We start from the raw sequence: 71,909 nt of genomic DNA, 5'->3' as shown, positions 1-71,909 counted from the left end.
ATATCCTTCTACGCGTAAAATCAAAAGGAATCTCATCTACCTTACTCCATTCAGATGGCTGAAACCTGAAGCCACTTGTATATACATGTGCCATTATGGCATCATCCAAAGGATACCTCTGTTGTGTTTTGAAGAAAGCATTTAGGAAAGCAAGTCTTAGGACCTTCTCTTTTTGCAAGCCCCAGCTGTCAAAGTAATTGATCATGATTGCAGTATTCTTGGTAAGAGTACCAGTTTTGTCAATGCATATAATGTCCCTACAATAGAGAGTAAAGCAGTCAATAATTTAGAACAGCCATGTGTTTTCATACAATCATCTGCATCATAAAATTGATGTGGGAGACTTAAGATGTGGAGAAAGGTATAAACGTTACAGTCTGTTATGCAAAATGGAAGTCAACAGTAATTGCGATAAACAACTCAACAAGTTCTGTGCTTATCAAGTCTGAGCACTGACATTTCACAGACAATGCTGAAGTAAATTCATCTTACATGGATCCCATGTCTCGTATAGCTCTTAAGCTTTTGACTATGCATCTATCTCTGGCCATAGCAAGTGCTCCTTTAGCAAGACTAGTGTTAATGATGAGCGGAAGCATCTGAGGAGTGAGTGCACTAGCAACTGACATACCAAACAGTATGCTCTCACTTGGTTCACCTGATGAATAATAATCAATGATGACTATTATGCTGACCACTATAAGCATGAGGCTAATGAGTATATAGGAGATGTGTCGGATGCCTCTCTCAAAGCCGTCTGGTTGCTTCAGCTTCCCTGTAGTTGAAAAAATTGTGCTCATATAAGTCTTGGATCCAGTGGAGACAACCAGACCAGTTCCAATCCCTGTTACTACAGTTGTTCCCTAAGACAAAAAGAGGAACCCATACTCTCCTCAGCTACTTTGTTAAGAACTGGCCACACAAGCAAAATAAATCTATATCAATTCTTTTGTTATTAGCTATCAACTAATACCACTGAAGGCACAATGAAGTAGAGAATTAACCACCCCTTTTTAATGTTCTATGTTGCCACTCACCAACTAGAGAAAAATGAAAAAATGCTTATATACTCCACCCATTTAAATCTGTTCCTCAAGAAGTAGACCCCGGTCCTGTGTCCAAAATAGCTTATATACTCCAACAACCATATGGCAACATACATACTATAACATCATGCAGACAATAGAGCAAGAAATATTGTGGACTAACCATGAAGCATATATTCTTTAAATCCAGCAACGGAGTGCTTGAATCTTCTCTGATATCAGCTGTTTTCTCTGTAGCTCCAAATTCTCCTGTCAGTGAGGACTGACTGTTTCATGAGGCAGTAAGTATCACGAGTTAAACAACGGAATTTACGCTACAAAATCTGCTGATTTCAGTATCAATTATAAGGAGAACCTTTAGCCTATACCTCACTACCAGATTTTTTGAAGTTAGTAGCCTCACATCACCAGGAAAGAGGTCCCCAGGTTCAAAAATGATAATATCACCTGGGACAACATTCTTTTGATCAACTTGAACAACTAATTCTGTCTGAACTGTTCTACCAGCGCACCTTTGAACTTTTACTGGGAAGCTTAGAAATTCAGACAACTTCATTGCCGCTTTTGAGCTACTGTATTCCTGACATTCACAAATACACACCTTCAGGTGTCATGTTTCGCATGTAAGAAAAATATGATAACTACCATAGAAAAATTGAACCAATAAACTAGACAATACCTGGTAAAATCGAAGGGAGACACTAATGAAGACTAGTACAAGCATGATGCATCCGTTTGGTTCGTCGCTAGCAATGTAAGATAAAACTGACAAAACAATGAGGATGATGTGGAATGGATGAAATAAGGCATTCCAAAGAAGATGCCACCATCTGGGGAATTTAGTGTGAATTGGAATGTTTGGCCCGGTTTCCTTCAGTCTCCTTTCAGCCTCCCTGAAGCTCAAACCTGCAGAGAAAATTTGTGAATTGAGTCTAAAAACTGATGACAACAAGCCATTTTCCAAGCAATGTGCAAAATCACTATTAGAATACTTTGTTATTCTTAAGGAATATCAGTAAACCATAGATGAAAATGAGCTGACAAACCTGAACCAATATGAGAATGGCTTATATGCTGTACCAAATGCTCCTAATTGACAAGCACTAGCATTCTACCAAATGTCTACTAGATATTGTACTTAAAATCCACAAAAAAAAAAAAGAAAGAAAGAAATTGTAGAGAGGAGATCAGCTTAAGTATCATTTTAAGGGGTTCATTGGAAAGGAAGTGGTTATTGTTAGAAATATTTCCTTTATTTGGGTTGCCACTAATTATTTATTTTGTCAAAATAAGTTAAATAAGACTGGTAAAACCTATTGCAAATTTGCAATATAATCTATTGCTGTCTACACCTAGCTCTATTTCAGTCAAATTATTTGAGTGTAGTCTGTAAGCTGTAGGTAGGGCATGGGAGGATTCAAATCAGAAATTAGGGCTTGGTCTTCTTTCCCATCTATAACACTACAGCTTATATTAGAAGTAATTTGCCCCATTAAGAGCCACCATCCAAAATTCGAGAGGGAGAGAGAGCACCTAATCTAAATACGTGAACCTCAATGTATCGCATACATTCATTGCGTGGATCTAATATCTTCTCCCCAACCTCGTCATTGTTAATAATGATACACGTTTAATGTTTATCATTGTATTCAATTGCTTAGTATTGAAGTATGGTAAATCCAACAATTGTAACGTAATTATATGGGGGTTAATTTTCTATACACTAACTAATAACTAATAGTGTATATACTAGCACTAGTTGATGTATGCCATATATGTAAAATATATATATATATATATATATATATATATAAATTCAAATTGGAATTAAGTGACATGCATTCAAGGGTGCTGATGATGAATATATTGGCAGTGTACATAAGATTAATCTTAATTATATCATCCCTCCAATAGCTATTGATATAATCAAAAGTAGGCAAATATGTCCAACTTTTACTGCAAAAGGTTAAGGGATAATTTCAGAAACCTCCCCTGAAGTTTGTAAAAATTATCGCTTAACACCCTTGAACTTTGAAAAAAGTTCACTTGCCTCTCCTATTTTTTACTTTTCATAACATTATAAACCCATTTTAATAATGCATTATTAAGAAACTAATTTTTGGATAGAGAATATGTTTTCATTCCAATATTGCTCTTTTCTATGCACCTTTTTTTGTTTTCATAATTAGTCTTTTTAATCCCTTAAACTTTAGAAACTTGGCCGATATGATTTTGTAGTTAAAAATTATAGACTGTTAACAAGATTGAAAGATTTTTTAATAGTTTTCATGTCATCAGTTGACACAATAAATATGAAATTTATAAATTCACAAACATTTTTTACTAAAGCATCTCAAATGAGTTTTTAGTCATTGAAAGCATCTCAAATGAGTTTGTAAACATAATTTTAAACATGTTTTCTTTTCCAGTTTTCAGAAATTCTAACAATTTGAAAAACTCCTCAAGTTGATTGCAAAACACTTCATAGTAAATTAATAATATTACTTGGCTTGAAAATACCTTAAATATACTCTTAAAAATTAAATTATGTATACATTAAAGTGCCTACTATAATGTTGTACCCTACTAAAATTGCGCGTACACACTATTTGTTTATTGATTTCAAGCTTTTCTTAATATACTTTTAATTTTGGAAAAAGAGCAAGACAACAAAGGGCACATTTGAAAATGAAAATAATTTCTCTATCCAAAAATGAGTTTTTAAAAAAATAATATATCTTAAAATGGGCTGATAATGTTATCAAAGGTCAAAAGTAGAGGATATAAGTGATATTTTTCAAAGTTCAGGAATGCTAAGTGAAATTGTTGGAAACTTCGAGGGAGATTTCTGAAATTACCCGAAAGATTAAATCAAAGAATATTCTAGCAAAAACAGAGCAAATTTGCTGAAAAGTCTAACCTCTTTCAGTTGATCGCACATATTCATAGACCAAATCCTTCCCAGATTGAGCCAATGCATATAGCCACGAGTATACCTTCGCTTCCCCTTCAGTCCTCGATCCCCCATCAATTGTCTCTGTTATAAAAAGTTTCAAGAAAAAACCCATCTCAAATGCAATCTAGAAAACCCAATAAACAACAAAAGATTCATATTTACAAATTTTAATTGCAGTGATTAATCAACTACGCTCCCTGGTTTACTAAGTTTAGCAGAAGAAACTACTATCTTCAAATCCAACACAATAAATGGCAAAACAAAGAGGAATTTACAAGTACAGAGGGACGAATGCTTATTTACTTCCAAAGAAGCGCTGCCAAAGGCCCCAGAATGATTTTGTGAGACCATTTCTCGAAGCATTGTTGTTGCCAGTGACTAGATTTTGGCGAATTTCTTCTGTTGTCTGAGAAGGCAATCTTTTGTTGAAAATGTGGAGCATTTTGGTGTTTCCCACAGAATGAACGCTTTAGTTGAAAAATACAGAGTCAGCAGATATTTATGGTACACACAAATACTAAAACTAGGATAATTAGTTGGCTGTTACTAAGTATGTTGTCGGGAGATTTTGAAAGTTTGAAGAGAAGGTGAAAGGGAACAAGATTAGTTAAATTTTGATGATGAAAAGGAAAGATAGATGTGATGAAGATGTTGGTTACCAACTACCAGCAGTGGGTTTCATACGAACTCAGGAAGGGTAGGTTTGGCCGTTGGATGCCTTATTTGAAAGACTTTGGCGCCTCCCCACAACTGTCAACTGAGGAGATCAGGCATCTGCAATTCCCGTGGAAAAAAATTGCACCAATAGTCAGTAAAATAAGGGCGGATATAATGCGTACAAAAAGATTGTTTGAAAATAATACGATATTCAATGCAAAAAAACCTGTTTGGCAAAATTACGTGTATAAAATCGTATGTGATTAGTAGGAATATATTTGAAAGTTATGAAACTAAAACGAGGGGCTACAATTGCTATATTTTTCGAAGATTATGCTACATTCATACGGATTTTAACCCTTATTCTTATATATGAGACGTTATATGTCATTGTTATTTTGTATGTAATCAAGTCATATATATGTATTAGAGCCCAACAACATCCCATGTTCCTCAATTATCAGGGATTGGCAATAATCACCAATCATTTTGTAGAAAGATGTTATAAATTCATATGGCTTAAAGGAATTCTTGATCTATTGGTGGCTTAATTTCTTTGCGCTAGCCATGGATTCCCTTTACGAATTTATAAGAAAGACAAAATTCTACTTTAGACCTTTAAACTATAGAACTATAGTTTTTAAACTTTATTTTTGGATATTTTATCTCCTAAAGAATGAAATTCATTAACTTTAGTCCTTAAGTTTTGAACATTTTACCCTTTAAAGTATGATATATGTTCCATGGAATTGGTAAAACTAACAAAATGGTAGACAAGTGATGCTCAAAATTTAAGAACTAAAATGAGATGAACCTCAAATTTTATAGAGTAAAATATTCAAAAATAAAGTTTAAGGATTAAAAAGTATAAGTGCGTCCATTGTTTAAGCATCCAAAATAGAATTTAGCCAATTAGAAAACCGTGTTAGTGCTCTAACCAACTCAGGACAAATACAGAATCAGTCGTCAACAGGAAACTACGTTGCACAGAAGGAAAAGGAAAAAAAAAAAGGACCTGTAAAGAAAAGGCAACTCCAAAAGGATTAAATTTCATCGTCTTGTGCTTCTCCGGATTTTATTCTTCTCTACGCAATAGATATATGTTTATAATTTGATTAATTCTATATTTTTCTTCCTCTATCAATCAGTAAAGTAGTTATACTCTGTATGCTGCGTTTGGTTGTCAGAGGGAGAGAGACAAAATGAAGAGCCTTTAGAGACCTTAGAGAAATCCGAAAAGAGCAAGAGGACAAGATCAAAAGAGGCCGACCTTAAATGGAAGGACAAGATCAATAAAAATATAAATAGGGAGGAACTTCTAACGGCATATACAAAGGACCTCACACACTAATATTATTTTATAACACTTTATACCAGTGGATCTCCAGAAATTTGGTTGCTTGCACACCTCAAACTAGTAGTACAGACAAGAAAGTAATGCTAAAAAACCACAACTAGGAGGCAAGACAATGCAAACGAAGGAAGACTAGTAGGAGGTAATGCAATGTTTATTAGTGGATTAGTTAATCAATTAATCGGAAAGTGTAGTGAAAGACTAGTAGGTACACAGACCAGATTAGACCAAAATGGTGCTCTAACTCCTCTTTTGGTACGAACCCCCGACCTACAGGCTAAAAAGGGAGTTAATCCTTTTTTGGTGGCCGCTGAACCAAAGTTTGATGGCGGTAAATAAATTAAATGGAAAAAAGTCAGAACACAAAATGTGGGACTATATATGTGTGTCCATGTGTGTATGTATGTGTGTGTGTGTGGTGTATATTGTGCATTTTTGCCTTGGGGATTTTCTCATAAAGTCTTGTCTACTTTGGGCTAAAATACAAAGACATGCTTCCAGGAGGTTTTGACGCACGTTCCTTTCTATAATTTGTATTTGGACAATCGTCTGTAACCTGTGGTTTCACTCTTTGGACGGCTGGGAAAGGATTTCTATCCACAAACAAACAGAAGCGACAAGTAAGATATATATGAACATATGCATGGCTTTTTATCCTGGCTTCTCCACTGATGTCGTCTAGCTTTTTATTGACATTTACTTTTGAGGGACAGGACAAGGGGAGAAATTACGGCATCTGCACAGAAACTGATCAACTTTTTAAAATCCACAGCAGGTATAAAATGTTACCAATTCAGGTCTAGTTGCTATGAATATCCATGAAAAAAAAATCTATCTCATTAAACTGCTAAAAATGTTTAACTCAAATTGACTACAAACGTTTCTTTGATAGGAATGAAAAAAATTTGATTTCTCCTGATAGATTGGATATTATTTGACTCACATGTGAGTACGGCATGTAACATCTTTATTTCACGAATGACCATTCAAACGTAAACCTTGAATCCTCTCAAATGATAGATATAGACCTTCAATACCAAAATTGAGGGAATTTATCCACTATATGAGCTATGCCGTTCACAAACATTTATGTCTGACAGTAATACCTTGCACATGCTCTGGTCACCTGAAAGATATAGCTATGAAATGGCATGCATTACTCAAGAATAATACCCAGAAATTTGGCAGTTTTCTCCTCGCACTGTTTTCTCTCGTATGTGACGGTCATTTACAGGTTAGAGCCACAGATGTGGAGACGAGACTTGGCGTAACATCTCAATGTTTGGGTCCCTGCATCTTGCAATTGCCTAGTGTCACGACAAGGTTTGTTTGCTCAACGGGGCCGATCAATTATTTATTAACCATTCTTGGTGATATGCTTTCATGTAGACCATAAAATTCAGGAGAGATTCAGGTTGCTAATTTGTTATGAAGCACCATCGAGACTTCTATTGGGAAACCAACTGTTGGAGTATTTTAATAAAATAGTTATATTCTCAATTAAATGTGTAAGTTATAAGGAGAATAAATTGGTAAATGTTTTTGAAATGTATTGGTCTTTGAATGTTTTTGACGAAAGACTTATTATATGAAATTATGGCTTTTCAATTACAATAAGTTTTTGTGATTGAAAACACATTATAATGTTTTTGTAACTTACAATACAAATTTCAATGTGTTTTGAGTGGCTAATAATTTCAGCATTTACTTAGTGTCTTATTAGTAGTATAGGTTATGTTTGTCTAATTTTTCTTCACCTATAAATATGTATAGTTGAGATGGAAAAATATTACTACTACAACTTATATCTTGTGAGTTTAAATTCACTATTTTCTATCTCATAGTTAGGTAAGAAAAAAAGTGTTTGTACAGCTATACTCTCTTAGTTGTGCAGCCTAAAGAAAATGTCAACAAGTGTGACTGGGCTATTATATCTTGGGGGTGACAAGTTGGAGATTCTACTGCACCGGAATTGATTCTTCCGCAGAGGTTTGAATCACCTTAAAGAAAGCAAGATATCCGTGCCTCAACCCTCCACATTTGCGCATTATTATATTATTATTTTAACTATTTTATTATAGTTGATTTTATTATTGTTATAATAATAATTATTATTATTGTTAATATTTATATTTAACGTTTGTATTTTTATTCTAGCGGAACAACGCCAACTAATTTTTCAACAATTCTTTTTTATATTTTATATCCATTAAATATTGTTTGCTTTTCACCTTCCATTCGAAGAGAAGTAACAAATTCAGGCAAAGACCAACCAATACAATTGGAATTGTGAGTTCAAATACAGCTCCCAAAATACGATTATCATTAGTCAACTTAGTGTAATCACTATCTCAATAGGGGAAAGGACTTAGTGCAGTCAAGGTTCCGTGCAATTCCACCCGATTGTTACACTTTTTGTATTACTTAATGTACAATTACATTGCATTGTTGTATTCGTAGTAAAAGTGATGTACAAGAATAAAATGCTTGACATAAATTCAATACAACATTTTCATGTATTTATATATCAAAAAATTTGAATATGTATAATAATTAGACAGCATCACACAAAATATAACTGTACTGAATCCTTGTCCATCTCAAAGCACGAGAATTGCAACCATCGTACCTCATAGACAGACTGGTGATTGATCATAATTTCAAACATAGAGTTTGACAACTTAGACAAAGGGGCAAACAAACTGCTTCCAATCCTCAGCCCCTGTGGAGACCCTATCAAGTCTCATTTTAAAAACTTGGCGTACGTAACAACGGATCATGTGAAGTCACTTACTAACTCGAGACGTATTCCTACTCAATACAACTTGTCTAGGCTATTTTGACTTCCCAACCAATCATACGATCACTACAAATCAATTAAAAAATATATAAAACTAAAAACTTCACCTAGCAGCCTAAAACCTGGTTCCAAACTTCTAACAACCCTAAATCTTTTCTTTTCCATTAACCTATTATAATACAATTGGCATTTAATTAGTAGTTTGTTTAGAGGGCAAAATACAATTGACCTCGTGTGATTTGTTACATGTGTCATTTTTTTAGGGTGGAACTCAGTGAGGGATTCCGTAAGGGACTTGAGGATCGGAAACACAAACAAACACATCGAAATACTGATAAATAAACAACAATTCATGCCACATAAAAACTTGTGGGGCGGCTTTTCCTGTTGTTTATCAATCCCTCCAACTTTGTGTGTGGGATATTTTGGATAGGTGAGGGTGGGTGTTTCTGTGAAAGATTGAGAGGGAGGATTTTAGCTGATTATGGGGGCAGAGTGCGGAGAAGGTTAGTCACTTGGCAACCGTGAGACTCATTTGGCATTGAAATTCCCAACCAACCCTAGCAAACAAGGACTATTTTGGATCAGCCTGAATTTGGCCTGTTTGATCCTAAGAAAAAGAGACCTAGCTTCATATAATGTTAGGTTGGGTTGAGCTTGAACTTTAATATGAAGTACAATTTTATTGCGTATTGAGTTTGGGCGCCTGTAGTTCATAGAATAAAGCTCCGATGTAATTATAATTATACACAAGGCAGATATTTCTATGTACCGAGAATGGATTGAATTCGGGCTGTAAGATGATTTCTGTATGAGTTGAGTATGGACTTATTAAAATTCGACTCACAAAATGAGTGTATAAACACTCACATTAATTTAAAGGGAAAATATTACTTTAGGCCAATTTTGGCACATTAAACAAAATTTCCTAGTCAATCAAACAAAACAATACCCGACAGAAAGACAATTCTGTCCTAGGAAGCTCAGAAAATCATGTGTCTATGTCCCCTGGGAAATGCTTAACCATGAAATGTCATGGTCGTGGGCTTTATAATTTTGTTGCCGTGGATTTGTTAATAACGATAAAAAGATGATCTTGGATTGGAGATGACATCGGGGCTCTTTTGGATGGTGCTAACTGCAATGGTATCCGTAATAGAGAACTTTCTTGTTGCATAGTCGTCAATTTGAAATAATCGTGTGCAAAATGATAGATGTTCGCTGAAGTGGAAACTTTCAAGATCAATGAGTGATTGCTGCATAGTACGTAACTGGCAAGGTTTACCATATATTCATTGAACAGTGTGTGGATTATCACGTACAGGTTGCTCAATAATTAATAAAAGCTTATCAACCAAAGTCAAAGTTTGATTTTTATGCACCATCTTCTTATCCAACAAAAAGAAAAATGAATAATACGCCCCTTATTCTACTCTATTCTTCCACTTTTGGGAACTTGATATCATGTTAGTTGCATCGTTTGGGCTTACAAGGCTAATCTTTTTCTTTCAGTATGACATGTTTTTAATGGGCAAAAAGCTTTCACAAGTGAGGTGGATACCCATACAATCTGTCAAAGAAACAGAAATTATGAACTCGACTCAAACATAAGCAGCAATATTGACAATGCATGTCAAATCATGGAATTAGAAATATCCAATTCTGTACGAAGATTTAGAGCTTTGTGTTGCTTAAGTCCCTTCTTGCCCAACCAGCCACAATCTCCAGAATCCCAGATATCTTTCACTATCTGTTTCATCAGTGTACTCCACAAACATTTCTCCACGCGTGATAAACTATTGCTGCTAAGGCAAGTCTTCTAATAGCGCATTAGCACCAACAAAGGAGTGCTGAGAACCAATGCATGTTGAACCATCCATTGCAGCTTAGAATCCCAATGTCCAACTGCAGGATAGATCAATCACAACTTCCGCACTGATTACCATACATAAGCAAGAAAAGGCCAGCCAAAAACTACAAAAAAAAAAGAAAGAAAAGAAAAAGAACGTGTGATATAGATTCAGAAGCTAGCTACTGCACGCATGAAGGATCCACACTCGAACCCCAAGCTAACAACCTATCTTAGTTGCTAGCCTCCCACCACACGCTAGCCACGGGTTTAATGCATCCCTCAACACATGTACTTTGAACCATGCAAACATTGGCCTGGTCTGGAACATGATGGCCATTGCAGGCTTAGCAGCGTAAACGCCTGTTTTGCTTGGAACCTAATGTAAATTGTCTTCCTCATTAAGCCTAGGCAAGATACACGGCCTTTACTATTGTTCCTTGGATCAATTGTTACAGAGCCTTTAATCTGATATATCTCTGTCAGATGTCATTTATAGAAACAGTCCATAGTCAATTTCTACAGATAACTATCTGATTGGTTACAGTTCTTCCATCTTGACACGTCTTTATCAGGGTCAAACTTTTGAACTTGTTAATGGTGTCATAGCCAAGGACGGATCCAGGAGCAGCCACCCCAAAATTTTTTAAAAATCTTTAATTTGTACCTATGTTTTGAAAGTCATACCAAGTAGTGGCTCAGCTGAACTCAAGAATCAAAAGTTAATGGATTCGATCAGGATCGGATTGGTCTAAGAACCGGGTGCTATCATAGTATTGTCATAAATATATTAATTAAAAATTAAATAGATCATACACAAAAATATGTGTAAGTGTATTATTAATATGAATAAAAATGTTCCTTTATCTCTCTATTTGTATTTTGATACATCCTAAATTTTAACATCCTCGAATCCTAACTCTAATTGAATGTTTTTAAGCTTTACATGTAAATTGAGGTGCCTAAGACTCATTTATGAGACTTATTTGAACAAATAAAGAAATTTATGGAAGCATTTACGGTTTTGCAAAACTTTAGAGGGCAAAGCAAAATAATATAAAAGTTGCAGACCAATGTCTAATTCCTTGCTTCTTTCTTATAACTAATTTGGGAGTTTAGAGTAGAAAATAAAAGAAGAGAAAGGAGAAGTTAGAAAAGAAAATAAGGATGGGAAAGGATCCAAGTTTCTATCTAAATTATTTGGGAGTTTTAAGAAACAAAAGAAGGTAAGTGATTTTCTTTTGTTTGGGAGTTAAAAACAAATGAAATTACTTTAAAAGTTTGCCTTTTCCGTAAACAAATATGAATTAAGTAAGGAGGGTTTTATAAAAATGTGAATAATTAAACAAATCAAATAAAAAGGCCTAACTGATAATTTAACTAAAAATGAAACAATAATAAATTCTAGCCAAAAAATAACTTTGGGAATGATTCACTCAATTGATCATGGATGGAATAATAATTTCATTCACTCGCTGATAAACAAATTATAACTACCAAACACGTGATGATAATCAACTTCTCCTTACTGTATCGGTGATCAAGATACGACCATTAATCACTTTCCTAATCAAGAAATAATCCTAAATATGATCTTAGAGTTTAATTTTTCAATTGCCTTAAGAATTTGAGAAACCCTGTTCTAACCAAATAACACGTTACGAGAGTTATTATAAGTTAACACATATGTTCTCCTGACATAAATTCAATCATGTCAGCCACTACTAATTTAAAGTAATTAAACAATTATGGATTTAACTACTTTAGCTGGTTTTAGGTTATTAGATTAAATTAAATATCGGGCGTTCTTGATAGTTAAATAAAAGGGTAAAAAACAAAAAAGCCCCCTGTGTTAAGCCTAATACACAGAAAAGCCCCTTATGGTTTCAAAATATACAACACGACACCTCATGCTTTGAACTAAATTGTAAAGGTGACGGAATCCATTAAATTTAACGGAAATGACTTATTGGAACCTAAAAAAAATTTTTTATACCTAATTTTTATCAAATATACCTATTTTACCCCTTAACCCTCAATTCTATCTATTTAGAGAATAAAACAAATGATTTTTTTGAGTTATCTTTTGCTTTATTATATCAGGGCATTTTGGTCATTTTGTTCATTTCCGTTAAGTTTAACGGATTCCGTCACTTTTACAATTTAGTTCAAAACATGAGGGGTCGTGTTGTATATTTTGAAACCATGGGAGGTTTTCTGTGTATTAGGTTTATCACAGGGAATTTTTTTATTTTTTACCCTAAATAAAATGATAACCATAAGAATTTAAATTAGAGAACATACGAATACCAGCAAAATAAAGGAAATAAATATAATCAATTCGATCTCACAATTTTGGATGAATCAAATTCTCCGTTGTTCCTTGACTAGAATAAAAGCTTAGCTCATCTCCATGAAATAAGCCACGCACAAAATATTGAAATTTATTGCTGTGGCTATTCTCCAAGTGAGATGAATTCCCCAAGAAAAGAAAAATGAATTCGGTTCTCTTGTTTCTTCGTAAAAAGAAACGAGACCTCCCTACTAACTAATCTCCCCTTGGAGAAAAGAAAGGATAAAGAAACCGTAGTCCTCCCCATCTTCGTCCCTAGCACTAATCAACTACTACTACTTAGTGGAATCAAATTGTAACAAATCAAACCTTATCCCAACAAAACGAAACGTCTTAGTAGACAAAATAGACTAGCATCCTAGGAGGAATAAAACACTATCCATCTAGTGAGACATCTGACCCCTGTGACTTCAATTCAAATTTTGGAGATCATGTGCCAAATTTCGCACTTTTCGAACGTGCAGGATTAGACTTTGATGCGCCCACGCCAAATTGCATAGAAATTAGTTAAAATTCATGTACTTAACTCCTTTTCACTCTAAATCCCAACAATAAACACAATTATCAAATATAAATAGAATACACCAATTAACGCAATATTTGGTAAAGTAAAAGGAAAAACAATCACGAATTTTATGACAAAAATGCAACCTATCAATTTTCCCTACACCTAAACTGTGCTTGTCCTCGAGCACTAGAGTAGCTAATCAAGTACTACTAAATAATTAAATTCAAACAATGGTTATTACTCAAATTATCTATTGTTAAGTTACACTTAAAACACATGTCAAGTATTAGTGGTTAATTTCTAAGAAATATCTCTCTAATTAGCTTTTAAAATCAGAGACTTTTGCAATTTCTGACTAATTAATCTAAAAACATAAATATTCAACCAATATTTTTCAGCAAATGATTCAACTATTAAGCAAAATCTCAACATTAAAACTCATGGATCAGCAAACTAATATAACCATCCACATATTTTTTTCATTTTTTCACCCTTAGCACAACTTTTCTTCTTTTTTTTTTTTTTTGCTTTTTCGAGGAAAATATTTAGTTTTTAACCATTATAATCTTTTGATGCGAACTTCAACATCTACCAAATGAAGAAATCCGGTTACTCAACCCTTGTCGCTTAAAAATCACATACTCATAGTTATAGTCACTTTTTGACACAAAAATCGATACTTTCGATGAAAATCCCCGATTATTAGGTAACGATAACTAGCAGAGTATAGCCAAATACTATTGATAAATAAGCACCAAATTAAAATTAAAAATAATACAAACCTGCTTTATTTTTTAAACATGGAGAACTAAGATTAATAATTAAACCAATTTGCACAAAATATACCAGACAAATATTTACAATACACAGAAATTAATCAAAAAGCGCAGAAATCACAAAATTTCAAATATTCACTAAATAGACATCATTAAATTTAATTATGTCATACTTAACACCTTAAAATATAAAATCTTAACAATAGAAAATTTTGAGAATCTAACCATTGTTTATCAAAGATAACCATTAATATGCACAAAGATAGGTAAAAAGTAGATAAAATTTTAAAAATTGAATAAAAAATTTGAACAAAAAATGCATACACTTGCACTTTTCTAATATACTACTCTCCCCACATCTAAATCTTACATTGTCCCCAATGTAAGTAATAAAGTATTAAAAGAGAAGGAAAAAGGGACAACGAAACTTCTCTGATTAACGAGGGGTCACGGATGACTACAGGTGAGGAGCAAAATGTGGGTTGAATCCTACGTGATGAAAGAAGGTGACCAAGTTCTGCGTCATCTTGAAAATATAAAGTTCGAGGCGAGTAAGACGTCCAGTCATCCACTTCATCTCTACTTGAAGAGTCTAAAACTGCTCATCTTGAGAAGATGGTGGAGGCAGGATGGAAGCAGAAACCCTAAGGGTTTGATCGTACGTCTGGGAGAGAAAAAAGAAAGAATGAAGAAAAAGAGAGAAAGAAAAAAAGAGAAAAAAAAGAAAGGGAAAAAATTTTTGATTTTTTTTCAACCCCACTCACTGGAACAAGATGCGGGCACGTCATAAAGTGGAAGAATTTTCTGATCATGATTTTAAGTAATTTTTTCCTAACACGTAATCAGAAGGCACGGGCACATCATAAAAATTGAAAGTCTTCTGACGTTGCATCGTGAAAATTTTTTCCCTAGCGTGCGATTAGAAGGCGCGGCCACGCCAAATTCATAAAGAGTCTTCTGAAAAATTATGATGGATATGAAATATTCAACATTCAATTCTGACTTGAGCATGTCTTCTAGCGAACTACTTTCTGACACAAAAAAAATAAAATCACTTAAATTGCACCTAAAAATTAAACAATACATATGAAATGACTAAAATTAAAAATTAAAAATCCTTGGATTGCCTCCCAAGCAGTTCTTTTCTTTAAAATTTTTGGCTAGACATTGTCATGTTTGTTCAAGGAGAATAAAATCGTGTTGTTCGTTTCTGTGTTTTATCCTCTATGTAATCTTGGCAACGTTCATCAGTAGAGTGATCTTTAAGTACACGAGTTACGTTTTCTCATTGACTAGTAGATGGTGTCAAACAATTAAACAATGTACAAACAATTATCGATTCAAGACATTTGGACATCACAACTTTAAACTTATTCCTGCAATGAGATTCAACAACTTCTGATATAATAAAATCAATCTTACTAACAGAAATTATAGAATAAAAGTTAGAAAAATATTGATTAGAGAATGAAAGAAATGTCACCACATTTGAGAATTGCTCACTAGATTCATTCACTTGCATGATTTAAGATTGAGGTTTTATTTCTTTATTCTTAATTTCCTTTTCAACTGCATCTTTTAATCCTTCTCCTTAAGACTGTTGCAGTTTGTTATCACTTGTTAGGATAATTGCACTCCCATTTTTCTTAAGGTCGATAATGGTCTGTAAGGCAATTCTTCACAAATTAGAGAAAGCAATTGGTTCATTGTAGATGCAAATAGATGCCTTTGATCCTCCATTCTTCTGATTCTCATTTGTATCTCCTGTTGAAAATGATCAATTATTTTTTCAAGAGACATACTTGACGTGAATAATGATTGTTGATGCATTCCATCTTTCATCCTTTTAATTTTCATTTGTGTCTCCTGTTGAAATCGATACATATTAGCAATTAGTATTTCATTATTTTTTCAAAAGACATACTTGATATGGATAATAGTTGTTGATACATTCTATTCTCAGTCTATAAGGATTGAAGACAAGTTAAGAGGGGGTGAATTAGTTTGATTAAAAAACTAATCAAGTTATGGGTACTTTTTGCTCAATATGAAATTTATCCTCTTTTTTTAAATGATCACACAATGAATCAATCAATAAAAAAATAATATCACCTGAGAGAAGTATAAGATATAAGTAATTTAAAGATCACATGATAACAATAAGTAACTAAAAAAGGGAAGAATTACAAACCAATTGACTACCAAATTCCTCTTGAGCTTATAAGTCAATTCAAATAAGGTTTTTCAAATTGATGAAATACAACCAATCTTGTGTACAAAGGAAGATTCACTTCCTCCTTACACCAAGTCTTACTCGGTCAATCTAGAAAGTTTTACTATCCATCAGGATAACCCTCTCAAAGTTACATTATTGAAGTATTCACTCACAAATGAAAAGTTTACAATGAATTTCACACCACCAAAACTATAATTCTTCTTTGGTGAGTGTTTTCTCACTAAAACTACTCAGATCTTTTGTATCTTCAGTGTACAAAAGTTGTTTGAAATTTCTGATCATGCACTATTTATACAAGACCAAGCACTATGCTTCATTAATGCTTCTAATGGATAAAAATAGTTGAACAGTCAACTAGCCGTTGGGATATTGAAAGTTCGGTAGTTTGGTTACTTGCGTCCGACAGCAGGCAATGAGTTTAAGAGATTTTCTACAATTCTATCGGACGTTCGGTGCTTGTGTCTGAAAGAAAATAATAAGTTAGAAAGAATATTTCAATTCTATCGGACATCCGGTATTGTCTTTGTGAGCGTCCGACAGTTTTTGTCGAGTTCGAAAGATCCTATCGGACGTCCGATACTTGCATCCGATTGAGATTAGTGAGTTAGGAAGAATGTCTTATTTCCTTTGGACGTCTGGTGATGGAGTTTTTCATGCATCCGAAGTTGCACAATGATTATCAGACATTCGATCCTGTCTTCACAAGCGTCCGATAGCTTTCAGCAATCTTTATTTCTTTCAATTGCGTTTGATCTTTGAATCTGATTTATTTCATAACTGAAAGTATATCTTGAAAATATATTAGTATCATCAATTTATTTTGTAAATATCAAAAGATAGGGACTAAGATCTACAATCTCCTCTTTTTTGATGATGACAAAACAATGGATGTAAGAAAAAAAGATTGAGCATAATCTCTCCCTTACTCATTGCATCCAAAATTTCAAATTTATAATAATTTTCCTTATATACAGCATCCATTTCTCCTCTTTTTTGTCATCATAAGATAAGAGTAAAAATTAGCAATCATAATCCATCAGCAATAACAGAGAATCTAATATTTCAAATAAAAATAGAAAAATGATATCAGAATCATCAACATACCAATATTCAGCAATCATCAACCAAAAAATAGAAAATGATACCAAACAGAAAAGTAACAGTCAAAGTAATTATCAAAGCAAACCATCATTAGATTAGCATTATTCTTTTCTCCCCCTTTTTTGTCATCATAAAAATTCAGTAATATTAAAAAATATCAAGGAAAATGCAGTTCAAAGTATCAGAAACACCAAAAAACAATTACAAAAGAACATTATGAACAAAAATCTCACCAATCTTACTAATATCTCATATTCCAAATGTTTTAATTTTCCTATTATCTCCAAATGTCACTTGCCACAAGACTTTGACTTGAATTTTGATGAATTGTGATGGATCACCAGTCATGTGTTTTGAACATTCACTGTTTATGAACCACTTTACTTTCTTAATAATGTTCACCAAATTCACCTATTCAAGATATCAAGAACTAATATATGGTATTCAAAAATTTTTGGGTCCTTGAGAGTTAACATCATGTCTAACTGTCCACATGTATTTCATGTCATTTCTTATATTTTTCCTTACATAGCAATTATTTTTTATGTGACCAACTTGACAACAGAAACTACACATAGTCAGGTAATTGCTTATATAAACAGGTTTAACAAATCTGACTTGTTTTCTTTTATAAATGGTAAATTTGTTTGCATTAAAATTCAACATTTTCTTATGAATGTCAAAGTGAAATTTTGGTTCATTGTTTTGAAAACAGACTTATTTCTTCTGTTTAAGCAATTCATTTAAATCATCCATTCTTTTTTTCAAACCACTTTGCTCCTTTTTGAACAACTCACAAAGCTTTATTTTTCTATCAAGTTCAGCACGTAGATCAGTCTCAACTTTTCTTAACTTATCATTTTCAACTTTCAAATTCTTGTTCAGTTAAAAAAGATTTGCATTATCCTGAATAAGAAAATTGATTTTTTGTTTTAATTCTTTGTTCCTAGCACAAGAGTCTTTCAAGCTGCTATGCAATCTTTCAATAAAAGAATTAACATCATCATCATATTCCTCATCACTGTCAAGTTGAGAATTACAAATAGTTACCTCATCATCACCAATGGTCATGAAAGTCATTTGAGCAGATTCTTCTTTTTCTTCAACATCACCATCCGAGTTGCAATCATCCCATATGATTTGAAAGTTGTTAAACTTTGATTTTCGTTCAACTTTTTCTTCTTTCTTTTTCTTCATTGGGCACTCATTCATGTAGTGTCCCGGCTGGCCGCGCTCAAAGCATTTTTCAGATTACTTTTGTTGGCATCTTGCTTTCCTTTATTTTTTATATTGTTGAATTGATTTGAAAATGTATTGCTGGATTTTCCTCTTCTAAATCTCCTATTGTTGAGAATTCTTTTGAAACTTCTTGTGATGAGAGCAAGGTCATTGTTATCAACTTCAACATCTCCCCCATCTAAGGAAGCCGAATCATCTTCATCTTGAAAAATTTTTAGAGCTATGCTTCTCCTCACCTTAACAATCTCTTCCTCTTGCACTTTAGACTTAAGTTTCAACTCATAAAATGTTAGAGAATTTATAAAAGATTCAACAAACATAGAATTCAGATCTCTTGCCTCTTCAATAGTAGTCACTTTACTTTTCCAATCTTTAAACAGAGCATTCAAGATTTTTCTATTTTTCTCTCCTAAGGTATATTTCTTTTCTAGAACCTCTAGATGTTTAATAAAATCATTGAATTTACAATACATTTTATCAATATTTTCATGAGATTCCATCTTAAACGAATCATATTTAGTAATCAAGATAGATTTTTTTTGTTTTCTAACATTCTCACTACCTTCATAAATTTTTTGCAGTTTGTCCCAAATTTCTTTAGTTGACTTACATCTCTTGACTTTAATAGATTCATTTGAGTTTAAAGTACAATATAACACATTCATAACTTTTGCATTTAATATGAGATGAGCTCTATCAACTGCAGTCAATTCATTTCTAGTTTTTTATCTTGATCTATGAGTAATATCATCTACTATAGAGGTAATATATGGACCTTCATTAACAATAAACCACAATTCAATATCAATCGATTGCAAGAAAATAATCATTTTTTCTTTTCAACTCATATAATTTGACCCATTAAATATAGATGGTCTAATAACAGATTGTCCTTCTAAAAATATGGCATTGTTGGTTGTCATCTTTACTTCTAAACTATTGGAACTTAATCTCTAGGAGACTAAACTCTAATACCAATTGTAAGAATCGAAAACAAGTTAAGAGGGGAGTGAATTAGATTGATTATAAAACTAATCAAGTTATGGGTACTTTTTACTCAATATGAAATTTATCTTCTTTTTTTAAATGATCATACAATAAATCAATCAATAAAAAAATAATATCACTTGAGAGAAGTAAAAGATATAAGCAATTTAAAAATCACACGATAACAATAAGTAACTAAGAAGAGAAAAATTACAAACCAATTGACTACCAAGCTTCTCTTGAGTTTGTAGGTCAATTCAAACAAATTTTTTCAAATTGATAAAATACAATCAATCTTATGTACAAATGAAGGCTCACTTCCTCCTTACTCCAAGTCTCACTCAGTCAAACTAAAAAGTTTTACTATCTCTCAGGACAACTCTCTCAGAGCTACACTATTGAAGTATTCATTCACAAATGAAAAGTTTACAATGAATTTCACACCACCAAAACTACAAATCTTCTTTGGTGAGTGTTTTCTCACTAAAACTACTCTAGATTTTTTATATTTTCAGTGTGCAAAAGTTGTTTGAAATTTCTGACCATGCACTATTTATACAAGACCAAGAAAGTGTTTCATTAATACTTCCAATGGATAAAAAGTAGCTGAATAGTCAACTAACCGTTGGGGTATCAGACGTCCAGTAGTCTGGTTTCTTGCGTCCGACAGCAGACAGTGAGTTTAAGAGATTTTCTTTAATTCTATCGGACATCCGGTGCTTGCGTTCGAAAGCAGACAATAAGTTAGAAAGAATATCTCAATTCTATCGGACGTTCGATATTGTCTTTGTGAGCGTCCGACAGCTTTCGTCGAGTTCGAAAGATCCTATCAGACGTCTGATACTTGCGTCCGATCGAGGTCAGTGAGTTAGGGAGAATGTCTTATTTCCTTCGGACATCTGGTGATGGAGTTCTTCATGCATCCGAAGTTGCGCAATGATTATCGGACGTCCGATCCTGTCTTCACAAGCATCCGATAGCTTTCAACAACCTTTGTTTCTTTCAATTGCGTTTGATATTTGAATCTGATTTACTTCATAACTGAAAATATATCTTGAAGAGATATTAGTATCATCCATTTATTTTGTAAACATCAAAAGATAGGGACTAAAATCAACACCGTCCCTCTAATTTTTATTTGTGTCTCCTGTTGAAATCGATATGTATTAACAGTTAATAATTTCATCATTTTTTCAAAAGACATACCTGACATGAATGATGATTCTTGAAACTCTGTTGATATTGATGTTGAAAATCGATTGGCTCTGTTGCATAATTAAAGTTAAAATTGTCCCACCATTCTTGATTATACCTGTTTGAATAAGGGTCATACTACCTTCGAAATTGGAATGAAAAATCTCCAAAAATATTGAGTGAGGTATTCATGTTATTTTGAAATACGGGGCATATGTAGATTAAGTGATTCTAGGTATAACAAACTTCACAAGTTGCAACAGTCAAATTTTCTACATGAAAGATTAGTGTATCTAAATATTGATAATTAGAAAAAACACAAGTTTCATTACCCTCTTAGGAATAAAATTTAGTCGATCACTAAAATAAGGAATATTAGTAGGCATAAACTAGCAAAATAGAAATAAGAGAAAAATATAAATAAAAATAAGATGAACTCAAAAAAAGAAACAAATTAATTAGATATCAATCCCTGGCAATGGTGTTAAAAATTGACAAGTGTCAAGTCTGTATACTAATAATTACCTACTCAATTAAAATATAAATTTTATATATAGTAGAGAATAGGATCGAATCCACAGGGAGAAAAAAATTATTTCTTTTAGGGTCCAGAATAAGAGGGTTTTATAAAAATGTGAATAATTAATCAAATCAAATAAAAAGGCCTAACTGATAATTTAACTAAAAATTAAATAATAATAAATAAACTCTAGTCAAGAAATAACTTTGGAAATAGTTCATTCAATTGATCATGGATGCAGTAATAATTTCATTCACTCACTGATAAACAAACATGCGATGACAATCAATTTCTCCTTACTATATTGGTGATCAAGGTACGATCGTTAATCATTTTTCTAATCAAAAAATAACCCAAGGTATGATCTTAGAGTTTAATTTTTCAATTATTTTAAAAATTAGAGAAACCCTGTTCTAACTAAATAATATGCTACGAAGGTTATTTTAAGTTAGTTTATATATTCTCCTAATACAAATTCAATCATACCAGTCACCACTAATTTAAAATAATCAAACAATTACGGATTTAACTGCTTTAACTGGTTTTAGATTATTAGATTAAATTAAATATCGGGAGCCCTTGATATTCAAATAAAATAATAACCATAAGAAATTAAATCAAAAAACATACGAATACTGGTAAATTAAAGGAAATAAATATAATCAATTCGATCTAACAATTTTAGATGAACCAAATTCTCTGTTATTTCTTGACTAGAATGAAAAGTTTAGTTCATTTTCATAGAAAAAGCCACGCGCGAAATATTGAAATTTATTGCTGCGGCCATTCTTCAATTGAGATGAATTCCCTGGGAAAAGAAAAATGAATTCGGTTCTCTTATTTCTTCCTAAGAAGAAATGAGACCTCCCTACTGACTAGTCTCCCCTTGGAGAAAAGAAAGGATAGAGAAACGATAGTCCTCCCAGTCTTCGTTCCTTATACTAATCAACTGTTACTACTTGGCGGAATCAAATTGTAATAAATCAAATCTTATCCCAACAAAAACGAAGTGTCTTACTACACAAAATGGACCAGTATCCTAGTAGGAATAAAATACTATCCATCTAGTGAGACATCTGATCGTTGTGACTTCAATTCGAATTTTGGAGATCACGTGCTAAATTTCGAACTTTCCAGACATGCAGGATTAGACTTTGCTGTGCTCATGCCAAATTGCACAGAAATTAGTTAAAATTCGTGTGTTTAACTCTTTTTCGCTTCGAATCCCTACAATCAACACAATTACCAAATATAAATAGAATCCACTAATTAACATAATATTTAGTAAAGTAAAAGGGAAAACAATCATGAATTTTATGACAAAAATACAATATATCAAACATGTTGTGCGTGGAGACATCTAAAAACGGGTAGAAAGTGTAAATAGCTAATGTTTTTATCTCCAAAGCAGATTGCTGTAGAATTTGAATAAATTCAAAGGAAACAGATGCTAATGTTTGCAATCCATCGGGACAAGGGGAACATAGAAGCGAATAAATATATAGTAATTGCTTCAGTTTCAAGTGTTCAAACCTTTTCATATTTTCCAATGTGTTGTTGTTTGTCCTGGACGATTTGTTGTTTTGAAATAGTTTCCTATCATCAAAATAGCTTAAACTGATCCTTTATTTCTTCCCGCAAATTAATACTCATTATTAATACTTTAAAAAATCATACTTCCTCTGTTCCATATATTTAATCATGTTTGGGGATATATGCTTTTTGTACACAGTGCACTCCACCAAAAAATGTTTCCTTTTATTTAATTTTTGCCCTTAATTATGTGTTGGTCAAAATAAGAAGTAGAAAACAATCCTATCACATTTGAAATGATATAAAATAGTTAAAAATATCAAACATGATAAATATTCTGGGACAGCCAAAAAATAAAGTATGACATCTTGAATGGAACGGGGAGTAATACGACAAAAAACAAGTAATGCCTTTTCCAAGGTTGAATTAGTAAGGAGATGCTTTGTAATATTGTGAATCCACGTGGTGTTCTGTACAGCTCAAAGTGGCACTTGATAGGCAAATTCCGTTTCTCAAAGAAAAATACTCCTACTATCCTTATAGATTGTTTGCTTTCTACTGTTTCTTATCTAATTCATTCCTGTGCAGCAGCAGGATCGAAAAAAAAATGATGAGAAGTTCTTTCCCATTACCAAAAATCCGTAAAGTATGTATTTATACACACCGAAAGAATAAATAAAATAAGAAGCACGTAAAGGATGGATGCAAGCGTAGACTTTATTTGCAACTATTATGATTTCCTTGGTTCTCTTTGCTTTCCCTTATGCCTTACGTCTCGATATTTCTCTAATTTTTATGATTTGCAGATGCTCTGATAGTCTGATCAAGTTATATCGATTAGAGCTAACATCCCTTGTTCTTTAATTATCATGTGTACTTATGATTAGTGGTGAAGTCAGAAATAATTGTTAGTGGGGCAAAAATAATATCAAATTTTCTTCTTTGTCTTTCATAAAAATAATACATAACAACAATATTCACATAAAATGTATTGCATTTATTTATCGAGGCCCTTGTATATTCATGCGGAACTTTTTCATTGGTCTTGGAGCAACTACTAGGCCTACCAAGTAGTTGCTCGAACCAACATAAAACTTTTTATTTAATGGGTAATATAACACAAAATCACATAATTACACAATAATTTTCTTTAAAAAGTTAAAAAAAACCTTTTAAAGTAACCATAGACCTGTAGATTTGTAAGGCACAAGGATATAAAATTTCTTATTCTATTAAAAAAGTCACTCACCTACACTGTATTGGAAAAAATTAAATTTACTTTATTTTAACTAAGCAACATGTACAATTACTCTATATCTTTACTTTTGTTTTAAAAAATTCATAAAATTATTTTATTGATGTAAAAGGGCCATTGTTTTGAATTTTGTAACATTTCAATTCCATTAAGTTACAAACTAATTATATTTACATTTACTGCTAAACAACATAATGGGCATAATTAAAAATTTCTCAAAATTGCATGGGTCATAATAGGGGTACAACTGAAAAATTCTCAAAATTACTTAGATCACAGTAGAATTATTTGGGGGCAGTGAGGGCATGTGCCTCCAGTGCCCCCATTGTAGATCCGCCTCGACTTATGATCATGGTTTGATATTATATCTGTTATTCATTCTATAAGTAGATTTAAAATTAATATATTTTTTTGGGGAACTTCTAATCAATTAGTTGCTTGATTTGTTTGTGCTAACCATAAATTGTATTTAAGAAGAAGTTCCTCAAATCAGACAAATCATTTCAGTGCTTATGGCCGGCTTAGGAGCACAGGATCAAGTAGTCAGCAGGCAACTATTATTGCGCCAAAAAGAAAAAGCTCAATAAATAGAAAAAGGCAACTCCCAATAATTTCATATATTGATTTCTTGTATAAGCTCCAGATATATGTTTATAATTTCATTTATTCGAGTTTTGTCTACCTCTAACAATCCGTACACTAGTTATATTTTGTATCTGTGGTGGATTTACACTGGGGGCACTGGGGCCCTTAAATTCCTATGATACCTATAAAAATTTGATGTAATTTCAACTGTACTCCCTGGAGTTTTATGTATCTATTGATTTATAGGCCTCCACTGTCCCCTTAAATTTCTATAATATCTATAAAAATTTGATGTAATTTGAAGTTTGCCCCCTGGAGTTGTGTATCTATTGGTTTATATGCTTTTAAATTTGTCTTTGATTTTACTTGTTGATACAACTACAGTAGAAAGGGTTTTTTCAATAATAAATATAGTGAAGAATTGGTTACAAAATAAAATAGAAGACACTTGGACGAATAATTGTTTAGTTACTTATATTAAGAAAAATATACTTCGTGAAGTTTAAAATGAAAAGGTTATAAACCGTTATCAAAATATGAAAACTCGTCATGAGCAATTATAAATAGTTTAGTTTGCTTTTGAAATAAAATTATTATTACATTAATAATTCTGAGTTTGTTTTTTGATATTTTTCATGAAATATATGCATCATTTGTACTTGTTGGTGAATATTTTTTTCCTTAAAAAACTAAAAAAAGAGTAGGTAAAAAATTTTATAGTTACTATTACTCCCACTGAAAATTTTTTCTGACTCTCCCCTATTTTGTATTTTGTCTTGGTTGAGAGAGAGAGAGGGAGAGAGACAAAAGGAAGAGCAAGAGGAAAAGACAAAAGAAGCATTGAAGGAGTTTCGGTTTAAATTACGAATATCCAAATTTTGGCAATACTATAATACAGAAATCATAAGATGCTAACATTAACTACAAAAACAGGATCAATAAAAATACAAATAAAAAGGAAAATCTAACTGCACAAAAGGCCTCACATAATTATATTATAACATTTTCTACAAGCGGATCACCAGGATTTGGGTTGCTTGGACACCCAAAACTAATAGTACAGACAAGAAAGTAATGCCAACAAGAAGGCACAACTCGAAAGAAAGCGCCTGGGGGGTGGCAAGACAAGTAAAAGGAAAAAATGAATATAAAGAAAGCAAAAAAGTGATACAAAGTTGTTGACCACTACCAAGTACGCTACTAAATTAAGAAGCAATATGCATGGATGAATTGGATTCCCATCTTCAGTGAGACCTAAGGAAGAAAAAGCTGAATTCCTGTCCAACATTACCATCTGGATCCATCAAATGAAATGATTCTGAATTTGATGACGCTTGAACTCTTTGGAATTTTCCTCTAAGGTACATAATATCATCTTCACTCTTGAGTTCTCCTCTACGTAGAGTACCAGCACCTACAACAACTGATTCCATAAGCTGCAAAACCTCCATATCGACTTTTGAGGGATTTTTTTTGACAGCAAACCCTACTTCCCTTCCGTTGCAAAACATACTCCAAACGGGCATTGAAAGAAGATCAGAGGAGCCTGTGCCATTTCCACACGTATTGCATTCGAGGGCAATTCTGACGAACCCTCCTCTCATTTTCCTAGCAAGTGTGCTTGTGGATATAGCAAGTTCAAGAAGAAGCATCGGGATGGATTTAGGGTTTTCCTGGATACAAAAGCTAACTTTTCCACGTCGATGACCAAATACGGTGCCACTGATGGTGGTGTTAGAGAAGAAACTAGGTTGTCGATAATAGCAATAGCTGTAGTCACAGCATTTTTTGTCTTGCAACTCATTTTCTTTAACAAAGACGCAATTGCAACTAGGAATAAGTAGCTCTAAGATAGAACGGAGGAGCCGCCACGATCGGACTTGTTTCTGGCAGTCGACTGTGGTGACACTGCTTGTAAGAGTGGTGGTAGAGCTTATTTTTGTGTATGGCATGATCACTGTGCGGCTATAAAGTCTGAGGTTGATACTGGTTTGCAGCATTCTTGGGAGTTTATATAGAAACTATGTGGGCTAAAGCTTAGAATTTTTTTAGGAGTGGTAGAGAAAAAGTAGTATGGTGAGGATATATGCATTTACAATGTGTAAGGGCTATGCTTGTTTGTTTGTTTGTTATTGTTCTTGTCCGTTCCACTTTGCATAAAGTTGCAAATCATCAAGTAGATCTTGTCGTGGCAGTTTTTAAGAAGCAATTTTATTTTTTTTTTCTTTTCGAAATATTTCTCTCATTTTCTGTTGCATGACTAAGTGATCAGACCGTGCAAGGAAGAATATTCTATGAGCAAATCGTGCAAAATATCACTGAACTATACACTTGTTCTAGTTCAAGTCACTAAAATATTTTCTTCGCCAAAAATATCACTAAACTAATTAAAATGCATGTTTTGTACCGTTCCGTCTAATTTAATTGTCAAGGCAAATGGCATTGCTCTCATGTGAGTTGCAAACTTGATTTTTTAGGGGTAAATTCGTTAGTTCAATTTTTTGATTGAAGTTTGTCTTCATAAACGACCCCTGAACAATATAGGCAGCTCCTCCTCCCTTTCAACCCATAGATCTGATATGGGTTTACCAACCATTTAGGAATCTCTGATTTGGTGGATAGGTTGAAATTTCATGATTTCAAGACACAAGGAAGTATCTCCGGCCGATTCGTCGTTGTGGAACAAAAACCATTAGAAACCCAGCAAGGCGATGCTTGTGATGAGGTGGGTTTGGAGATGCTAAAATATTGATTAGTTGTAGTAGAAGGCAATCGAGTTAAAGTTTAAAAAGGTGGAAAATTAAGGCCCCATTTGGACAGCCATTTTTCGCCCAAAAATTTGCGTCGTTTTCTGCGATCACATTTTTCTATTGCATTTTTTCTTTACGTACGTCAAATCGCTACAGTAATTTTTCTACAAAAAAAAAAATCTAAGAAAATACAATCCAAACAAAGCTAGCTCAAATCAAACTGCATTCGAACTATACCATTGAAATGGATCCATAAATTCTTCATAAAAAGTCAACAACATAGCAACCAACAAATCAAACAGCAATATAATGCCTTAAACGACCTGTTCAAACACCAAAGTCCCATCCAAACTTGTCCGACTATCCCCCCTGCTGTGAATGTACGTCAAGTTCAATGGCTTCTCCGATACCCCAATTGTGTTCATAAATTGAGCTTCTGAATTGAAGGGTCGGCTACATGTGCAAATCACATGATGTCCATTCCATTTGTCTTGACACTCAACTTTTACTGAATGATATAAAACATGCATTTTGGTTAGTTCGGTGACATTTTTCATTAAAAAAATAGTTTAGTGACCTGAACTAGTATAAGTGTATAGTTTAACGACATTTTTCCCGATTTGCTCATATTCTATAGTTATAGCCTGTAGATACAGAACCCCGATGATCTTTTAGTTTGAAGTTTTATGTTTCATGGAAATTCCACCAAATCAAACGCTCCATAAGTAAGAAATATATATATAGGTTGTGGCCAAATTCAATGAAATATAATTATTTGATTTCATACATGAAGTGGTAATTCAAGGTCATAAGGGCCACTACCACTCTTGTATAATTAGAAAAATTGAGCAGAAGCATTATCTTTGTCCATCCATCAATGGTCGGTAATATAATAATTTCTTTTCATCGAAGGCTTCACTCGATTAAGAAGCAAGCAATACATATATTTGAGAAAGAACACAATATGATGTCACATATAAACGGCAATAATCACTAGATCTTCAACTACCACCTTGTTATATCATCGTCTTGATATGCCAACTGGAGACTTCCACTGATCTAATTCTCTGAAGTTGGCAATTGTGCAAAAATATAGGACAAAAGTATTTTTCACCCGATGCAATCTAATGCGAGACCTTTTATACGTCTAATCAGTTGAAGTAGAGCTTTAATTTGTTGGGTTCCACTTTTTTGGTGTGATCGATCATAAAAACGTAGGACGATCAGCATTCTGGGCTAATCAATCAAGATCCGCCATGTTATTATCAGCAATTTTCACTGAAATTTTCAGTGAAATACATTGGACGTGTTAACATGAGGTTTATTCAAAGACACACTACGTGGCATGATTGGGGCGATATAGTTTCCGTGAAATATCAGGTTTCATTGTTTAATTTGGACCGACGCTGGGAAAAGATTTCTAAACCACGAACAGACAAAGGTTAAACAGTAAGACAAAACCATATGCATCGTTTTCTAGCCTGGTTTCTCCACTCATCCATGTCCTTTAGTTTTTTTTTTTTTTTGCCCTTTTTTCTGGATGTTTACTTTTGAAGTACAGGACAAGAGGAAAAGCTTTTTGGCAGATGTAATATAATGAAAATTTCGTGCAAAGTAATATAAGCTTTTCGAAAGTCATTACAGGCTTAAAAGGTTAACAATTCAGAGTTGCTTGGAAAATCATCTCATCAACTTGCTCAAAGAAAAATCCGTCTCATCAAATTTGCTTCGAATGTTTAACTCCAAATGACTACGTACCAATCTTTTTAGTCGCAGGAATGGTACAAATGATGGAGACAGATTCATAGAATTTTTTAACACACACACACACACACATATATTTATGGCTTTGACATGTAAAAGTTTTCTTTATTTTACGAATGAACATTCAAACATGAACCTTGAATTCTTCGAACGACAAAGACCAAAATTTACTCGAAGGTAAGCATGCAACGCCCCTTTGTAGTATCGGACAGCAGTATCTGGCACATGCTTGGTTGGCAGAAAGATGTAGATAAAAATGACTTGCCTGTAGATAAAAATGACTTGCCTGGCACAGCAACGGAATACGTGGAAATTTGGCACTTTTTCCTCCTTGGTCTTTTTACAGGTTAGAGCCTCAGATGTGGAGACAAGACATAGTGTGGCATCTCAATGTATGGGTCCTCATGTGAAACAATGCCAAGTATCACGAAAAGGTTTGTTTGCTCAATTTGGGCCGTTCAAGAACTTGAGGAAATGTACTTTTCAAAAAAAAGTACTCGAGGAAAAGGTCTTGGTGATGCGTTTTCATCGAGACCACAAAGTTCAAGGAAGATTCAGGATGCCAATTTGTCATTCCAGCACCATCAAGATTTATTAAGGTTCCTTTTGGATCGCTACATTTAAAAATTTTCATAGAAAAATATATTGTAATAAATTTATATATATATATGAGTTTAAAAGATAATTAAAAAATATGCTCGTGAAAGAACGTAAAAAATTTTCAGTAGAATACTGCAATTCAAACATGGTCTAAGCTATTGAAAACCAACTAATTCTTTATCGTTTTGAACGCTTCACAAGCTTTAAGTTTTTCAGTTCTTCATCTTGCATTTGAAGAGAACTGAAAATTTCAGGCAAAGGGCCCACAAGTACAAATGGTGAGATTTCTATATTAAATCCGAATATGAGTTTGATTCTCATCTATCTCTTGCCTTCCGAACAATCTCAGTATATTTGGCGCAGGACCGAATTTTAAAGGAAAATGCATAAGCATTCAATTGTAGAATGTAGATAGTCGTCAGATTGGATTTGTTTTGTTCAATGAATAACTTATTCAGTTCCACTTACATTTATACTTAAATTAATACAGAAGGAAGCATCTATCACTATACAATCATGAACATGAGTTTTTTGCTACAATTCATGTTCCTATATTCTTCATGAAATGCTTTTATCTATATATATATATATATGTGTGTGTGTGTGTGTGTGTGTATTCTTCATGAAATGATTAACATGAGATTTTTGGAGGTTCATATCAATCAGTTTTGTTTGTTGTTTGTGTCTACAGTTATGCTTAAATATATATATGAGGAAACTTTTACATTTGCTGATCTTAATTAAATTTTACATTTGCTCAAAAGAAAATTTGAGTTTGTATGTTTGCATCGTAAACATGTTTTCTAAGTATTTTTTTTATCACATTTATGGTATCACGTCAGAAAAAATATTGTGGTACTGCTCCAAATATTTTGCACCAAATTCCTTACATCGAAATGCAGCAAATTTGTCGTGCTGTTTGGGCTTCCGTGGCTTTCATTGATATCGTCCCTTGGGTCAAATTGATACGGGCCTTTCCTTTGAAACATCCACATCCAAAGTTGTCGTTTAATGACAAGCCCATAGTAAGTCCTTCCATTTTAGCCCGTCTTTTTCATGGCCAACCTTTGAAATGAGGTTTGGGACTCAAGGGAGCATCTAGGGCACAAAAAGTTAGTAATATATTTCTGCAAGTGAAAACGATTGGATACGAACTATTGATGTCATCATTACCATTAGTTAAAAAACTTTTGATAGGTTTCTTTGGATACTTTCAAGATCAGTTAGTGATTTTCTATATTTATTATTTTTGTCAGAAAAGAAGTGTAATGAGTTGTTGCTGCATAATAATTTAAGAGTGTTTGTAACGGGTGCACAATGGACGCTTGTTAGTTCATTTGAATCACACCTAATCTATTATGTGAATGCACCTACTACTAATTATTACTCTTTCTTGCATTTATACATTTTTTCTAATTAACTTTACTTTTAAAAAATTTAATACCTAAACTACATTTTAACGAGTACCAATGAGAGCTCATACATTTTTTCTAATTGACTTTATTTTTTCGAAAAAAAATTTAATACCTAAACTACATCTTAGCGAGTACCCGTTGGAGGTCGTTAGGCAGACCCAGTTGGAGGTAGTTAGGCATATGGGTTGGGCTTCCATGGCTAATCTAATATCATTCGTTGGGTTGGGTCAATTGATATAGGGCCTTTTAATTTGATATACCTGTGTCGAATATGCCGTTTACAAGCCCATGATCAGCGTGTACAGTGACATCCTAGATTAGTTTAAATTATTCCATCTTATCATGGTCAATTTTCCAGACCTTTGAGACCAGACCACTGTGTCTGCAAGTCAACAAAATTTGATCCTAACTCAGCTAATGTTGCAGTTAAAGATTTTGGTTAAAGATTTTGGTAGCACATGTATCTTTGTAGAGAAAAATTAATTTCTTTTGTGACTATCGGTATAATAGATTTATAGCAAATCAGTATTAGACACATTCTCATAGGAATCTGCAGAAAAATAAGAACAAAATAAGGTTCTGCATCTTTTGAATTTGCACTACAAATAATTTCTCGTCCAAACATCTTTTGCAACAAACCTGTCAATAATTGGAAATTACAAAGAGATCACTGGACCAAAAAAATGAAGGGCATTAGCTGCAAAAGCATTCTCTGATTTCTATTTCTTCCAATAACCATAAGTAGTAGCATTTATTTTTACCATATGTTATACTACCATTTTTATCCAAGAATATATGCAAGTCTAAAAGGCCTCCGATGACCCTTGGCAGCATTTTCGTAAAGAAGCGGAAAAGAGCAACACCAAATTCCATTTTCTCTATCCCAAAAAAAATTAAAAGAATGTTTAATCTTTAAGATGATGAAAAGAAAAATCCTTGAAGATGGACAAATTGCCTTGTGGCTATGATTTCTTTATTAGTTTTCTCGTCGTCCGATTTGTTGATAAATCGGCTCATTTGTTGGCTTGGAGGAAACTAAAGTATTGTATACACAATTATTTGTATGTACAAAACCTTTGCTGTATGAACCATACAAAAGTTGGAGATCCAGCAAAATACATGTTTATATGCATGTCAGCAAAATACATTTTTTTGTGTCAGGTTCCGCGCTGTGTCACCCCGGCACCGTGTCAGAGTCAAAAAAAAAATTGAACTCTCTTTTGGGTACCGGACTGTGTCAGACGGCACCCATAAGTATGCAACATATCCCTGTTAGAGCCATAGATGTCCGAATTTTCTTTTCCTCAGCCATATTCTAAGTAATTAGCCACCATGTCAAGATGAGCTATTTATATTTCTCGATGACTTGGTTCTCTGCACACTATTGTGTGCACGTTTTCCACACTGTCTATGTCCATTCTTATTAGCATTTTCTAGATCCAATAAGGCAATTCCTGATTTTACTATTTGTGCATATTATAAAAAATTAAAATAATAATAATAGATAGTAATTAAATATCTAGGGGAACCATTTTTTATGCATTAAGATTCAATTTAGTTGGTATAGAGATTAATTAGTCTAGTGATCACAAGATTTTTTATTTGACTTTCAAACCCTTCCCTTTCCCCTACCACAAAATGAATATTTTCATCCTTTACATTTTTCAAAATGAATTTTTTTATCTTTTATTGATCATGTGTGTGAATAATTTTTTTTAAATCCATGTATATATCTATTTGATTTCACTTGAACAGTACGAATAGCATGTGAAATCAAATAGAGATATATTACAAACTATTCGTACTGCTCAAATGAAATCAAATAAATATATACATGGGTTTAAAAAAATTGTTAACTTTTCACTTATATTCATTTTCTTTTACTCGAAATTTGAAAGTAAAGATGACATTTAATCATAAATATTATCGAGTGTTTATATCGAATTAAATTTGGATAGAAAAAGTAAACAAAAGAAAAGTATGACAAAAAGAAATAAGTGATTGGCACTTTCAAATTTTAAAACAATCACAAGGCAAGTAATTCAAATGTTGGTCTTAAAAGTGTCGAGTAGAAATTTCATATTTAAACTAAAATTTGTTAACACTTTATAGAATTCGAGTTAGGACCCATTAATTAGATGACCTTATTATACAACTCAATAAATAAATTATTATCAAAAGAGAAATGTCACAAATATTGAATAGGTTCAAATGATGAAATTATATAAATATATACATGGGTTTCAAACAAAATTATTAGTTTTAAACCCATATACATATATATTGAATAGCACATGTATAACTACGATTAACATGTTTAGATGAAATCCAATAGAAATAAATTACATGTTATTCACACTGTTCAGGTAAAATTTCACGTGTTGGATTCCGATCAAAAATTAGTCGGAAATCTAGGTAGGGACCAAATTTGGTCAATGTGAATTTGTAAGGGATGTCAAATTACACTTTTAAGAGTGAGGGACAAAAAAAGTCATCTTGTAACACATGAGGGACATTTTGAACGATTTTCCCTTGTAGAATTGGGCAGTATTTGTATATATGGTAGAACTGTTCTTTTGGAAATGATTTTTTTTTTAAACGTAATTGCAGCATAATTTATACCAAGTTCCTGTGGATGTCTTTGACTTGGAATTAGGCAAGAAACAAATTCCTTCGCCATTTTCGCATGTTGATGCAATATGGCCCAAGATGTGGAAATCATGACAAACAAATAACATGCATTTGATCTTTTCATTCTACTTTTCGTGTCTCTATGTCCCTTTCGTACGAGGATAGCTTAGGACAAATCTCCAAGGAAGCTATAGCATACCAGGGTTGACCCTAAAGCTTTTGTTCTTTTCGAATACAGTGATCTCTGCGATTTTTGTCCAAAATTGCTCAGTTATTTCAACCATAAGCACCTGGACCTCTTTCAGAGAAACTCCCGGCCCTACACTTCAACCCCCCCCCCCCCGGGGGCCTCACTCTCTTCCCAGAAAAAGGGAAAGTAAGATTATAATGGACTATCCAATGATTCTTTTTTTTTTTGTGCATCTATGCCAAATAATCCAGGATTCCGTCAAAAATATGAATATATTATATATGAAAATTTTCATGAAGAGTAGTTTTTTTTGCAAAAATATGAATATATTAAATATGAAAATTTTCATGAAGAGTAGTTTTTTTTGCTTTGTGCATCCAGTATCCCCAACCTAAGTAAGACTAATACGGATTCAATTGAAAAGTGCTTGCAGAATCCGACTCTTATTCGAGAGTAAAGGTTTGATCCAAAACTTTTCAAAGTGTCACATGTAAGAGTCAAACTTATAACCTCCCATTAGCATTAGCAACCCGTTTATCAACTGCTCCAATCTCGTGGGTTTATAAAGAGTAGTTTATTGCTAGTACACAATCATATAGATTCGATTGCTTTTTTCCCCTTCTTTTAAAGCACTAACGTCCCACTTTATCCTAAATTCGTGAAGGAAAAGAAAATGTCAAGGAAAATAATCTGTTTTCATATTTTCTTCCATACATTATTGAAAAATCAAATGAGGACTTGTTTTGCAATTATAGTATTTGAAAGTCATGAATAGCTAAAATGCATTGTTCACAATCTATTCTTTTCAAACAATTCTTCCATTGTTTTCTCACCAACAAAGACAATGAAGAATTTTCCAAGTATTGACAAATCATGATTAATTAAGGTTGGACTCATTAAACAAGTTTATAATACACTTTTCTGTTTTAGGTTTGCACGTGTTTCTGTTTCATACGGAACATGTCTTCTGTTGTTTATCTTAAACTGGAATATAGAAGACTCTTCAAAGTTCCAGATTAGAGTTATATTGTTCAGTAAGAATGACTAGTTTACATGTGAAGTTGCACAACATTGCTCCTGGAAAACGGTCTATTTCTTCAAACGAACAAACACTTTTTCTGTTCTATAGCTTATTTGCTTCCTTTTTACTACTTTTCTCCCTTCAATTTCTTTATGTTGTATTAGTCTTTCAAAAATTTGAAGACACACGGAGGGCTTTGCTTGTATGTCAATTTGGAATTCACTATAATTTAGTTTTCCTTAATTAGATGCTTAGGCAATGAAATTAAAGATGGATTACAGGCGTCTGTCCTCTATACAGTAACCCTATCCATGCACATATTCCGGCATCTTCAAGCGCTTAGACTAGAAAATAGTTGTTTGTCCGCATGCTGTAAGTTTTTTACGGCTTTGATCGGTTTTCTGAATCTTGAACCCTGATTCGTTAACAATGCCCAAAAAGAATCCATAAACTTGAAGATAATGATTGCATGGGGTCTATAAATCAACTTTTGGCTTGTTCTTCATGGCCTGGTCATTGGCTTGAAGGAGTCTTATTACACAAACTCATTTGTCCACTACACAAATTTGGTACAAAGGTTAGTGCTCCACCACCGAGGTTTATGTTCAAAGAAAGCAATCAAGTAGCTTCCCATTATAGTAAAAGGAAGTAATTGAGACGGTCACATCACTTATTTGAACGTTGAATTTAATCCAAGAAACTTTTGGCTTTTGGGGTATCTTTATCCCCCCTTTGGGCATAGTCTATAGAGCGTCTAAATACTGGAACTTGCTATATTTGCTAAAATCACTCTATTGTTTTACCTATTTGGATGTTCGTTTGAGATGTATTAATTTATTTCCATAAGCATAACGATAAAAAAAAAAATTATTCGGGAAGTTAACAAGTTTATCCAATGCTTTATATCTAAATAATTTCGAATACATTATTGTTTTCTGCTTTGATGCTGTTTTCGGCTTTATTAACGTAGGTTGTGTAGCAAAATCCCCATGGCTGAGTACTGATGACTGCTTTCTACATAAAACAAATGAGTAAACACAAACTTTTAATCCCACCTTTGTCTTGAAACCTTTGCTGAATAGCAAATTGTATTCACAATATCAGTAGCCGCTAATTAACTTTTTATCTTGTGACTTTGCCCGCTGATGAACTACTCTTTTTCTGTTTTGTGATAGTTGCAGAATTAGGCCCTTTTTAAGGCGTTTTTCTCTTTTTCAAATAATTCATTGTTTTCTCCCCCCCCCCCCCGGGCTCCCAAAAAAAAAAAAAAAAAAGAAACATAATGAAGTAGTAGTGTGTCCCAAGAATTGACATTTGAAAAACCCAATCGAGCTAGCGCACTCTATCAGTTGTGGATTTGGAGCAGAAACGGTCATCAGGCGGACCGTTCCTATGCAGTTTACGGTTAAGATTTGATCAAAAAAATTGTACGATCCAAATTTCATCCTGTACCTCATTTTTAACAATATGTGTGGGACTTACAAAATTTTGTTCTTAAATTACACGTTGTTGAATTAAGTTATGTCATGTACAAATAGAGTTACGCCGTGTGCAAAATGTACATAAGCTTGAGGAACGGTTGCCCCTGGTCCGTCAGTTGCATACTTGCTGGTGTCCACAGGATCCTCTTTCTAAGGGGCAATGCTTTGGGCCCCTATTACAATTCTTGATACCCTACACGCCCTTTCCTCGGAGAGGTGGTCCAAAAAAAAAAATAATAGTCTACAAGTTAATTAATGACAAACAACGAAGAGTTAGCATCAATTAAGGCTGAAAGGTCTAAAAGGAGACAACAAATCACAATTTTGTGGGTCGTAGAAAAAGAAATGTCAGTCAATGCAACGTTCACAACTCATTGAGCAACGGGTGGTTGCGAATTTTATTCCCACTTGCTTGTTTGGATAGGATAAACACACCCGTCTTTTTTTATTATTATTATTAACACGCCGGTCTGTGTAAGATGATTTCTGCATGTCAATTGCCTTTGCTCAAGTCATCTCTTAGAATTTGCAATTTGAATTAGAGCATTTCTTCATGAGAAAATATTTGTATGGAGGATGAGTCATGGCTGTGAAAATATAATCGAAAGTAAATGTCAATAAAGTCTCCGTTATTATTGATTTTTTAAGGAAAGAAAAAGACAATCAGGAGCCATGTTCTATGACGTATGGAGGAGTTTTTTTTTATATATGTAAAAAGCAAATTTCATTAATCAATTGTTGGAGATTGTCCAAATCGATTTGATTTATATTGCTACCCTAATGATATGTTAAACATGCATTAGAAATAACATATCATATTTGCAATTTAACAGATACAATACATCTAAAAAATTTTGAATATAACTGAAATATACAAGAAATTTTTAAATTGTCTTTTAATGAAATAAATCGCTATCACTCCCTTTTGTTCAGTTCGGTTGATCAACGACCTTTAGGTCATCAATAGCTATCTAACTAACCTAAAAATAAATTCAATAATTCTCCACATACACTGTTCTAACTTTTACAAAGTTTAGTTTCATCTCTCACTGGGTTTAGATTGCTTTCAACACGCCGTCCTCCATTTTCCGTACTCTCCTTATTTACTTTTCTAGGGCAGTTATTTAAGGAACATCTTACTAAGTCCAAGATAGAGCAAATTGATGAAATATTAGGAGATCATAATTTAAGCAATCTTGATTATAGCTTTCTATAGACATCGTTGAATTAATCATTAGGGGCTGATGATTTTTTTTTTTTTTTGAAAAGGTGAGGGCACATTTGTCACATATTTTGTTGGATCATTAGAATTTTGGCCAGTAGCCAAATTGTGTATTTCTGTTCTGAAAACCTCATTGTACCATATGTTCATCCAGTTCTAAAGGGGCAAAAAAGAAATAAAAAAAAAAGAAGGTATCCATCCCATTTAAGTTCGGGTATATTATTGCAGAGGTACTAAAACGTAGTTGACAAAAGGGGGCCAGAAAAAAAAAAAATCTTTTTGAACTTTACTAAACAACTAATAAACTCTTGCATAGCTTGGTTGAGAAATCCCAAAATTTTTTTGAACCAATTGGGTCTTCATTTATTTAACCATGGACCCCTTCTTTCTATTTATTTAACCATTCGGTGAGCTCGGCAATTCATACACCCTGTCTTAGCGTCTTCATTCTTCAATAATGGAAGGGTCGCTTGTTGCTACCATTTCACTCTCACCTACTTGTCCTCATCTCCTCAGCTCCAATTACTTATTTTCATCATTTAAAAGCTAAAAAATGAAAACAAGTTTCAACTTGATTACTTTGTTTTTGTACTTTGGAACCTAAAAAAAAAACAAAAAAAATCAACTTAACCTACAACAAAAGGGAAAGTTCCAATTTCCCTGGCCAAAAGAAGATACCTTCAATTCCTCCCCTAAGGACCCTATCCAAAAAAAAAAGAAGATATCCCCTACCATATCTGCCCATTACTACTACAATAAAATATCTTGCTTTTAGACTTATTTACCATCGGTCAAATCACGCCTATAATCAGAGATCCAAGACCCTTTCAACCTCAAAATTAGCCAGCAAAAAGTCTCCCCTGCTTCCCTGGTTAACGTCTTAAAATTGTTAAACCCCAACACTACTGACTATCCCCACATTCCTTACTTCTCTTTTCTTTTCTTTTCTGTCTCTCCAAACTCTTTTCACTTTCTAACCGCTGTCCATGGGGAGAATAACGACGTTGAGAGATCTTATAGGAGTTATCAAAGACAAGGCTTCAGCATCCAAAGCCGCTTTTGTTTCCACTCCTGAAACAATCTCCCTCCGCCTCGCCGTCCTCCGTGTCACTACCCACATGCCTTCCACGCCACCAAACGACAACCACATCTCCGCCCTACTCGCCCTCGGAGACAGCTCACGCTCCACTGCCTCCGCCCTCATCTCCTCCCTCATGGACCGCCTCCACCGCACCAGCAACTCCACTGTAGCACTGAAGTGCCTCCTAACCCTCCACCACATCATTAAGCGTGGACCCTTTATTCTTCAAGACCAGCTTTCCATTTTTCCTGCTGCCGGTGGATACAACTACCTCAAACTCTCCTCCTTCCGCGACGGCGCCACCGCTTTCACGTGGGTTTTGTCTGCATGGGTGAGATGGTACGCGCGTTACATTGAATCCCTGCTCTCAACTTCTAGGGTTTTGGGTTACTTCTTGGGATCAACTTCATGCAGCATGGAAAGAGATAAGCAAGAAGAAAGAATTTCATCTTTCTTGAGTCAAGATTTAGTCAGAGACATTGATTCATTGGTTGGAATGATTGAAGAAATATGCAAAGGACCTGATCCCAGCTTCGTCGAAGGGAACGAGTTATTGTACGAGGTGATCAGTTTATTGAGCAATGATTATTTGTCGGCGGTTAACGAAATTCTGTCACGACTCAGTGAGTTGAATCTGCGACTCAGCGGTCTGAGTTTCGCTGAGTCGGTCGAGTTTGTATGTGCCCTAAAGAGATTAGAAGACTGTAAGGAGAAGTTATCATTGCTATTTCCAGTCAAGAAGCCTTCCACGGAGAATTTATGGGTCTTGGTTAGTGAATTGAAAGAAAAGACTGATAAATTGAAGGTGTACAAGGAGGAAAAGAAGTTGTTAACATGGGGAAAATGTGACAAGGGGAGTGAGTCAGCTCGGTTTGTGATGAAGCGGGATGACTGGGTTCAATTTTCTTCGGGGAGACTCGGTGGAAATAAATTGCCTTTGTTGGTGGTGGAATCCGGTGAGGCCACCATTTTTTGACCCGTATTTGTTGATTGAGATTGTAATTTTGGAGTTAGATACCTCCACGTTTTGTCCATATTAAACCACTCAACTAGGTTTGTGATGACTGATGTGTACATATACATGTAGCCAAATCATATGGAACTCCTCTTGAATTTTGATGTATACATGCAACCTACTAGATTCACGATTTTAGCAGAAGTTTTGGTTAAATTGGCTCTCAAATGAAGCTTCTTGAATCCCACAAAGAACATTTGAGTATTACAGTTTAATGAAGCATTGCTTTCGAAGGTCTTGAAACCTTGAATGATGAACTAATTTTGGTAAATACGCTTCATTTTCTTTATTCGATTGAATACTTTGTTTTCCTGTGTTGTGTCAAAGAACTGATCTCTTTAATTTTCATCAAGGACAATGAATTTTTTTTTTTTTTTGGGGAACATTTGTTTTTTTTTTTTTCCTAGTAGAAACTTTAGTATAAAGCTAAATCGAAACGTTGAAGATTCAAATAAAAGGCAGGAATAGTTACTAGAGGGAAAAAGGGTATCCAACAAAGAAATATCTACATATCTTGCCTTCGAAACAGAATCCAACTGGGACGTGACTTCAGGACCTTTCTGATCAATTGGGGCATTAAATTCATTCACTACAAATGTTGAAATCGAGCAGAAAATTAGGTGCATGTAACACTGCTGCCATGTTGGCATCTAAGTTATCTGGACCATGTCAAGATGAGCTATTTATATTTCTCGATGACTTGGTTCTCTGCACACTATTGTGTGCACGTTTTCCACACTGTCTATGTCCATTCTTATTAGTATTTTCTTGATCCAAAAAGGCAATTCCTGATATTACTATTTGTGCATATTATAAAAAATTTAAATAATAATAATAGATAGTAATTAAATATCTAGGGGACACCATTTTTTATGCATTAAGATTCAATTTAGTTGGTATAGAGATTGGTCTAGTGATCACGAGATTTTTTATTTGACTTTCAAACCCTTCCCTTTACCCTACCACTTATAAGATTTGAAACCTCTTTTGAAAAAAATGTTACATGTTGATTCTTAATTCTGTCAGTAGTTATACAATTATCTTGTAATGTTCCTATCTAATATAAGGGACAAGGTAAGGTAGTTATAGTAATATATCTTTCTCTTATAAGAAATAATAGTATCCTATTAAAAAAAGGATTAAGTAATCTTGATTTTGATTTTATTATATCATTGCTGTATAGGGATGGCAATGGGGTGGGTGCCCGCGGGGGATTAATGGGGGTTGGGGCGGGGGCGGGGGGAAACGGGGGGGGGGGGGGGCGGGGGAGTGTACCCCCGCCCCGCCACCCGCTTTAAAAAAATAAATGTATAAAATATATATATAATTATATAATTTAATTAGTTACAAACTTATGATAATGATATTATTAGTTATATGTATTATATAATGTCTATTAGTATATATAATATAATTGATATTATTAATTATACTAATAATTATATATGTGTACTAATCCAAATTATTAATTGGTTATACTAAATTTACTAATACATTTATACTAAATCCCTAATTACACTTAATACAATATTATTTTTTTCTTTAAAAAAGCACAAGTACAATAATGAATTAGTGATTGTATTTGTGCGAAAAGTGAAAACTTGACTACTTTAGTTATATTTATTTCATTATGTTGGATTGTATTTAAATATTTTTTGTTTGATTATTTTTATAAGTTTCAATTGTAAAATTATAATGAATAATAATTTAATGATGTGTTAATATTTTAGTACTTGATTATTTGTTAAAATTTAATCATAATAAAATTATATAACAAATTTTTATTAGCCCCGCGGGACGGGGCGGGGACAGGGCGGGAGGAGCGGGGGACGGGGGATGGGGCCGGGGCGGGGGGAGTTTGTAGGCAGCGGGCTGGGGGGACGGGGGAGGGATCCCCCGCCCCAACCCCGCCCCGTTGCCATCCCTATTGCTGTATTGTTGTAGTTTTTTGAGAATTGAATTGTCGTAGTTTGTCAATTTCTGCCTCAACTTGCTATGAATTTTCAATATTGCTTTTGTTCCCAAGTGACAACGATTGTTAGAATAAATATGCCCCGCCCCACTAGTAATGATGACCTTTCGTGAAGAAAACTCATTCTCTAAGAAGTATTTAAGTTCTAGTTGCTCGAACAACTACATAGATAGTATAGTACTTAAATAATTTTAGGAATCATGTTGGATGTTTACAATTAACTCAAACAATTAATATATTCATTTGCTAATCATGTATTTCAGCAGTTAGTTGAAGGAACTTAATTCGGTGCTAATAGCATATAATAAGATCATAAATAGGAAAAGTAGGTAACATGTCGTCCCCAATCTACCTGTATTACATTCTTGAAAATTGGACTGCCATAAAAAAATAGGAAAGGATAACCTTCTTTCCCTGCTATAAAATTGGACCACCATGAATAGATTGATGTGCCATAATTTTTTTCACTTGCTCTCTCTTCTTTTTTGTTATTTTTTTTAATTAGTCGTCGTTAGATGTGAATTTGACATTTATATGTAGAATTATGGATGACCCATTGTCGGCAGCAAGCAGTATTCTTCAAGTTAAAAAAAAAAAAAAAAAAACCAGAAAGAATGTAGGTTGATCACTTCTCATCCGGTAGCTTAGGTCAAGATTCAATATCAAAATTGAAACAAGGGACCAAGGGCAGGTTAGGAGAATTCCCAAACTGTCAGATGTCAGAATTGGCTTAAGAAAATTTGGAGCAAAAACATGCGTTCAAACAACTTGAGTTGCAACTTTGTACCCTCTCTTGCATAAGCATGTAAGCCTTTGTTACACTGTGCACCTAAAATAACACTTTTTCATTTCTTTTTAGAAAAAGGAAAGAGATTAAGGTTTTTCACACTAACATTGTATGAATTTTATTATACTAGCATGTCTGGAAGTGTGCCACTTGATCTTTACTTAAATTTGAAGTTTAAGCTTGCACATTTGGCATGTATCTGCACCCGCTAATTTAAAAACTGTTAACGTAACTCCAACAGTTGGCCAATGCTCATTATACATCGATATAATCTTCAATGGCTGGATTGCCCCAAAAAGGGCAACAAAAAAAAAAAAAGAAAATCATAAATTCAACTTATAAGTCATTATCACTCACTTGTTACAAGTAATGCACAAATTTTCTTTTCAAAGGACTTGGTTATGATACATTCACCAAAAGATACAGGTAAACTTTTTGACCACTCCCTGCCAACCTACCAAAATGGGATATCAAAGGAACAAACAAATCCACTGGTCATGTTTCTAAAATCCCTCTTTCCTCTCTCCCCGCTTCTTAAATCCCGCCCCTCCTCTACTAGAAAAAAATTAAAAAGAAAAAAATAATTCCTCACCTTCATGAAGGATGAGCTTCCATAAACAGTGGTTTTGCGCCTTTGATCCTAAACTAGTTTGAAGTTTTGGCTTCATTACATGGTGAGACAAGCCCCTTGAATTCTTATTAGGATGCATAAGAGCTTATTAAGGCAAGCCAGCCCACTTCTTTGTGTGATTGCTTGCTTTCTGGGCCTGCAAACCGAAAAGTAATGACATTAGAATGCATGGATATGGTAGCCTAGTAGGCAATTTTGGTATACAATTTGCAGAATTGAGAAGGAAAATGGCTCTAGCATTTTCCCAAGTATTTAGTGGCAGAAACAAATAGCAACAGGAATTTTGGAAAAATGCAGTTGCTTAATTTACCTCTTTTTCCCAGTCACATCGAGTAGTAATGATGACTAATATCAGCGTCTGAAGTACCGTTCCTCCGAGTATCATTCCACCCCAGATGCCCTGTTCATGTTATCATTAATCACAGCTAACTCCAAAGTGATTAAGGTAGAAATTGGTCTGTCTTGGTTCGCGATTCATTACTTAACTATTTAATGACTTCTCAAGTTAGTTTCTTTAGTACAGGCTCAGAGGATAGGTTTCAACATTTATTGGATTAATAATTATTGTAGGGCCAAACATGGTTAGTATTAAGTGCAAGAGAAATTTATTGTCAAGAATTTGGCAACTGCAAAAATTTGGTGGCCATGATTGTTCGGTTCCATCATGGCTACGTACCACGACTCCTTGGTGAAAAACCCATTCCATTGTGAGTCCGAGTGGAAATCCAACCAAGTAGTAGCAGGCAACATTTACATAAGCCACTTGTGATTGCCATCCGGATCCAACTGCTACCCCTGCAATAGAAAACAAAATTCTAAAACTGTTGAAAAACAAATTATTATTATTAAGCAATAAAGAAGGATTCATTTTTTTTTTATTTGTTAGCTACCAGGTGTAAATGCACGCCACATATGTAAGGAGTAAATTTCAAATTTAAATAGAGATTACGAGATATTCAACTAAACCTGATAGTATAATGAGATTCAAACACTGACAATACATAAAAAAGTTAATCGAACAGAACATTTAGAATATAAATAGCAACTAATATAAATAAAAATTAACTTCCAATTAATTGACATACCAGATAGAACTGGTTGAATACTGTTGAGGAGAATAGTGACAGCTAAGAGGACAGTGAGTTGATTCACTGCATCCAGCACGGGTTTGCTTGAGGAGAAAATTAAACCAATTTCATTGTGGAAAATAATTATTATGAGGCAGAAGAAAAGCCCAATTAGGGAAGAAGTCGCCACAGAAACAACAGTAGCAAATCTTGCTCCTTTCCCATTTCCTGCTCCCAACTCGTTGGCTACTCTTACTCTGCACCACAAGCATTCACAATCACAATACGGTTAAGACTGAAAAATTCCTTTGCATGTGTTCAACGAAAAATTAATATCCCACACCAATAGCTTTGGTGCCCCATTGTTGTAATTGCAAGCACCAGTGAATAATTCTGGCCTGCTTTTACCAAGAAAAGTTCTGATATCCTTCTCATAGGTAAAAGATGAACAGCCCATATTAACAGTTTTAATGTACCATTAATTGTTGTTGTGACTTATTTGTGGTCACAAGCATGTGCATTTGTAAGAGTGGAACGCGATAAAATTTTCCAGTCCACGAATGAGTGATTGTCAAGTGCAAAATAAGGCCAATTCAGATCGATTGATCAGAAATTTTGCCTACTGCATTCTTTTCTTTTCTTTTCTTTTCTATGGCACAGAAAAGTGTTTGGATTGTAAATTATTTGAGATATTTTTACTGTAGTACTTTTTGTGATGTGATGTATGTGAGATAAAAAGGTAATTGGGAAGATAAAAATGTGCGTTGGAAATTGTAATGATGATGTAAGCAAATAAATTTTAGCTAATAATTCTCTATCCAAACAAACCCTAATCAAAAATCACAAAATACAAACAGGAGTTAAAGACTAATTTGCAATGAAACGAGAAAGAACATATGATATGATGGATCTTACCCTGTTGCTGCAAAGAAGCCTAATGGAATCATCATCTCCCATCCATTTATGGTCATGCTGCAAAGGAAAATAAATTCACATTTATTAGAAAAAAAAAAAAAAAAACAAAGAGCTCGTGATAGATAGAGAGTTTGTAGTCAAAAGATGTTCTGCTTTGACAAACCTTCTAGGCCAATTCAGGTGAATTATGGAATAATAAAAAAAAATTTGAGATGGATTGGAATAATCAATTGAAGGATGATCATCAATTATTTTCGCCCTATCTTAAAGGTATAGATCACTATAAAGCCGAGGTGATTCTTGCTGAAAGAACAATTTTAAAGAACTGAAGATCCTATTTTTGGAGACTAATATGATGAGATATATATTACTGATGAAAATTTTCCAAGCCCCACAGTTTTAAGTTCAAATTTGAAGATGCTTTCTTTTTTCTCTGCTTATACTTCAAGTCAAGTTTCTGTTTTTTTCAAAAAGTTTTTTAATCAAAACAATGGGCTCGAAAGGATGACTTCCACGATGTCAAGATGACGCTTTGCTATTGAATTATATTTTTCTTGCCCACATCAAGAAACAGAGTAGACTAATCTGACTAATCTTAAATCAAAGAGTCAGAGGTGGATGGGATGGGTGATTTGAAAAAAAATAGTGTAAACAAGAGATTTTGAATTTAAATTTTTTATTTTTATTTTATAAAAATTATTATTTTAAAAAAAAATCAAAAGGCCAAGAAGTCAACGAGCAGTTCAAACTTCAAGCTTCAAGGGGACCTAAGTTTGACTAATAATATAAACGTGCACATGCTCTGTGCTGGTCAATTTTGAAAAATTCCAGCCAGTCTTGAGTACTACAATGGATCTACTGGGTCCCAACTCTAATTTACAAAGTACCAAGAAACAATGAGAGTATAGTTTAGGGAGCTAATGTACATTAATTTCCTAAGCAACCAAGAAAGTACCAAATCACATGTTTTTGATAGTTTTCAAGGCGAGGTATTTAAATATTTGTAATTGTTGACAAGAATAAAAGACGTGGAGAATCACCTACCATACAGATAAAGCATCCACTGCAATTTCTGCATTCTTGAGATTTCCGGTCATCAATATGAGTATTCTATAATACCAGTTCTCCAAACTATTGACAGAGGAAAAAAATGAAAGAAAGGTGAAATTTCTAGGGTTTTGTTTAACACACACACACACACATATACATACACACATACATACATATACATATATATATATATATATATATATATATATATATATATATATATTACTCGTTAACAGAGCTGAAAGTGATTTTGTTGTGGTGAAGAGAAAAAAGGTTAAACTGAGAAAGTAACAAAAAGTGAAGGAGTCGCTCAAGATGGCAAAACATGCATATTAATATGAGAGCAGTTAGAGAATAGAAAACCATTGGCAAGAAAAAGCCTACCAAAGCATGACTCCAGATGATGCAGAGAGCTTTAGGAACTCCCAAAGACCGGAAAACGCTTCCATGGAGAAACCAGGCCAAGTATGGGGACAGCCACCGCAAGCGGTGTAGATAAACAAACCAAACACCAAAACCCACCACGCAAAGTTCAAGGTCACGACGGTTCCCACCACTCCAAGCTGGAATCCATAAACAAACAGCCAACTGGTACAAAGATGTACAAGCAGGGCTACCAATGAAACCCAAGCAATCACTGAATTCTTCAGCTGACTTTGCAGAAACCTCTGCAATGGGAATTGGAAGGCAAAGCTGAAATGCAAAGGAATCATCCACAAGGCAACACTACCCGAGAGCTCAGCCACGTTTGCGGGCTGACCTAATAGTTTCAAGATTGGTGTAGCGAAGATGTAAATTGGCAGAAGTAGTATACAGCAAGCAAATAGCACAATCCACGAACGTTGCATGTATATCCCTAGCATGTGGTATTTCTTGGCTCCAAATGCTTGTCCACATAGCGTCTCCAAAGCACTTGCCATGCCCAACTAATTTCCATAACCCCCCCAAAAAAAAAAAAAACAGAGAGAGAGAGAGAGAGAGAGAGAGCCTGTCAGAGAAATAAATTTAAAAAAAATCTGCGAATATAATAAGTAAAACTTAGAATTCTTCAGAGAAATAAAATGTACCAAGAGGCCGAAATCGAACCCAACGACGACGTTATTGATGATTGAAATTGCTGCAAGCTCAGTATCGCCAAGATGGCCAGCAAAAGCTTGGGTAATCACGTTCATGGAGTAGGTGGTAATTCGACTGAAGATGGCTGGGCCAACAATATGCCATAGCTTCTTCGATTCAACGAAGACCCTTCGCCTGAGATTTTGGTCGTCATCATCAATTTCATATTTGGATGACTCTGAATGCAGCAGTAGAGGAACTTGATTTTCTTCAACGTTGACCAAATTCTCGAATTTTTCCCTGTTATTACTAGCCATTTTCCCCCCCTTTTCTTCCTTTGCTGAAAATTTCTCGTCGATCTTCAACAAGAAGAGAAAGATTTGAACTTGGCAATTGATGACATTCCGCCCTTGCGGTGGCTTATATATATATATATATAATGCCCATTTGGATTGGTAGGCAAATCAATTGGACACGTCACAAGAAAATTGTGGAGGCAGTCTAAAGTTTTACGCTAGTACTGAAATCAATTGGCTGGTCTATCGGCGTTACGTCGGCAAGTCCACGATGGTCTCCCGCCTGGAAACTCGTGTCCAAACGAGCGAAAGAAGTGAACAGGGAAGCTGGCACATTTTGTCAGCCAATTCATACAATAATTAATTAATTCAGGTGTGGATCTATTAGGGACTTAAGTGCCAACTGCTAAAATCTACCTTCGTTGGGAGTTGTGGACAGGAACTTAAAGATTGTAATCTACTCTTTGAAAGTTTATCTTTTGAGTAAAGGCTCTTGGTCTGAGATGGACAAATTTGCCAGCATCGTCACGTGTAGGTGTGGACTTTTAGGAAGAAATAGTGGCATAGCTCCATTTCTTGCCAAATATTCGGTCATTTTTAGGGTCTTGTATCTTCTTCTTTTTCTTCTCCTTCTCTTGCTGCTTCTTCTTTTATACCTCATTTTTGGTATAGAATCTTTTTCTCGTACCGTATTCGTTGCCAAATATTTTATCATTTTTTGAGGTGTTTTTTTATAACATGATAGCAATCCATTCGTAGGATCAAACTTATAACTTAACAATATTGCAAACTGACCAACAATTCACCATACGATGCTAACATATAGTTGGACTAACTCACTCTTATGTACCAAGACTCAAATATCTTTTAGGATCTCTAAATTTTGAAACTTCAATATTTAACCGCCAGGCTAATATTCACTTATCTAAAAGCATTTTCATTGTTATATTCAGCCACTTCTTTTTGTGTGTTTTACCTTCCAAAACATGAATTGAAAGGATCAACACTATAAGATAAGGCATGAAGCCATGAGAAACATAAATCAATAATCTTCTATCTTTGCAAATGTGGCAAATCTTTACTATACTAAAGGCGTCAGTTTTCTTAGCTACAGTAAAAATGGGCCGGTTATAGCGTAATTTGCGTGAGATTGAGGGGCGGTTTGGTCTTTTGTCATTCTGTGGTGATGGCTTTGCTGGAATTGCTCGAAAGTTCCTGCTATCCGCGTGGCTTTGTTGTGGGCGGTGAGTTTGTTGTATCAACTGTCTGCATGGCTTTGGAACTTCGATGCTGTCCGCGTGGCTTTGCTGCTGTCTGCATGGCTTTGGAACTTCGATGCTGTCCGCGTAGCTTCTCGGCTTCATTGCTGTCACCCGGTCGATACTATCGGAGCTTCTTGATAGTGGGGTAGCTCTGAAACCTTTTCAAAAATGCTCTACAACTGGACTTTCTTTTCACTCTGTAAGCTCGCTTGTCGACTCTCTTCCCGAGTGAAGAAGGTGAGACTTCCTTTCTCTCATTGACGTCCCACAGCTTAATACTTCACAGCGGATTCTCTTTCTGAGTCTGAGCGCTAATCTTCTTCTGACCGTACTTCCCGAGGGGATAACACTTTGGTTGTTTTTTTAAAAAGATGCTGCTGAAAACTGCAAAGGCTATGACCTAGAGTATGAGCAGCTCCGAATCTTGCCTCGTTCTTTTTTGAAGATTTGAAGACTGATTGCTTCTGTTTTCCTGCGCCTCAATTGCTTTCGACCCCTGTGAGGAAAAAAAAAAAGCATATCCGCTAGGAATGATCTTCCAGTTCCGGGGAGAATTCGATATGCTCTTAAGCTCTTAAGACCTGCAACTCTTTTCTCATGTATGTTTTCCAATCATTGAGATTTATATAGAGGTTTATATAAATTAGAGCGTGACTGGTATTTTATATGTTGTACTTCGGCTTATTTCCTTTCAATTCTTATGGAGCCTGCGCATGGGAGTAAGCTTTGTTTGTGGTTAGGTGAATCAGAAGTTATGGTACTACTCTTATTGAAACCTTCTTACTTGTATATAGCTGAGTTTCTTTAATGGGTCGTCCACGGAAATATGCAAGCTTGGAAGAAGCGACTAGAGAGAGGAATGCGAGGAGACGACGGCAGCGTAGCAATGCAAGTGCTAATGACAATTCTGGAGAATGCCATGCGCTTAGCTGTCTGCATAGCTTTGGAACTTCAATGCTGTCCGCGTGACTTTCTTGTGGCCGGTGAGTTTGCCGCTATGAGCTGTCTGCATACTTTTCCGAATAATCCTGCACCCATGCGCATACGGCCTGACAGGCCTTCCCTTTCCGCCGGAGAGACGTAACTTCTTATTACAAAAAAGAATCGGATGCCGTGAAACAAAGGTCCTTGCTTGCTAGCTAGCGCTATTGCCTTCCTTGCTTTATAAACGTAATGAAATGGAACAATGCCTTTTTGTTCAGTTTCACTCTTGTCAATAACAGCCTCTATCCTTTCTCTGGATCTTACGAGACTTAATACCCAACCAGTCTCGTTTTTGGACTCTCCCCTAATCTTCGCTACTTTAAACTTATCTTCTGTTAGATATAAGGTATAATTGGTCTGGAATTAGTCTGCTTTTGTTGATTGTCGTGCATGTCTGTTCTCCAATCATTCAGGTTTATATAGAGATTTATATAAATTAGAACGTGACTGATATTTTATATGCTGTACTTGCGCAAATCGTTAACACCAAACTACCTACTATCAATTACATTAGAGTAACACAAATTTGGGGCAACCTCGCGCGTAGCGCGAGGCTAGAAAAACTAGTAAAGAAAAATATGGCACTGACAACATAACCTGGAACAATACCTCACGTTTGAAAAACAATTTCAACTGCATAATTCCCGGAACTACGTAGTCCAGTCAATGATCATGCTACGGATTTAGTGATGCAAAAAAAAACTTTATCATCGCATGGACCACGTACGTGTAGAAGTTGTATGACCCGTCGCTCATTGGCGGCTGGGGAGCCTTGACATAGGGCTAACTGGGATCTTAGCATAGGATGGGATTTTGATCAATAGATCTTCAATTTTGATTGAGAGCTTGTGTAGTTTTTTTTTTTTTTTTTGTTCCATTTCTGTTTAGTTTTCTTTGGTTATGTATAGTGCAGATTGCTTCTGCTTGTGACTATTCCTTGTTTTGCCTAAAAAATTTATTGTTACCAACAAAATGAGGTATTTCTAAATATGTTTATTACTTTTACGTTTGACAAGTTTTTATTTTTTTGTTTATATAACGAAATAGAAAGAGCATTAGACGAGACCTTATGCCCTTAGTTATTTGATGCTGTAACAAATTGTAATTTAGCTTTTTTTTTCTTTTTTTTCTTTTTTTGTAGTTTTGCTTAAGTCACAAGTTTGCGACCTGGGAAATTGTTTATGATCACTAACCTAAATGTTTGTTAGTTAAACAGCCTGCATTTTGCAGCTTCATGGTGATATTAATATATGAATTAGTTTTTCTACCTAGAAAAGAAATTATAATTGTGTGCAGCGTTTATGTTTGTCTATGCACTACCTAGAAAGCAAGATTAACCAGTACACTTGCATGTTAATTTTTTTTTTTTTACCCTCAAGTGGGATTGTAGTTTATGTTATTGGTTGGTTTTCATTAAGATAAACAAAATTAACCATCTCATTCAACATTAAGTTCAAAATCACAGTTGGATTAGTCCTAATACAACAACTTTGATCATGAACCGTGTTTGGTTCGAAAATCAGACTGACTTTCATTTCAAAAGTTCTACGCGCGCGATCCTTTGCGTGCAAATATATAATTTCTCGTTGATCACAAGGGACCTTGATTTCTGACTATGAATCTACGATTCAGTCGTTCAACATCTTTGTAGAAGAAAGACTAGATTTCAAATCCTTAATTTGAATGGGATCGTTATGCCAACTAGATAGAAACACTAAATTTCAATTTTTTTTTTTTTTAAAATTTGAAAGGGATTGTTTAATAAACTATCAAAAAGTAATCGCATTATAATACAGGGATTAGGACAAAATGTCGTATACAGCTATCAAAAGGTATTTTCTTTCCCTTTCTTTTCCTAAAATAACGGAAAAGCCAAGCTGGAGAAGAAAATGATCTGATCAAAAATCATGCATATGCATGATTTTTTGTAGATTCACTAGAGACCTCTTGATTGTAAAGTAAGATGCGTGATATTGTGATTTCGAAACATCTTCACATCACAAACACCAAATTTTGACTTTCTATTGTGATTTTTTTTTTTTTTTTTTTTTTGGTTATGATATGATATTGTGCCATGATTAGGTGTACTTGTAGTTGTGGGCTACAAATTTCAATACACATGTTTCATGAAATTCCAACGATGTTTCTCTCTCTCTCTCTTTTTTTTTTTTGGCACACGTGAAATTCAATCACACCTTGTGGACGATGAAAGTGGATCCTAGATTCAATAGAGGGGGACTGATTCTTTGGATTTCTCGGGGTTCTATGGTTAAATATCTGATACACAGGTATTTGGATAAGGTATTATTTGGCAAAATTATTATACTACTTTCTGATGTGGTATGTGTGAGATAAAAAATCAGTTGATAATATAAGAAAAAGATGAATTGAAAAAATACGTTTATGACATGAACAAAATAACATTTGAAATAATGGCGTTCTGTTTTTAGTTTTCTTAATCAGAAATATGAATTTATCTTCATTTGTTGCATAGTTATCTAAGAATATAACAAATTTTATTTTTCAAACTGACACAGAATTATTTGAATTCTTTAGTCCCTTTTCTTAAATTTTAATAAATTGTACAAAATGTCTTAATCCTTTTGTTAGCGTATAAACGTTCATATGCTAGCATGAAATTGAAATTTAGAAAAAAAAAAAAAAAAAACTGCATCATAATTTTCATTCCAAATACATTGCCTGGAAAAAAAATTTATCGAGATTCTCCAAATTGGTTTTCCTACTACCTTTTTTTTAAAATTTTTCTAACTATCATTTAATCTCAAAAACTGTGCTATTAAATATAGAAAAAAAATTTCCCAAATAATTTTCAATCCAATAGATCTTTCTATCGAATGCATGGATTGTGCAACTTCATGCAGGCCCTAGTTATAAAGATTCTAATTACTGTAATAAATAGAAAAGCTTTAATGGGGTTGCAAGATCATTCAGATTGAAAAAGTCAATTTAATACACCCAATAAAATTTTTTATTCTAGAAAAGCTTGCCCAAAAGAATACACAAAAACATTTGGAGGTCCCATACCATTACTCGGAAATGAAAAAACAATCCCAGAAAAATAGTATAACAGCTCAAATTTATGTTTGCAGCATATGCTTGCCATCCAGATCCAATAGCAACACCTAATTGAATCAAAAGAGTAAATTCAAAAAATAAAAAAGTATGAAATTATGTAGAACGAACGCTGAATAGTTACCAGACAGAATGGGTTGCACGCTATTGAGGAGAATGGTGAAAGCTAAAAGAATTGAGAGTCTGTTTATTGCTTCTAAGATAACCTTACTTGATGTGAATATGAAGGCAATTTGATTGTGGAAAAATATAATCAGCATGAACCATGAAACACATCCATTTGGATAGGAGATCAGTTGGGAAAATTGTCTGAAATAATATTGCAGCACTTTTTATAATATGATATGTGTGAGACGAAAAGAAGGTTGCAATTTGGAGTAAAATAATTGTGATTGAATTATAATTAGAATACAGTTGTTCTTTTCAAACTCTGACTGGGTATTCAAATGTTAGGCATATATATATATATATATATATATATATATATATATATATATATATATATATATATATATATATATCCCTAATTTTTTAAATCCCATATGGTATGTGGTGATTCAATAACTAATGCATGGGAGTCACAATTGGAGTCCACTGAATTTTACAATTCTTATAATTAGCGTACATGTTGAGATATAATTAGCATTAATCTAATTTGACCAGCTACCTTGGTCATACTTTCTATGCGTGTATAATGGTCAAATACAGATCATGTTGAGCGTAAAATGACTGACATATATGTCAAGAGTACATAAGAATTTATTTTGGAGCATTTTATCAAATTTAAAATTTTATCAGCACAATATACAATGTGAACAAGAAATAAAGTCTCATGAGGAGGAGTATTTAAAAGAAAAGCTGACCCTATTCCGCGGCTAAGAAGGCCAGAGAAGTCATCATCTCCCACCCATTGATGTTCATGCTGTCAAGATCCAGTCGTGTGAAATATGAAATGGAAGGCATTTTGATTTATTAAACCAAGCGATGAAATAGATGAAGTTTGACTTTGGTGGAGTTTATGATTAAAAAGTGAATTGAACAACAAATAAATATCAAAACACAATAGATAATACTAAAATTATGTGTAAAAAAGCAATAACAAATAGCTAGCGTATAAGAAGCAGAATAAGCCCCCAAGACACATTCATTATTATTATTTCAATTCCAACCAATCCAAGCTGAAGCTTAGACACAAGGATCCAGTTTAAGAGTATCTCCGAACCAATTGTACGTACGCAAGCAGCTATATATATAGTTCTTCAATTGGCTTTGCAGTAAAGGAAGCAATGAACACGGTGTATGAAGCGATGCGGCTGAAGATTGCTGGACCAACTATTCGCCACATCTTCTTGGTCTCTGTTGAAATACCTTGAATCAGATCTTCGACCCCCGCTGAGTTGTTCGGGGGTCTCGCTGATTTCCTCCAAATTTGTTCTTGCTCGTTCTTGTTTGTTCTTCCGTTCCGCTGCATCTGTTTTAACAGTCTCCGTCCAAATTCTACGTGCTAGACTTTGCTTCTCAGTTATGATCATAATGCATTGGATAAATGGTCGAGTAATGGAAGATTTCCATCCTCCAATATGCTTTCGCTTGACATTTTCCTTGGTAGTGACCTCTCTTAAATAGGTGGTATAGGGAGACGTTTCTTTATTAGATGAGTTAAAATTGGACTTTGTGGCTTTCAAGCATTTAATTGACCCAATTTATAGTACTATGAAGGCGCACTGTTACAATCAGGTCCAGCTTTACCGAGGAAAGCAACATGTTCTACATCTTGACTTATGGTGAGAGAGAGAGAGAGAGATGATTATGGCCTTTTGATTTTGGTCCCAATGTTTTTTATTGTGATCGGACAAAAATGACCTTTGGTTCTTGCTTAGCTTAGGTCTAAAATGATCAGAAATTCTTAAACTATGCACTTGTAGCTATTTAGGGGATCCGTCGGAAATAGTGTTGGGACTTCCTAAGTTTTTTACTCTTCACAAATACATATATTGCAAGCTAACTAACCCAAAGGGTAGGGTTAACTGTCAACCATGACTCACCTTAACAAAGCTTTCTGATATTGTCATACTGAAATTGGAAGCCTTTTCCACAATAGCTAGAATTGTGCAGAGATGGCGAAGTAGATTAAAACAATTTTGCAGCCAGAATCAAGATTGTTACAGTTAAAACAAATGCAGCGGAACGGAAGAACAAACAAGAACAAGTAAGAACAAATTTGGAAGAAATTGGATTTTTTTTTTTTTAGGATTCAGAATGTATCAGACATTTTTATACAGAATGGATATAAACGAGACCCCCGAACAGCTCAGCGGAGGTCCAAGATCTGATTCAAGGCATTTCAACAATTACTCCACATGCACGTCAATGTGAGTTCAGATACGAGTCCCTTTCGACCACTTGTCTACATGCATGCCTGCCTTCTCTGCCTGCATTTTCAGATGTAATTGACTCGCAACAATTTCAGAAAAGCATATTACTTTGATTAAACAAAAAAAAAAAAAAAGAAAAGCAATGAGATTCTGTTTCTACTTTCTATTACCTCTTGATCCCAATCACACCGAGCTGTGATGACGGCCAATACCACAGTTTGCACTGCAGTTCCACCAAAAATCATTCCAGCCCACAAACCCTGTTAAGTTATGAAATATCAATATCAATATTTTCCCTTCAATTTTTGATGGATCAGCCTTGAGATTTTGCAACCGTGAGGGGTTTACGTACCAGTACTCCGAAATGAAAAACCCATCCCATTACGATTCCCATTGGGACTCCAAGTAGATAGTAACAACCCAAGTTTATGTATGCTACGTATGATTGCCAACCAGAACCAACAGCAACCCCTTACACAAGATTTGTGGAAAAAAAAAAAAAAATCACAAGTCCACCCAAAAATTAAAAAAAAAATAGTAGAAAAAGAGACTATATGTTGATTATGGTGAAATACCGGAGAGAATGGGTTGCACGCTATTGAGGAGAATGGTGAAAGCTAAGAGAATTGAGAGGTGGTGTACAGCTTCTAGCACAGGTTGGCTGGTTGTGAATATATAGGATATTTCGTTGTGGAAGAACAAAATAAGCAGCCAGAAGAATAGACCAATCACTGTCGATTGTATTACTGACACAATTGTTGCAAATTTGGCTCCTTTCCCGTTACCAGCTCCCAATTCATTTGCAACCCTTACTCTGTTGTCAAACATAAGAAAAAAGAAATATTAGCAATTTTTTCTTGAACTATGAAAAATGAAAAAAAAAAAAAAAAAAAAATTGCACGGTGCATCTACTTTCTTTGTTCCGTAATGTACTTTGTGTTTGCAATAATTTTTTGGTGTAACAACCACAACAATAATGAGAGATTAGACACAAGTACTATGGTGCACGTATATTAGGTACAGGCGGCAGATGGGTTATAGTGGGCCCAAGACGTGTGGTTTTGGTCCAAGCTCTTCACAAAATAATCAAACAAGTAGATATCAGAAAGAGACAACAACAATCGAAAGAATCTCAAGAAAAAGGGACAATGCTAGACATCAAAGTCAGCAGGACCATTTCTTTCACATTCAATCTTTTTTTTTTTTTTTTTTTTTTGAAGGACTTTTACATTCAATATTTAGACGCATTTGCCCAAACACACCGTGAGGTTATTTTCATGAGCGTTTACTATATAGACAAATTAAACAAAGCTTGCAACTCAAATGACCTACGTCTCTTCTACAATACAATATGAATGAACAAACAAACTGCACCAATCAAGTCCTCTGTGTGTGTGTGTGTTGGGGGGGGGGGGTGGGTTTAATAAAAAAGAGAGAAGATTACCCTGTTCCTGCAAAGAAGGCTAGAGGAATCATCAGCTCCCATGCATTGATGTTCATGCTGCAGACCAGGGACAGATGGACAAAATTCATCACAATAGCTTGGTGACTATTGAGTATTCGTTTTTAAGTACTACAATAAATACAATTTTGGTAAAAAAAAATTATCAATTTTTTTTTTTTTTTGGTGAAAACAATGGTACGCTTTAATTGTGAATGATCATGACCCAATAGAGAGTAATTACTTGTGATTTGTCAAACTGCTGTTTAAATTTAATTGCAGATGCAAATAATTCACAATATATTGTATTAGACGTGGCAACAATGGACGAGGAGTTTTTGATCTAATAGCTTAAGGCGAGATCCCAAAAATTAAAAGTTTTGGGTTCAAATCTCTGTGCTCCTTCTTCGCTTCTTGAGTCTCACCTTTTCCTTACAGAAAAACAATTTTTAAAATGTGGCAACGATAGAAATATAAAGCAGCTCACCAGATGGACAATGCATCCACCGCTATTTTGGCATTGGGCAAATTTCCAGTCATCACTACCAATATCTTGTAGTACCAATTCTCCAAGCTGTTCCATTTTAGAAGAAACAAAGATTAGGGAAAACTGAAATTAAACACTGTAAAGTAATAGTACTAATCAAGGAAACAAATTTTAAACCTCTAAGATGAGATCTTCTAGCTCCATGAATAAGTACTTTTAGTACACATGATGCAAGTTACATGCCCCTTGACAAAAAAATAAATTTGCCACACACATATTTGCTGTGAGTGGAGATTGATTACCATAACATGACGCCAGAAGACATGGAGAGTTTCAGAAATTCCCAAAGACCAGAAAATGCTTCAAAGGTAAAACCAGTCCATGTTTCAGGACAACCACCAAACAAAGTATAAGCAAGCAAGCCAAAAACAATAAGCCACCAAGATATATTTAGTGTGACAGAAATGGCAATCAATCCCATCTGAAGCTTCGACACAAAGAGCCAGGTCAATGTCATGTGTATCACGAAAGCACCCAAATTCACCCAAGCATTCACATTATTCTTCAGCTGGCTCTGCCAGAATCTCTGCAGAGGAAACTGAAAAGCAAAGCTGAAGTGAACCGGTATAAGTGATATGGCCAAATCTCCAGCTAGCTCAGCAATATCGGCAGGTTGTCCTAGCAATTTCAATACTGGTGTGGCCAAAATGTATACAGGTAAGGTCAGGATACAGAAGAGAAAAAGAACAATCCAGGATCTTTGCAAGTATACTCCCAACATGTTATATTTCTTTGCCCCATAAGCCTGCCCACATAGGGTTTCCAATGCACTAGCCATTCCTAGCTGAAAAAGCAAAAAAAAAAATCACCAGAAAATTATAGCTCACTAAAATCACGCTCATCGAATAAAAACACGAATTCTCTAGGCACAAAATCGCCCGCTAAAAATTTAACCATGTGGCCGGCAGGGAACAGACAGAACCACAAAATCTACTCTGATAGGGCAAATTTTAAGATATCTAAATTTAAGTTTATAACATAATATATTTTCAAGTTTTTAAGGGGCAAGAGTTCAAACGGATTAAAAAAACTTGTTCAAATTTTCAATTTTGAAGGAGAAAACTTAATTTTCTAAGACTTGGAATCGCTTAATTTACTACCAGGAAATCCCAAGTGGTAATTACTGAAGGAAACATGAAGGGTGGAAGCACTGAACAGAACCTAAGTTTTACAACAGGGGTAGAAGAACTGAACAGAACATAAGTTCGTCGACAAGAAAAAGTACCATGAGGCCAAAAACGAAGCCGGAAATGACAGTGCCAGCAATGGATAAAGCAGCGAGCTCAAGATCACCAAGGTGGCCGGCAAAAGCTTGGGAAAAAAAGAACATGGAGAAGTTTGCTATGCGGGTTAAGATGGCCGGACCAACAATTCGCCATAGTTTCTTGGATTCAATCCAAGTCCTTCGTGCAAGACTTTGATCTTGATGTACTTCTTCTTCTACTCTGCTTCTTGTTTGGATAAGGGAAGATGAACGGTCTAGTAGTAATGGGACTTTTGTTTCATCATCTGCTGTGGTTTTAATAATTGACATTTCTCTGATGTTTACGGTAGGCATTTCTAGGCAGTCCATAAAAGACCGAATGAAAAGAGGGATGTTAACTCAATCTCTTAGCTCTTTAACTCAGTGGCCACCACCAAAGTTGGGGGGCGGGAGGTCAGGGATCAAACCCTGCCTCCCACCATTGACCACAAAAAAAATGTGGCAAGTTACTTCGAGAGGCTTTCAGACGAGTATGTTGCGCACTCGTTTGAGTGGGTAAGTAATTCAATCTCATCCGATTTTCCTTTGATCTATTCAGGTTCTCTCCTCTTTGTAGCATAAAAAATACAAATTGTAAGCCTATCGTATTGAAAAAAAAAAAAGAGAGGGATGTTAACTTGTTAAAACCGCCAATTAGACGGAGCCGGGGCCTTGCAAGTTCAGTTCAACCTGATTTTGTATAAACAACAGTGTCAGATGCAAATTCGTACGATACCATTGCAGTGGTCCCAAGTTTACACAAAAGGCGTACTAATTTACACGAAATGCTGTAAACAACCTATTTAAACCAGGCAACAACTAAATTTGTGAGGCCTCAGATCCCAATTAGACATATTCTATTCGTAGAAAGGATGAATATTCAATTCTAAAATGTTAATGTACATAATTCACTTTCTTAGACATTTTGAATGATATTAATTATTTGTTTAAATTTCCTAGGATTTTTCTAATGGGGTCTAGTGGGCACTTTAAACTATATCTAATGAGCCATCTAAATGCTCAAATCCAAATTTATTATATCCCTTGTGTTTAGATGCTTCCTAATTGAAATTTAATGTTTTTGAGGTTGACACCTCCTAATTGAAATTTACATTTACTCCGAAATTGTACCTGTTGCCGATGCTAATATTTGACCTTCGCCCTTTTATGGATTAGAAGTACAGGTACAGTACTTCGACACACATTTGGACGATGGATCAGAAGTTGATGGATTTGCATAATTAATATTAACTGTTTGAATTGGGAAACATCATAAATTTTGAGGATAAAATGTTTTGTAGTAACAGACGGAGTTATAAATTATAACCCTTGATCGCCTATATATATATTTTTTTGTCAATAAAGGAAGCGTCTCAATTTTTTTTGTCAGACTAATCTCTCTGCACTCGTACACTTCGTCCTATCCTAAAAAATATATGAGACAGTAGTAGAGTTAGAATCGATCACACGACCTGAGCCTAACAAAGTTATCCCATAGCCAGCTGGTCTGCCCCCGAGGGGCACCCTTGTTGGCCTTTATGCCCGAAGCAAATTTCAATTATGGGCATGAGAAGAACGGTGCTTGTCGGCGTCTCGTTGAAGCCTTTCTCCAGTCTACAGTACGTAGTTTTATTATGAGGATAGTTATATAAGACAATGATGCCCATCTCTTTGACCTGTCAGAGCAACTTGCCTGCACAATTAATTGTTGCTCCAGAGTCAACTCGTCCAATTCTTCTTCTTCATTTTGAGGCGAATTTCTCTACGTATTGTCCATACAAGAAAACATCATAAAAGTGGTGTTTGTTGACATGAGTTGCTAATATAAGTGTCGTCTCAATTGACAATTGAGGCGTCATCCAAAAATTGAATTAAATTTCTTTTATTTTTTTATAGTTGTTTAAGGCACTAAAAATAATGATTTTTTTTAAAAGGCTTCACCGCATGCCAAATAACATGCAGCGAAGCTTTTAAAAAAATGTCATTGCCACATCCGAGCTAGATGTGGCGACCTTTTTTTTATTTTAAATATAAATTTTTAATTTTTGTATCCCTAATTTCTAAACCATAGCCCTAAATCCTAAACTTAAACAATAAACCATTAACCCTAAACCCTAAAATCTGATATTACGTAAAACAAAAATTATGTAAAAAATTGTGCTAATTTTCTTTCATAACCGGTGATTAATTATCGATGAATGGCAAGAAGCAAGCTTTAGGTTCCAATTTAAAATATAAAATTAAATTAAATTGAAAATGCCCAAGTCATTCTTTTTTGAATTTTTTGGTTTTAAGATTAATTTAAACTATGATAAATAATGCAGCATCTAACTATAAATGTGTAAATAACAAAATAAAAATTTCTGTGATAATTAAACAAGAGCTTTGATAAGAAAAAATCTTGAAGTTTGAATATCACCTATCAACGTATCTCTTGCCCTTATTGCGCGAAATGGTAGAGCAGCCACATTTATAATATACCCTCCTGTGTGGTAGATCTTGCTGCACCTGTAGCCGTTCAGACCTTCGAAAATAGCGCCTGCACTCCTTCAAGCATTTGGTCCTCCTCATTACTATCACTATTACTATTTACTATTGCAATTAACTATTACTATTTACTGTTACTATTTACTGTTACTTTTAATATTTATTATTCACTATTACTATTTACTATTTAGTAATCAAGGTTTTGAAATCCAAACCGTTCATTGACTCGAAAAAAATGATTGGGTCATGGACGAACCGTTATTAAACCGTGATGTCATAAATATATCATAAATATTATTAACAAATATTAGATATATAAAAATATGCAAATTTGTAGAAACTTCAATAATAATGTTAAAAAAATCATTTCAATCCTTATTCTAATCTTTTATGCATTACATGTTTGAAATTCAAGAATAACTTTTATAAGTAAAAGGTAAAAGAAATATAGAATAGCATTATTATTTACATTTTAATTTTTTACATTTTTAATTTTCCTAAATTAGATTATAAGTAGTTTATAAGATAGGAATGAAAATAAATAGAAGGCAATGACAAACAATTGAAATGCACTAAAGAGTTAATGTAATTAATATACTATATGCAATAAATTTTAGACAAAAGTTGAGATATCATTATGAGAGAGAGAGAGAGAGAGAGAAAGAACGAGGAGTAGAAAAATAAGGTAATAATTGTTATTACCTAACTAATCAGAGACAATTATGCATGGTTAATTGGTAAGGTTTATCTTTGGAAAGTTGAATTGGATTAGTTACCAATTTTTATTTTTTTTTTTGGTTAATTAAAGTTGGTCAAGGAACCGGCCGATTTAACGAAAATCGTTTCAATTCAATGGTCCGGTGGTCGAACCATCCAGGTCAACTGATTTTCACAAAAAAGGGCGGTATCTTAACCCCTCTGGGTTTGAGGCATAACCCAATTCACCCAACAGCCCGATCGACAGTTCAATCGGTCCAACCAGGCAATTCAGGTTGGGTTTCAAAACCTTGTTAGTAATAATTACACAGTAATTCACATAAAAATATTAATTAAATGCTATTAATTACTCAACTTCAACCACCAACGTACAACATGAAATTCATTATATAAAACAATTACTAATACTAATTACTAATTGAAAGTACCTTAATTGGACAATAGATGTTAGCTTTCTCCAATTGCGCACTTCTTCAAGGCTTCAAAACGTTGACAATAGGATTGCAACCCATTTCTTCAAAGTTTGGAAGACAGGCGAGGTGAAACCAGTGCTTTGACTGCTTGAAAATTTGGACAACAGGTGAGAGTAAGCCACTACTTTAGTCTGCCTCTACTTTAGGAAGACAATTTATTTTCGCAGAAACATTGGAGGCGAAAGGTTTTGGGAAGACACTACTACTTCTGACTCTGCTTTCAGGAACAAACTAGCGGAACTACTCATTTTGGAAGATATTGGAGGAGAAGTGGGGATTTAGGGATGGAAAACAGAGAAAACTATGGCTGGTGTGAGAGAAAGTGATTAACTTGGGGTATTTTTATAGCAAAACTTCCCTTTTTGTACCAATGCAAAGCTTATATCATGTGTATTGAAAAAAACTAAACCCTTGATCTCATTACATTCAACGGTTAAATTTTATCATTTAAATAATTTTTTTGTACACCATTTTTGTTATTTACGATGACATAGTTTAAAAAAAATATTAGCAAATTTAAAACCTGATCGTTGATCACATTTGATCAACGGTCAATTATGTTTGCAATTTCTGACAGAAAAAAGTTTTATTATGCTAATTTTAATATTTGTGGCGACATAATTCAAAAAAAAAAAGCATCTATTTTTGGATAGGCAATCTCTAACACAAGAATTTTTTGTATGCTGCATTTTTAATTTGCGGCCAGACAATTTTTTTTAAAAAAATCCGCTACTTTAAACTACGACCATGATCCCATTTGATCAACAGTCAACGAGGTTTTGCCGCATCCTTTTTTTTTTTTTTTGCAAGGAATAGTCATTTGATCTTCATAAATTTGGAGTCAGTTGTCAGTATTAAAAGAAAAGATTAACAAAGAGGCAAAGGAACAAGTTGAGAGCCAGTTATATTTACGCGTCAATTTGATTCCTAAAAGAATAACAAAGTATTTATTTTCAGGATATGTAGTTCAAATTCATAGTAAACTATACTCTTTTTCTGCGTTAATTGGAAAATAATATTACAAATATAAGAATTAAAACTTCAAAATTTCGTCATCATCGCAATTGCTCGCAAAATGAGCATCGCCGCCCAAGTTCACAGCTTCAAGTGTGACTTGGTTTGGACCACTTGTCTACACGATTATTTGCCTTTTCTGCCTGCAATTTCACATTTAATTGATTAGATTTGAAAATAAAATTTCACACGAAATACTAAAAATACCAATAATTGCAAAAGTTTCTTTGCTGTTAATACCTCTTTCTCCCAGTCACACCGAGCTGTTATGATGGCCAAAATCGCAGTTTGAATTGCAGTTCCACCAAAAATCATTCCAGCCCATATACCCTAAAACGCACATCAAATTTTGTATGAAATGTTTCCCTTTCATTTCGGATCTTTTTTGCTTGTGATGACTAATCTTTACTTTCTTGGATCATTCTCGAGATTTAGTAAAAAAAAAAAAAAACTTGAAAATACAGAATTAGCCATCAATGAGTTGACACAACACAAGCATCATTAAGAGGTGTACGTACCATTACTCCAAAATGGAAAACCCATCCCATCACAGATCCCATCGGCACGCCAATTAAATAGTAGCAACCCAAGTTTATGTATGCCACGTACGATTGCCATCCAGAGCCAACAGCAACCCCTAAAACAGGAATTAACCACAAAGAAAAATCATAATTCCTTTAAAAAAAAGTAGTCATAATTTATTAAAAAAGAAGGGATAAAAATAATAGAAGAAAAAAAAAGAAGAAGCTATGTTGATTAAAAGTGGATACCTGAAAGAATGGGCTGCACGCTATTGAGGAGAACAGTGAAAGCTAAGAGAATTGAGAGCTGGTGTACTGCTTCTAACACAGGTGGGCTGGTAGTGAATAAATAGGCGATTTCACCGTGGAAGAATATAAGCAGTAGCCAGAAGAATAGACCAATCACTATTGATTGTGTTACTGCTACAATTGTTGCAAACTTGGCTCCTTTCCCATTACCAGCTCCCAATTCATTTGCAACCCTTACTCTGTTAGCAAACATCACAAAAAAACCATACATATATTAGCTTAGTTATAAATAGGCGATTTCATTTGGTCTCAGATAAATGTTGGCAACATTTGCTTCTTGCACAATCAAGAATAAGTATCACCAATGCAAAGCGCTTATGTTTGTTCTCTTACATTATCCAGTTTTCTTGCCCTTTCCCCCCTTCCTACAAATTGTGCTGATCATCTTTCTGGTCACAAGTTATTTTTGTTCCTACCAGATAAACCTAGCTTAATGTGATTGATATTGAAGTCCAATAATCGAAGGCACCAGAAGGGACTACGTAAAACATGACCTAATAAGCAGGACCAGAAGAGACACTGTAATTGATAGTGAAGTCCAATAATCGAAGGGACCAGAAAAGACTACTGCAAAATATGAACTAATAAGCAGGACCACCCTCGATATATCAGCACCAATCACCAGTATAATTGTCAGGTTAGTTTCTTGGGTCGCCTGTGTAGACAAATATTATCGAGATTGGACGCTAAATGAAGTCGTGAATATTACAAAATTTCGTCGTATCTATTATAATTTATGCACAAACAAAATGCGTAAATGAAGTCATGTATTTTTGTGGTTTATGGGAAAAATAAGGTTACCCTGTTCCTGCAAAGAATCCCAGAGGAATCATCATCTCCCATCCATTGACGTTCATGCTGCCAGCAGGAGACAAAGGGACAAAAATAATCAGGACCAAAAAAAAAAAAGGACAAATGTGATGAAAAATGCACGGAGTTTGGCTTGGATAAAACTTTTTCATTATATTAGTTCTTTTATCCTCATCCGGAAATTACTGTAATGGGGTTAGATGATATACAAAAATACAATGCTGATTAGCTAGGTTGTTAATCCACTACAAGTATCGAATGCCCTAATATTAAATATTCATGGACTTATTGTCTAAGTACGCATGAATTATTTATGTTGACTACAATAAACTTTTCAAACAACTGAGATTGGCTTGATTTCATGGAGATTTTTTTTGTCAAAGATTTCTATCAAGGTAGGTTTGCTTTGGTTTAATTGTTTGTGAATTTTCTTTCTAGTCTATTTTGGAGGTATCCCTCAAATCCTCCAAGACCTTTTGACTGGCAACACAAATACTGAAGCTTGTCACATTCTAGTACAGACAGGAAACCAGGACAAGAAAATGATTGATGACCAATTCAATTATTAAAAAAACAAGAAAGTTGAAACCACGGGAATCATCAGTTCACCAAAGAATTGGTATATCAATAGAAGACGGAACCCGGGATTTTTTTTTATAATTCAAAAGTGATAATGAAGCTTTGGCAATTGGATGGAAGATATGCGCGGGTTCTGGTAATCATGAAAGCTACGATTACCTAATATAATAATGCAACTAGTCCTACTCGTGGGGACAAAGTGCATATAAAATTAAAGCACCTCACCAAATAGACAGTGCATCAACTGCAATCTCTGCGTTCTGCAAATTTCCAGTCATCACGATGAGTATCCTGTAGTACCAATTCTCCAAACTGTTCCAATTGAGAAGAGGCAACAATTAACCAAAATTGAAATTTACCAAAAAGCAACTCTGATGACCCTTAATTACATATGAAAACAACTGGTTGTAGGCCTTAATTAACAATTGTAAAAGCATATGTTTTTGAAACAAATATGCTGCAATTGGAACAGGCTTCTTGGCTGAAAACAGTCATACTTTTTAATCAGAAATTAGAATAGAATCAAAAGGGTTTTAATTAATGGTTTTGAAATCAACACACTTAATTGGAGGAGAAGAAGGACGGGAGACTCACCATAGCATGACCCCAGAAGAAGCAGAGAGTTTTAGAAATTCCCAAAGACCAGAAAATGCTTCAAAGGAAAAGCCAGCCCATGTTTGAGGACAACCACCACAGAAAACGTAAGCAAGCAAACCAATTACAATAAGCCACCAAGAAATATTCAAAATAACGCAAGCCCCCATCAATCCGAAATGGAGCTTGTAAACAAACAGCCAGCTCAAGACCACATGAATACAGAATGCAACTAAATTCACCCAGGCAATCACATTATTCTTCAGCTGACTCTGCAAGAATCTCTGCAGAGGGAACTGAAGAGTAAAGCTGAAGTGGAGTGGTATAAAAGCTAAGGCCACCGTCCCAGAAAGCTCAGCAACATCATCAGGTTGTCCCAGCAGCTTCAAAACTGGAGTTGCAAATATGTACAAAGGTAACGTGAAAACTCCACATAAGAGAAGAACTATCCACGATCGTTGTAAATATACGCCCAACATGTAGTATTTCTTTGCTCCAAAAGCTTGCCCACATAGAGTTTCCAATGCACTTGCCATCCCAAGCTGAAAAAAAAATTCACCAAATCTTTATACAAAGGGCTGAAAATTTAGAAAGAAAAAGTATAAAAAACGTATACTAGTACATAAAAAATTTTAGTAGTATGAATCTCCAATACCAACAAGAATTTGAGCAACAGTTTATACAACTTTTCATCGCCCTGCTTGAACTGAATACGATGTGATCAAACTTATGGTTAAAGGCGAAATGGAAGAGAGTAGTAATAGCAAGTATATTTTTGATGTCCCTGCGATTGTAAATAGGGATCATTTAGCTATTCGTTTATTCAGCTTTCAAGCAACGTAAGGCTTAGAAGGGAGCTCAAGATGGTCACAGAAAAAAGTACCAAGAGGCCAAAATCGAAGCCACAAATGACACTGCTAGCAATGGATAAGCCAGCGAGCTCAAGATCACCAAGGTGGCCAGCGAAGGCTTGGGAAACAACGAACATGGAGTAGGAAGCGATGCGGCTGAAGATGGCGGGACCAACAATTCGCCATAGTTTCTTGGATTCAATCCAAGTTCTGCGTGCAAGACTTTGATCTTCATTTGCTTCTTCTCCTACTATACCTTTTGATGAATAGTCCAGTAATGGGACTTTTGTTTCATTCTCTGCTTCTGCTGTAGTTTTATTGTTTGACATTTTCTTTGGTATGAACGCCGCTTCCCCGGTTTCTCTAGGCAGTCCAAAGACAAGAAGAACAAGAGACTAGGGCCAGCCTTAGATATGCTATTAATAGAGTCTATGAACTATTCGAATTAGCCATAAACTAACCTTCTTAGAAATTTCCCATTATTTCAAACATGTTTGACCACCTCCCTTGGCATTTTTTTGTGTTATTTTGTTAGCTTTTTTCTCCTTTTTTTTTTCTTTATATTTTTTTTCTCTGCAATGATAAATCCTACATGTATTCTATTCTATTCTATACTATGAGAGAGGGAAAATCTGAAAGGGTCCAAAAAAAAATCAAAGAGGACTAAACTACCTACTGATCCAAATGCGTGTACTGCACATAGAGGTGTCAAATAAAATCATTTAACTAATTTTACCCATACTCGTCCATTAATAATTGAATATGGATATATTAAATTTTTATATATGGATATAAATGGGTTACCCAATTATACCCATTTAATAAATGGGTATAATTGGGTAACCCATCTAACCCATTTAACCAATTTAACTTACATTTCCAAACCTTTTGTATTTCTCGGGGTGAAAAAGAGCTGGCACCACCTCACCCAACCCCAACTTCCAGACTTTTTCTTTGACCGACAATTAATCCCGTCAAATCACCCATTTCCTTCCCTTCATTTCGTCTTTTCTACTTAACCAAATGCTTCTTAACTTTGACCAAAAAAAAAAAAAAAAGCTTCTTAACCATGGGAAAAAAAAAAGGCTGTCAAAAATTATTTAATTTTTTTCTTTTTTTTTATAAAGAAAAGGTATTGAATTTAAAACTTCCTACTCATAATCTCTTCCTATGTTCCAATCAAATCCTCCCTGCCCTGTTCAAAATTATTTGCATTTGGAGTTGGATTGCATGTTTGTTGCTAGTCTAGCATAGATCATTGCGGACTGTTTTTCCTTTGAATTTCGGGGATCATGTTAGAAACTAGCACCACTTACATTATATGTCCACTTCAACTTTCATCGAAAACAAGTAAGTAATATTATTGAAAGTGTGTCCAAAAAATAAAAATCACAAATACTAGGGGTTCAAAGTTTTGGATTAAATTTTTTTGTTAACTTTCATATTATTTAGTCCAAAATTTTAGATTCTCATTGTTCAATTATTAAATAATATGTAATTTTGCGACATGGCATGCGGATGGAAAAAAATTTGATAATTAGACTTATTTGGCATAATAAGTAAATATTTAAAATTAATGATGGGTGTAAAATGGTATAAATTGATAATTTAGTTTAAAAAAGAATTTATATGAGCTTGTAAAAATTTAGAATAAATGGGTTATAAATGGATAATTGGGTTACCCAAGTCATTTTTTGACTTACCCATTTATACCCATCTAATTAAATGGATATAAATGGGTTGACTCACTTATACCCATTACCCATTTTACCCAACCCAAACCCGCCCAAATCACCCATCTTGCCACCTCTAACTGCACAGTTGTCCGATAAGTGGCCTGCCACATTAAATGACAAACGATGGGAAGCAAGATTTAAGCCTGACCTCCCACCTCACTGAGCCCTAAGGCTTTGGTGATGGATTAGCTCAATGGTTCTTTTTATTTTTCATTGACCTCTCTATTTTTTCATTTTTTTCATTCAGATTATTTTTTAAAAATGACAGAAAATCTTTCACACTAGGAGAAATTTGAGTAACTAAACTTAAAAGAAAAAAAAAGATTAGAAAATGAAAACCTAGAAATCAGGCGCTCAAACTCATGGTTGAAAAAACTTTAGGAGGTCATCCTTTGTTTTTGTTTAGAGTTTAGACACGGCTCTATCCCCGACAAATAAGGGAACCTTTTAATTTTGGAATCAAGGAAAAATGTTCGCCACCCGGGTTGTATTCCAATTTTTCCTAACAAATTGATGAAATTATAAAGCTGGATTAGCTTACGTAGGATTAATTTGTTTGCGTGGCCATATATATATATATATATATATATATTTTTTTTTTTTTTTTTTTTTTTGGGAGGAATGCCACAATAAAATTTGAAGAGTAAAGAATTGTTTGAGTGACACGTGGGTTTAAAATCATACCGGCATCTATGTGAGCAATAATTATGACCATAAGAAGACGAAAGCTTCTTGGCAAATTTCTGCAGCCAGCAATAAATTAGTAAGACAATCAGTGCCACTTTTTTGACCAAAATCACCAGGAATGCTGCATCCTAAACAGAAATTTCTGTCAAAGTAGTGCACTTCTATTTCTTTGGAAGGCTTTTTCCACGAAACCAAATTCTATTATGAAACTGTGGCCCATACGTTGCATGCGCCTAACAAGAACCCTCAATCTTATTAGTTGAATTAAATCTGAAAGCACGCGAATGGAATTGATTTTATCAGATGCTTTTAGACATCGCAAAGCATACTGGCTACTTGTTCCAATTTTTTGGGTTGAAAGAATACAGCCGGGAATGGGAATGGGAATGATAGGACCTCCTCTCATTCTCCAATTGCATCTTGAATCATGTTGAATCCATGCTCATAATGGAGTTAATAAGCATCCGCTCCTTTCTGAATAATACAATTCCCTCAATTTCAATTTCGAGACAATCCAAACAGCTGTTAGATTCGTAGGATCTACCATCCATTTATTTCCAGTGACGACACAAGTTTGCAAGCATTTAGTGGCATTAATGAGTCACGGAGACGGGTGGAAATTGAAAGATGAAATGTGCACGTGATTTCCCCGAGTTGTAGCGCCCACCTCAATCCAGCTTTCCTTGTTCTACAAGAAGTAAATACCTCTTTTTTTTTTCCTCCTTTCTGTATCCATCAGGAGAAAAACAACCACTACAAGTTTTGCTTGGTCTGCACGAAGTCAATTATGCCGTGCCATTTGTCTTCTGTTTCTCAGTCCAATTATGTTGGCTGATTTTATCTTCTCTATACAATTGCCCCTTCATCATTGCTCAAAAGCGGTACCTAATCAGACCGACAAGGTGAAATGTTTTCCTTGGAAAAATATTTTTCGTGGAAGTAATTTTTCATAAAAATCATTTCCCTTTCATCATTTTCAGGTGTTTGGTTAGTTTATTGAAAATATTTTCTTACTTCATTTTTCTGGTGTTTGTTTAACTTTTGAAATATTTTCATTTTTATCTCTATCTTTACTTTCTACACATTATAACTACATACTTCTTCCCATGCAAAATAAGAAAATTTATCTCATTGTTTAACTTTAAAAAATCTTGGAGAAATGTATATATGAATAAAAAATATCTCCTTAAGCAATAAATAAATTGCTGGCCATTTAGTGTCAAATATCAATCACATGCAATGCTTATTGTGACATATATCTTGCACTCTCACTGCTGAAAGTTTCTTTAGAAAAGAATGTCCCTATTATACATAATTAATTACTAATATAGGATGAGCAGGATGAGGTTTTTTTTTTTAATTTTGAATATATTAGGGGGAGGGTTGGGTTGGGTGGTACGGGGAGAGAGTGTAAGGAAGAGGTTTTGGGTTCGAATCCTCCTGTTTACACTAAAAAAAAAAAAAAAAGAACATACTACAAGATATTTTTAGTAAGTTTGGAACATACTACAGGCGGGATGCATGCATTTCGGAAAACAACTTCAGGTAGTTTGGAAGGAAAGTTGTTTTCCATAATATGAGTGAAAATATTTTACATAAGAAAATATTTTCAGTAACTTTTGTGCAACCAAACATGAAAAATTAGGAAAATATTTTCCTGAAAAACATTTTCACCCGAAACAAACGGACCCCAAATGTAAAAGAATAAAAGTAGTGTAATTAGTATAAGTATGTTAACATAACTAATCAGTAATTTGTATTAGTATAAATGTATAATTAGCAGTATAATTAATAATATTAATTACATTATATATACATAATTTGATATTTATAAATAATAATAATATTATATATATATATATATATATATAAAAGACAGGCGATTGGCTAGGAAATAGGGACGGGATATACTCCCCCTTTTTTTAATGAGAGGAGAAAATGAACCCCATCCTTGCCCCGGGAACCCCCCCCTGTAGGACGGGCACCCGCAGTTGCCATCTCTAAAGGGAAAAAGTAAACCAAATTTTTGGATGCTTCCAAATACTTCCTTAAATTAAATGTCTTATAGACTTCTTTTTTTTTTTTAAACCTTGGGTTACACATGTGTAGTTTACAATTAGAAGTCGTACTGAAACGTGCCCGTAGTTGGATTGACTAAATTCAATGTATAAAAAGAAACTTGATGCAAGTACTAAAAGAAAATTGGAATACGATATCTTTTTTCTTAATTTCGTATTGTGCAGGAAAAACTTAGTAGTGTATGAAAAAGAAGATGCGAGCTTATTCTTTTTAC

At 34.3% G+C, this 71,909-nt stretch overlaps 6 protein-coding genes and 1 long non-coding RNA gene across 9 annotated transcripts in view; 2 read left to right on the top strand and 5 right to left on the bottom strand.

Moving 5' to 3' along the window:
- LOC113699951 (uncharacterized) overlaps positions 1-4,576 on the bottom strand; it is a 6,729-nt gene extending 2,153 nt beyond the window's left edge. Inside the window, exons 1-7 of one of the 2 annotated variants that reach the window (XM_027220302.2) lie at positions 4,306-4,576; positions 3,967-4,083; positions 1,726-1,952; positions 1,415-1,626; positions 1,210-1,312; positions 493-863; positions 1-257 (exon numbers count right to left, since the gene is read on the bottom strand). The exon at positions 1-257 is cut by the window's left edge and continues 242 nt beyond it. In XM_027220302.2, the coding sequence (XP_027076103.2) occupies positions 1-257; positions 493-863; positions 1,210-1,312; positions 1,415-1,626; positions 1,726-1,952; positions 3,967-4,083; positions 4,306-4,444 (1,426 nt within the window). In that variant the 5' untranslated portion in view covers positions 4,445-4,576. Of the gene's footprint in view, positions 258-492; positions 864-1,209; positions 1,313-1,414; positions 1,627-1,725; positions 1,953-3,966; positions 4,084-4,277 lie in introns of both variants that reach the window. The other variant, XM_072057754.1, reaches the window with a different exon arrangement.
- Positions 4,577-25,918: 21,342 nt separating this feature from the next.
- Positions 25,919-26,909, bottom strand: LOC113699518 (protein MIZU-KUSSEI 1-like). The gene has a single exon (XM_027219885.2). It carries the CDS (start codon positions 26,899-26,901, stop codon positions 26,194-26,196), a length of 708 nt encoding a protein of 235 aa, XP_027075686.1. The 5' UTR covers positions 26,902-26,909; the 3' UTR covers positions 25,919-26,193.
- An 11,827-nt stretch (positions 26,910-38,736) lies between these two features.
- On the top strand, positions 38,737-40,257 carry LOC113698651 (putative clathrin assembly protein At4g40080). Its single transcript, XM_027218531.2, has one exon. It carries the CDS (start codon positions 39,010-39,012, stop codon positions 40,078-40,080), a length of 1,071 nt encoding a protein of 356 aa, XP_027074332.1. The 5' UTR covers positions 38,737-39,009; the 3' UTR covers positions 40,081-40,257.
- A 2,947-nt stretch (positions 40,258-43,204) lies between these two features.
- Positions 43,205-48,078, bottom strand: LOC113698673 (protein DETOXIFICATION 27). 2 transcript variants are annotated; one of them, XM_027218563.2, is made up of 8 exons: positions 47,609-48,076; positions 46,926-47,467; positions 46,536-46,622; positions 45,492-45,548; positions 44,595-44,833; positions 44,186-44,304; positions 43,820-43,909; positions 43,205-43,645 (listed from the first exon to the last, which is right to left on the bottom strand). In XM_027218563.2, the coding sequence occupies exons 1-8, from the start codon at positions 47,912-47,914 to the stop codon at positions 43,598-43,600; spliced, it is 1,488 nt and encodes a 495-aa protein (XP_027074364.1). In that variant the 5' UTR covers positions 47,915-48,076; the 3' UTR covers positions 43,205-43,597. The 2 variants fall into 2 exon arrangements, with proteins under 2 accessions (XP_027074364.1, XP_027074366.1); XM_027218565.2 differs by lacking the exon at positions 46,536-46,622 and having other exon boundaries at positions 47,609-48,078.
- A 1,096-nt stretch (positions 48,079-49,174) lies between these two features.
- Positions 49,175-50,397, top strand: LOC140010725 (uncharacterized). The gene is made up of 2 exons (XR_011817829.1): positions 49,175-49,754; positions 49,950-50,397. It is a non-coding gene; the product is annotated as an uncharacterized lncRNA (long non-coding RNA).
- Positions 50,398-55,452: 5,055 nt separating this feature from the next.
- On the bottom strand, positions 55,453-59,400 carry LOC113697980 (protein DETOXIFICATION 27-like). The gene is made up of 8 exons (XM_027217620.2): positions 58,821-59,400; positions 57,838-58,379; positions 57,536-57,622; positions 57,052-57,108; positions 56,183-56,421; positions 55,960-56,078; positions 55,778-55,867; positions 55,453-55,664 (listed from the first exon to the last, which is right to left on the bottom strand). Exons 1-8 carry the CDS (start codon positions 59,166-59,168, stop codon positions 55,611-55,613), a joined length of 1,536 nt encoding a protein of 511 aa, XP_027073421.1. The 5' UTR covers positions 59,169-59,400; the 3' UTR covers positions 55,453-55,610.
- Positions 59,401-63,434: 4,034 nt separating this feature from the next.
- LOC113699967 (protein DETOXIFICATION 27-like) lies at positions 63,435-67,619 on the bottom strand. Its single transcript, XM_027220333.2, has 8 exons — positions 67,226-67,619; positions 66,343-66,884; positions 65,974-66,060; positions 65,161-65,217; positions 64,300-64,538; positions 64,048-64,166; positions 63,770-63,859; positions 63,435-63,672 (listed from the first exon to the last, which is right to left on the bottom strand). The coding sequence occupies exons 1-8, from the start codon at positions 67,520-67,522 to the stop codon at positions 63,619-63,621; spliced, it is 1,485 nt and encodes a 494-aa protein (XP_027076134.1). The 5' UTR covers positions 67,523-67,619; the 3' UTR covers positions 63,435-63,618.
- Positions 67,620-71,909: the final 4,290 nt, after the last annotated feature.

This window comes from Coffea arabica, chromosome 7c (assembly GCF_036785885.1).
Source record: "Coffea arabica cultivar ET-39 chromosome 7c, Coffea Arabica ET-39 HiFi, whole genome shotgun sequence".
Classification (NCBI taxonomy): domain Eukaryota; kingdom Viridiplantae; phylum Streptophyta; class Magnoliopsida; order Gentianales; family Rubiaceae; genus Coffea; species Coffea arabica.
This window is presented reverse-complemented; position numbering and strand designations above follow the sequence as displayed.

Excerpts from the sequence above, each read along its gene's own strand:
- LOC113697980 (XM_027217620.2), bottom strand. The coding sequence starts at position 59,168 with ATGGACTGCCTAGAAATGCCTACCGTAAACATCAGAGAAATGTCAATT. Across the intron at positions 57,623-57,837 it reads TCTTCTGGCGTCATGTTATG|CTTGGAGAATTGGTACTACA; the intron begins GTAATCAATCTC and ends AAAATGGAACAG. Across the intron at positions 56,422-57,051 it reads GCCTTCTTTGCAGGAACAGG|AGTAAGGGTTGCAAATGAAT; the intron begins GTAATCTTCTCT and ends GTTTGACAACAG.
- LOC113699518 (XM_027219885.2), bottom strand. The coding sequence starts at position 26,901 with ATGCCATACACAAAAATAAGCTCTACCACCACTCTTACAAGCAGTGTC.
- LOC113699967 (XM_027220333.2), bottom strand. The coding sequence starts at position 67,522 with ATGTCAAACAATAAAACTACAGCAGAAGCAGAGAATGAAACAAAAGTC. Across the intron at positions 66,885-67,225 it reads GCTTCGATTTTGGCCTCTTG|CTTGGGATGGCAAGTGCATT; the intron begins GTACTTTTTTCT and ends TTTTTTTTTCAG. Across the intron at positions 63,673-63,769 it reads GGTGTGACTGGGAGAAAGAG|GCAGAAAAGGCAAATAATCG; the intron begins GTATTAACAGCA and ends GTGAAATTGCAG.
- LOC113698651 (XM_027218531.2), top strand. The coding sequence starts at position 39,010 with ATGGGGAGAATAACGACGTTGAGAGATCTTATAGGAGTTATCAAAGAC.
- LOC113698673 (XM_027218563.2), bottom strand. The coding sequence starts at position 47,914 with ATGGCTAGTAATAACAGGGAAAAATTCGAGAATTTGGTCAACGTTGAA. Across the intron at positions 47,468-47,608 it reads GGTTCGATTTCGGCCTCTTG|TTGGGCATGGCAAGTGCTTT; the intron begins GTACATTTTATT and ends TATGGAAATTAG. Across the intron at positions 43,910-44,185 it reads TTTTTCACCAAGGAGTCGTG|GGCATCTGGGGTGGAATGAT; the intron begins GTACGTAGCCAT and ends TAACATGAACAG.